Raw genomic sequence first — 72089 nt, 5'->3', positions numbered from 1 at the left:
CCTCTCCCCAACGCACGCCAAAGGGAAGCAGTGCACGCGTCGAGTGGGGGGGGGGGGGGGGGTTCACGGCATGCTCTCAGCCCCGATCCCTGTCCTCTCCGTTCAAGACACCCCACCCCCACTGCACTGAAGGCAGGTATTTGCCCCCAAATCCTGAAATTTCTCCCCCGCCTCTCTTCAGTATCACGCTGCTTTTGTGCTGGATTGGAAGAAATTGTAGCAAATAAACCAGTAATCCAATATTATATCGGTTAATTAGTTGCTATTATATATAGAAACTGCATAAATTGTATTCTTTCAGATTTGAGGAGAGCTTGCTGTCATATAATAAAAGTAAATATTGGAGCTAGTCCAGTGATGCACATCTATATAGCTTGCGATGATACTTTCTCTGCTTTATGTGTTCACCAAACAAATGAAATGATGTGTTAGATAAGAGAAAAAAAAATTACTGTGTATTGGAATCCTCCTGAGCTCAAAGAAAAAGCAGATGGCTATGCTGATATATAAAACCTTATCCCTTTCTGGATACCTCTAAATCCCCTTGTTGTCTAGCGAACACATATATTGTAGAAATCGATAGTTGTGAGAATCAACACCAAGTTAGTATTAGTATTACGATTTTTATGGTGCACACTACTGAAGTTGAAAGATATATGTACAATGTTTGTAATAAATTTTGTCAGTACTACATGGTCACTTCAAATTCTTTATTTAGACAAGATTGGAGTGAGTGGATGGCAGGCATAGATCCAAATGTGCCATCAAGAAGTGTTAAACTACCGGTGGTCTCTTCTTATTGGAATGGCTACAACATTACAGTAGTGTGTGAGAATATTCTGATCAAGTAGCAGCTGGTAATCACCCATATACCCATTTATACAACAAGGGGTATGTTGTGAAAGAAAAAAAGATTCTGTGATAAGTCATATGTTCAGTCGAACGTGGTTTCCACTCGCAAATATTGCTTGCGTACGCTATAGAGTGAGATGCTTCTGGTTTGATCGATCACATTATTACCAGAAAGGAAGATAACTGTATGCAGGTAGTAATTTGAGAATAGAAGCAACGTCCTACTAAACATATGGCCTATCATGGTATCTCCTTTTCTGACAATAGACTTCTTTAGTGATGAGTTTAAATTTAATTTGGTCCAACTTTAATCAATATATTTCTGATGCAACTAACAAGTGTGTTGGCATTAGCATCAATGACTAGTTGATTGCCATCTACTAGTTATTTCCTGTTGAATTTTATAGACATGTTCAGTTTGTTACCACCAACTGTTGCTTGCTATTTCTTTTGGTGCAGAATGCTATAGTAAAATGAGCTGGAGATTTCCTCTTTTCAGTTATGTTGTTGTCACTGAAAGCTTGTCATTTAATCTTCTGATTCTGAATCCTAATATAGTCTCACAGAGCATTTGAGCAATTGAGTGACATCTTTTTTCCAATACAAAATATTGTCTGTCTCAATGCCAGCCAACAGGCTTGATATGATTCGTAACACTTAATTTTATTCTAAAAAGCCTTCAGGCATTGATGCGCAAAAATTTTCTTGCTTTTGTTCCAAAAGCTTACTTTGTCATCCCAACATAGTCCACCCTATCTACTACCCTGTCACTCTTTATGGTTGGGTCATTAGTTATGCTGAATTATAATATTGTCATAAGTAAATTAACATGGATGTTTAATATGATTTGCCGATTGCCTTAAGCTTGCTTATAAAAATGTGCTACTCTTTCTTAGTGTCTGTGGCTCTGGTGAATGCTTGCCAGTAGCAGCTCACAGCAGCAACAACCTGATGCAAATTTCCAGGATGACCCTACACAAACTTGGTACCCCTCTCTGGTTGGTTCATCTTCACATCCATCTACGCTGAGCTTTTCCAGTGTTTGTCCACATCAAAGAGCTTCTGATAATCCCTAGTCTTCATGGTGTGGTTAACCATGTCTAGATAAGCCTGCAGGGATAATTGATCATTCGAAGGACAAAAGGTAAGCAAGTAACATTCTTTTCCGGATAAGTTGCTTGTAGCTTCCTGTATACAAAGTTGTCTTTGTATTTAAATCTTACCTGATCTGAACTGTGGCTTATGGTTACAAGTTGCAACTGCTTTGCTACTTTCTACAATGGTACTTTACGCATTTCAATGTTTATATTAATAATGAGAGGCACTAGAATTCAACTAACAATATTAGAGAAATAAAAGTTTAACAGCGATTCAGATCATGCTACAATAGTGATACCAAGGCTGATATTTTATATTCTTATTAATTGCTAATGAATGAAGAATACTCCATGCTTTTCAGAAGACATGATAATTTATTTAAGTCAGATTTGATGAAAATGAATGCTACTCCCTCTGTTTCGTATTGTCAAATATTTTGTCTATGCCTAGATTTATCTATGTATTAATATATATTGTTTGTTATATATATATATAATAGATTTATTATTATATATATGAATCTAGTCAATACTAGAAAGTCTTACATCGCGGAGGTAGTAGAAAACAGTGCCTTTGCATGATTGGATTGTTTTATATAACTTCCAAGTCTTTACTATGTGTATCTGCACAATATTTCTTTTGGATTGCAAGACCGTTTTGTATGATACTGTCGTTTTTGGCAGTGTTGATGAGTCGCAGAGGCTGTTGAAAGACAATGAGGCATACAGTGCCTTTTTCATTTCACTTGATCAAGTTAAAACCCAGAACAATATAAGATTTATTGCTGAGTATACTGTTGTTTGATATTTGTATCACTAGAGTTTAAACATGAACTTTTTAGTTGAACTAGTGAATAAACTTTCTGGGTTTCCCCCTGTTGTTGAAATCTCACATTGAAACTGCTCGACATCACTCCAAACTATATGCTCCAATGCTTTGGGTTGTGGCACATCCCCTGTCAGATGTTCATATGACTTGGCAATTAATGTGGATGATTGTTCCACAAGTATTTTTATATTTGACACTGACCTCTTTTAACCTTAAATAGTTTACCTGTCTAGATGCTAGATCTTTGCAATATATTTCGTCCTATATATAAGCTGCTAATATTCTGTTCTTCCTTAATGTTCACTTACGCGATGAGCTTAGAAAGGGGACAGTGCAGCTTGCAAGTCAGTTATCTGTATTTCTGTAAATCAGCTTGACTGTTTTCTTTTTCTTTTCTTGGATTGGTTGAACTATGAAGAACACATAAACAACTTCTTAGTTAATTTTTCTAAATCAAGTAAGGTTGGATATTACCAACTTGCAGGGGAAAATTTGGAGAAGGAACAACAGATCATGGAGCTCAGGAATCAGGTTTAGTAGTATCACCTCCATCCCAATATTAACTAGAAATTACTGTAGCCATGTGATTCTATTCATCACTATTGAACAAATTATTGTGGCCTTATTATGGATAAATTTTAAATACAATAAAGGTTTAATGTCATAATAATGGATTCTGTCAGTCTTTTGTTGACATCGGAACCGCTTTTGTTATTGTGCAGTGCACTATTATAAGAACTACATAACTAGCTGCTGTTCAGGATAGGATGGCTGATTTGGAAATGGAAAAGGATGGGATTATGAAGTCCTATTCTGATGCTGCATTGGTCGACAAGCTCCAAAGTATAGATGGACATAAAGCTCGCCATTTGGCCCAGCCAAAGGATAACTAGTGTTGGGCCTGTGCTGGCCGGGCCGATAGTTGGGCCATGCCCCGATCGATGCCTTGGCACGATAGGCTAGGCTGGTCCGGCCCGGTTCAGTGAGTAAGAAAGAAAATTAGCTAAACGACCAAAAACAGAAGACTTAATTCAGCTATATAAAGTTTAGCCAAAAGATAATAAGTATGTAAAATAGATTTATTCTAGTCATATAAGACACAACTCAAAGAAATGAGAGGAAAATTTGACTTACTTTAGCCATATAATACACGGCCCAAAGATTAAGGGGAAAAATAGACTTATTTAGCACAGAAGCATGATGGGCCATCTGCATCATGCCTTTAGGTCGGCCTAGCACGGCCGGATTCTTATTGGACCCTGCCTAGGCCGTTGGTGCAACCTGTGGGCAGGCACGGCTTAGCCTACTGTGTAGGTCAGGTCATGCTGGGCCGAAGGATTTTGGCATGGGTTCGGTCGTGTCGAGGTGGACGGCCCATCTGACCCTGTATACTCCAAAGTAAGTACAAACAACTGCATTTGCAATTCATGTGCTCATTTATAAGATTATGTGATTTATTATTTGGAAATTGTACTGCAGAGTATCCCGCATGCGACGGGACGAGCAGCTGCACAATACGTTCTCGAGTACTAGAATGCTTCTTCGACATTAACTAGCCCATGTAGTGATTAAATGCACTTAATCATCTACTAATTACCACTTCATTTATTTGTCGATGAAAATCAATAATTCCATCCATCTCCTCTGTTTTCATTCCAAAATCCAATCCACATACTTCACTTCTTCGATTGATCGACAATCGTTCTCTTGGTGCACCTCTGAATCTATTCTCAAAGGGAAAAGGTAGCTCGCAGTATACCGTCCCCACTGTTGGGGCGGCACCATATTGTGTGCATGTGCAGAAACATAGCTAATTAGCAGTACACTTATGTCTCACATCGGTGATTATTTTCGTAGGCAGCAGCTAGCTTGCTCAACACGGGACAATTGATCGATTCGCATGTCATTATCATTTTTATTAGAATTGAGATATTTGAATGAATCATTTATATTTTAAAGTATTGTCCTTGTACCTATAAGTATTATCAGTACCATCTTAGTAGTAATCGTTTACCGATAGAGCATCAGCTGATACCGTCCTAGTATCAGTTGATACCAACCAAGTATCAGTTGATACTGGTGCGGTATCAGATTTGATATTAGTGAGGTATCATATTTGATACCTTGTAGGAATCATCTCGTTCCAAAATAAAATATTGTACAATACCATTCCCCTTTATTATTTGTAACTAAAATAGGGGCTGACATGGGACTAGTACGCTATAGGAATTAGGAGGAATATGGGTTTGTAATACGCTAAAAATAGATAATAAGTTTTTGTTTTTTATGTTGGGTTAATTTATAGATATAAAGAATTGTTTTATAGATATGAAAAATATCTCTATAAGTGGGCTGAGCTATCCTGGACAGAAGACCAATAAACATAGCACACTTTCCCCCACCTAAACCCTAAAGGGGAGAAGACAGATTCCCCCTTCCCCTCAAGCCGCCACTGTTTGGTCTTCTCCCTCTCCTGTGCAACACCTTCTCCAACATAGATCTCCGCCATGTGAGCGTGGATCAAGACGTGAAGTAGAAAAATGGAACGAAGAGGAGAGGAGTAGGAAGATGTGTTAGATCCATGTTTCCCATAATCTCCTTGTGGATTATTCATGAAACTCAAGGTGAGCTTTACCCTTGTTCGAGGCGTTGTTTTAGACATGTTTATTTGGGTAATGTCATTGTTAAGGAATGGTAGAGGAAAGATTAAGACGTTTATATTTGGATTGCTAGTTTTGTGCGTTGACAGATTTATGATGTTTTTGTTTTTTTTATTACGGGGTCTAAACTTTTTTCCCTAAAAAAGTGTTTATACAGAAGTCGTCGATAACAATGTAATTAACATTGTTACCATAGGGCGTTATTTTATCTTTTATGTTTCATCTGTCATGATTTTTAGAAGTTGGTTTATTATGTTTTCTTTTGTTGTCAAAGTTCTGAGGGCTATTAGAGGTTCTTAATGTTTGAATCAGAGCATATCACAATTATGAAAAATGTAGATCTTGTTATTCTTTATCTCGTGGTTTGTGGTAAGTGCCTTTTTGATTAGGTGCTGTGTTGTTTTCTTGATCAGCACAGTTCAATGTTTTGCGTCTATATTTAGGACATTTAAATGATAGCATTTCACTGTGGTGACTAAATAAAAGTTTTAGATATAATTCTATAATTTTTATAAATAATATTATTTACTATATTATGTGATGTGGAATTAAAGATGCAGAATTGTTAAGTCATGTTGCTCTTTTTGGTAGATCCGTGCTTTATTTTTATAGTTCAGTTTTGGGTGGGTTTACGACGTAGGAAGTGTGTATGTATATATGTTGCGAGTTTTATCTCTTGTATTTGTGGTTAAAATAACTCTTGCACACATGGTTCTAATTTGGGTCACAACTAGAGCCCATAATCTTCGTCGGTGAAGGCAAGTGGATGTAGGGATGTTATTACCTCTTTAACTTTTTATCAGTGGCCTCCACATATTTATAATTGCATAATATTATCATGACTTACCTTCTTTAATATTTTCTACACCCGAAGTTTATGTTATTGCTATTTATCTTCTATATCATTAGAATGAGTAAGAGACTGAGAATGCTGGTTGAGTAAGCAAACAATTATCATGTATCGAGCATATTTGCATATCATGCATTGGAAGTTATGTCACGCAACGTCGTAACTATACCGGTATAACACTGTATGTATGTTCCTGAGAAGGAGTACGTTGAGAAAGAGCATGGCATGGCATGTGCATTCATTTGCATTCATAAGAAATCGTCCGTAACTTGTGATGAAGTGTTCTTTATAGTATTTGAGAGCAAACCATGAAAGTGTTGTTCTACTTATATTAATTTTAATGAGAGATTTACTTTATTCCAATAACTTGTTAAAGAATTCACATGCTGAGATTATTCAATCTCACCCCTGGTTTGTCTTGATCCAGGGTTATATTGATGTATCAGCAAGCATGCGGGAAGGGTTGTGGTCACACCATGTTCTCACCACATAATGAACTAGGAAACTATTACTTTTTACTGAAGTTGGATGAAAGTTTAAACACCCATTTATTCATGTCACTTTTTACGGTTATTTACTTCTTGAGATGTCATTTGTTGTTGGCATATGATGTTTCCGCAATATATCTGATTAAATAATTTATGATGCTTCTGCTTTTGTCTTAGAATATATTATGCTGAAATTTATTTGTTTTGGCAAAGATGTTTGGTAATTTAGTAACATCTCGGGGTTGTTATGATTCCTGGGGTGTTACAGTTTGGCCTCCATATATATAAATGGTATGAAGAACTGCTACAAATCAGCCCATCAGACATAGGATATCCCTAAAAGGGCAATGCGGCTCGTCACGGAAATATAGCATGTGTCGAGCCGTAAGACGGCCCGCCCGTTACAGATACGACCAAACCATTCGACATTTGATTGGCAGTGAACATTATCTGTGACAACACATTGGTAACATGCCATAATCAATAACCATTACCAATATTACAACAATTGTAACTGACCTTTTTTCTATAGATGTTACTGATATTACAATATATCGGTCATGATCTTGGTTTCATGAACCATGACTGATGTTGTTAGATCTGCAATGATTCTAGAGAAGTAAGCGGTGAGAGATTCTTACCAACATCTCTAATTATTTATCTCTCTAAGATCATTTGACCAATTAATATTTTAAGATGAACAAATGGCATTGCAAATGATTTACTTTATAGAATTTGGTTTGAAAATATTTATGGTGTTGATGTGAATATGTGTAATTAATGTGGGTCAAGTTGCGACATCTGTGGTCGGAAACTGTTGCCGTAATTATAGGTAACTAGCAATATACCCGTGCTAACACTACGTTCTAATTTATAATTTAATAATATAAATAAGATATTATAAATTCATTTTAATGCAATCATATATAAAACAAACATTCGAATTTGTTTATCTATCAAGCATTTGTTAATTTGATTATTTAAACGAACTCTGACAAAATAGTAGCAAACCACCAATTAACGGTGACTATTATAGCTTTGCACAATTAATTATAGGTTGGGCCATATCGTAATAAATTAAGAGTTTTCAAGTTTGAACGGTAATTGCAGAACCTATAATTACTAATTTTAGAATCATTATGATATCAACAAATTGCAAGGATGATTTTAATATTTTGCAGGATAATTGATACACTAATTCCATAATCACTACAATACCAAGTTCATATATTATAAGGATAATTTTAATATAATAATTTATTCATATTATCTCATATTAACATAAAATTTGAACTCTATAAAACTAAATTTAATGTAAACTACTTTATACAAACAACTTTTCTTTTTCTATAATAAATAAAGTATAAACCAACCGTGCAACTCTCGAGTTTAAATTTATTATGGGTTTAAAAATAAATTTTTTTATGTCTTTATATATTACATGAAAATATATTTAAATTAAATATTAAGTGATCATATAATTCCTAGCAAATATTTATTGCACAAGTTTTTTGTAGTTTAAAAAAATATATCGATAGTTTAAAAATTTGAATTTAATGCTTTAGATTTAATGTGGGGAACATAGATGGAATGTACGCATAATTTTGGTAGCCAATAAATAGAAATATTATAGATGAAACATGGACTGTCTAATTTGATACAGATAATTTGAGCCGTTAGATTTGTCCAATGAGTAAAACAAGTTTGTGTACTATAGGATATATTTGTGCAGTATAGGGTAGACTTGAGGTCAACCTTAGATATTAAATGAAAATATATCTAAATTAGATATTAAGTGATGATCCAATTTCTAGCAAATATTTATCGCTTGAGTTTTTTGTCGTTTTTAAAAAATATATTGATAGTTTAACAATCGGATTTAATGCATTAAATTTAATGTGGGGAAGATAGATAGAATGTACTCGTAATTTGGGGGGCCAATAAATGGAAATACGATAGATGAAACGTGGACTGCTTGATTTGATGCAAATGATTTCGACCGTTGGATTTGTCTAATAAGTAAATCAAGTTTGTACACTATAGGATACATTTGTGTAATATAGGATAGACTTGAGGTCAACCTTGGTTAATGGTGAGTGGTGAGGACTAGGACTAGGTTCAGGGAGGAATCGAAGTATAATACGGTTAGGATGTTATATGACAAGGTTAGACAAGACTTAGGATGCTTAGAGGTCAACATTGGTCAACAGCAAGACTGAGACTAGGCTCGTGGAGGAGCTTTTCATGAAAACATAGGAATGATAAGATAAATGGAATAAATTAAAGAAAGATCGACATGGAATGAAACAAAAGACTATTCATGTAGACTTTTTCTAAAATTGATCATCTCCTTGAAAGTTTCAAGAAAAACAATATTCTGAATTTTAAACTCATGCTTAGGACACAAATGAATGGAATTTCAAGAACAAAAGAACATAAAGGAAAAACTAAGAAATAATTTAAGCAATTGTAAAAAAAATAGTTTAAATAATTAATTTTCAAATTAAACTAACTTTTATTTCAATCCATTAACCTAAAATTAGTAAATAAAAACCTAAGAAAATTTCAATTAGTAAAAAACTAAAACTAGTCATAAGTCTAAAACCAAGGGACGTGGGATGACATATAGCTGGTGTTTAAAGTCTAATTCCAAGGGACATGGGACAACACGTACCGGGTGATTAAGTCTCAGTCCAAGGCACATGGGATGGTAAGTGCCCAAGTCATAAGTCAGAGCCAAGGGATGTGGGATGGCACATTCCCTATTTTGTTGTTATTTATTTTGTAAATCGGTTAATTTGGTTAGGAATTCCAGCTGGAGCAATTAAGATGAAAATTGTCGCATATTGAGTTTTCATTTATATATTATTTATAGTTATTTAAAGGCGGCTACCAGTGTTGTATCCTCGTTTTGGAATGGGATAATATCTACAATGTATCAAACATGACACCTCAATTTTGTACTGCATCTGTACCGACTGATATGAGGGCGGTATCAACTCATACTCGAGGGTTGTATCAGCTGATACCCTATCGGTAATGATTGATATCAAGATGGTACCAAGATGGCTACTCCATTCCTGAGAAGCCCTTGCGCTAGCTGTTAATCAAATTTGAGCATTGACTGCATCTGCTTGTCATTGTTGACGATCTATACTAACCAATATCTAGTATGTATTTGGTTTGTTATCATTACATAAGTGGCATGAATAAAATGTCTACCTGCAGCAAGGAGATCAACATATTTGCATGCTTCAGACCATTTGATGTGCCATGTTTAACGATGAAAGTAAACGCTATCAAATGCTATGAATGAAAGTGAACATTGTGTGGCCTTCGGAGTTAAAGGAAGATCACTATGTATTTTGAATACATATACATCTATATATGGGATTATACAAGAAAGAGAGAATCATGTTAATTAGTTGACAAGAAAGAGATAATAATGTTAATTAGTTAAAGCAGATATATGCTGCCTAATATGTCGCATCGATCGAAGTTAGAATTAATTAGGGGATACTGTGCGACGGATGGGAACGTATCTCCTCCAATATTATTAATTTCTGAATTTTGAAATATAAATGATACATTAAAATATCTTAGTTCTAATGAAAAGATAAATACATGTGAAGCCATCAAAGTCTTGTGTTGTGATGCTAGTTGTTCCCTACCAAATTAATCACTTATGTGATTCATTAGCAATATACTAATTAGATATGTTTCTCCGCGTGCACACACTATGGTGTTGCACACGATGGGATACCATCTTAATGGTGGGGACAGTATATCGATAGCTAGCCTTTTCTTTTGAGTTTGATTTAGAGATGCAACGAGAGAACAATTAGTCGATCAATCCAAACAGAGAAGTATGCAAATTGGATTTGGGAACAAAAACAAATGATATGGATAAAATTATTAGATAAAGTGGTAATTAGTAGAAGATGAACAAATAAATGAAGTGGTAATTAGTAGATGATGATTAGGTGCATTTAATCAGTACACGAGGTAGTTAATGTCCAACAGGCGTTCAAGCAGTCAAGAGCATTTTGTATAGCTACTTGTCTCGTCAGATGCGTCCCAAGCGGAATACCGTGTTATAGAATCTCTGAACTTACTATTTATCCTCGTATTTTCGTTTCTGTTTATGCTTATAAACTAAAATTTAAATTTTTAAACTTAAATTTAGAATGGATCATTTTGCTTTTTCACTGAAGTTTATTTTCTAGGCTTTACTTTTAGATCGCTAAGAATATATATAAAAGTTCTTCCCAAATATTTTTTGCAGACATGGCGGTTGGGTTTTTTCCTATCGTGCCCATTACGTGCATTAGTGTACCGAATTGATGGGCATGTTTTGTATGTGTGCATAGTATTTTACTGTTTGTATGCATGCATCTAAACTCATGTCATGATGTACTCCCTCCCAAGGACAACCATTTCTCAGTTAATTTCTCTATCTACTTTCCATTCTCAATCATCCCTCATTTTATTTTGCTGTCCCATTCTCACGAACGGTAGGGGCCATGCAAATGCATGTGGGCCAAAGCTAGCTAGCTGGTCCACGCGCGCAAGCAAGTGGGCAGATGGCCCAAGCGAGTGGCTCGGCTAAGCAAGCCGGTGCGTGTGCGCGGCCTACGCACGTGAACAATAAGCTAGTAGTTGGCCCATGTTGGGTGAAGGAAGCTAGCATGCGTGGGCGCAGGAGGCTGACGGTCCATAGAGTGCATGGGCACGCGGTGGAGGCTGGGAGCACCTGATCTACAACTAGAGATGTGTTGTCCAACAATTGGGTCGCCTTAAGAGCAGCGATCAAGTAAGTTATCCTTTGTTAACGTGGCCCAATATGAGGCCATTGATTTCGGATCGGAGGACTGAAAATTGTCCTGAGTTGGATGGTGCCCTAGTGGTTTTTTGACCTTTCGCATGGGCTCTCCACCCTATAAATAGGGGTGAGGGCTAGTGTTAGAGTGCAATATTGGAGGGTTTTGCTTTTAATTTTTGTGAAAACTTTGTGGGATTAAATTTGATCTAGAAGAGAGAATTTTTGTTCGCTTGTGAAATTTGTAAGCTAGGAAAGTTGTGTAAACTTTATTTCAAGTGAATAAAATGTAAAGTTTATTTCGACACCAAAGTTTCTTCAGATTTATTTTCTACTTTTAAATTTTGAAATTTACTTTCCACATTTAGATAGGGTTTGAATTTTCTATGTGGTGGTCTTGATGTTGTGTGGTATACATCAACTAAATTTGGTTTTTGAAGCCCTAAAAAGACGTCGTGATATAATATATAAATACAAAAAATAATTTAGAATCAACATGATATAAAATTAATATATAAATAAAAAATAGCTTAGAAATAATCAACATGATGTAAAGTTAATATAGATTTATTAGATTTAATAAACTCGTTTTAATAAAAAGAATTATGGTCAAAATCACACGTACGTACAGCTAATAAAAAAAATTCAAATGGTGTATATTCTAATGACACATGTTCTTACCAAAGGTTCGTGTCTATATTATACATGTGTCCAACAATCGCCATCCACGAGTGCGTTATTCAATTGAATCATCATCAAGCATTTGTTGAGCAGCAGTACATACATATATGAGTCCGACTAGCGGACGGAATGTGCCATACGGACGGTATAATTTAAGTTATATAGAGATTTGTAGTATTTCTATTCCGGATTAGCCGGCGGCGAGCGGAGCAGGCCACACCTGCTAACAGACCGGAGCGGGCCACACCGAGCAAGCTAATCTCTATGGAAGCAAGCTCGCTGTCCTCGTAGGCAACGAAATCCGGGCTGGCCTAAGCTGGGTGGCTGAGCCTCGTCTTTGTCAGCTGCGCGACGCGCGTGAGAGCTAGGCTAAGAGATCAGGGATCTCGTCCGGGTGCGTCAGACATGAAACCATTAGATTTCACACAATAGCACATTAAACCATTAGATTCCGAGTGATACCAGTTAGTTTTCATTCCACCAAGTTGAATATTTTTTTAAAAAAATATATAGATGTTGTCATTCCACCAGGTTGAAAAAAAAAAGAGTATCCTAGGTGCGGGTGGGATGCAGCACCGGTGAGAGACAACATCAGTGAAAGGCAGCACCAGTGGTGGAAGGACGCAACGCCAGGAGAAGAGCGCGTCGACAGCACACTTAGGCTTGGCTAGGGGCACAACACCGGCGTGCGTGGGGAAGCATAACCGGGAAAGCGCCGGCGACGGGGATGCGTGGGCGAGAGTGGGGCAAGGAAAATGACGCGGTGGTGAAGGATGAGAGAGATATGTGACAACGGATGTGTTGTATATGTTTGAACTAGCAAAAAAAAAAGAGTGTACCGGTTCAAATCAATGTGATCCCGTCGGAACTGGAGGACGTGTTGCAGTATTTCCCTACATATATATGCATGTTGCCATTGGTTGCTCACTTTCAAACCTGACTTTTTGTGTTGATCGAAGTTGATTAGCAAGCTGAACCTTAAATCTAGGATCTGAAACCCAACCTACTACCATACATATATACATATATATATATATATATATATATATATATATGTCAAATCTCGAAACGTGAGTACTTGTCCAGAGATTTACCTGCAAAAGTACGAGTAAAATTAACAAGAGAGGTAGCGAACGGCGGAGGGAGCGACACGTCGTCAATCCAGTAAGCTGCAGCTGCTTACCGCATACTCACTCCAGCTTAATTCGATCGTATAAATGGCTTAATTAATACTGAAGACGGATCAAGACGACAAGCACGTGTGGACGATTTGCTGTCCAAATCCACGTATAATTGCCGCCCGCGACCAACTCGACCAAATCCCAGTGTCCTTCTCTTAATTTGCCACTGCGTTTTTCGCAGAGCTATCCCAATCAGTATTACGAAGAAGCAAACATGCATGAGAGGGACAGCTGTTGCTTCTCAGTACTCGCATTAATTCATCACAAAATTAAAAAAAGATTATTTTACAGTTGTCTTAAAATAAGTGATCTTTAACAATTACTGCATGAGTTTATTATGAAAGTAAAACAGACATATTAGAAGTAGATTAATGTAGAGCTATTTTGGGACGTACGAAATACTTCTAGAACTTGCTTGGTGTTGTCCCGTCACTGTGTCGTATACCGAGGGTGAGATTACTAGTGAGCGAAAGAGGGCAAGCACACGAGTATTAGTTACTAATCCCTTAATTTTTTTCTATCGATCCTATTGACTTTTTATTTATGTTTAATCATTTGTCTTATTCTAAATTTTTATCAAATATAAAATATGTCCAAATATATAAAAGTATATAAATATTAGTACAGTAATAAATCAAATCATAATAAAATAGTCAATAATTATATAAAATTTTGAATAAGACAAAGAGTTAAATGTAAATATAAAGTCAACGTCATCAAATAAACAGAGCGAGTATAAACTTGATAAGAGATTGATATATTTTTTAAATCAATTATTCTATAAATATATTTTTTTATAAAACTTAATTACCATGCATTCAATTATCCGGGAAACGTAAACGTGAAAGTTAAGAGAGCTTTCTCTCTGTCTTTTTCTTTTCTGTCTTTCCTGCATGAACAAACGAACGAACTTCGCAAGACAAACGTACACGAGTAACACGACAGCCTATCGACCGGGACAGAACACAATTAACGGGATGGAAGAAGCGAGCAAGCAAATAAGATTCCTCGTGCACCTCGTGCATGTGCCACGCGACAAATGACGCAAACTCATACATCAACGCATTAACGTCGCGTTTCCAATTACTACGACTGAGCATCTGTATTGTGTAATGTCTACAGTACTCCAGTTGAGGAGCATCACTGATACCTAGCAGTGGGACCTATGAAATAATAATCTACTGCAGGCTACCGCTTTCTCTCTCTCTACCTTGATTTTCCCGTTTCTTTCTTGCATTCTCCTCACCAAACAATTACTATATCCAATTCATATATTATAAGTGGCAGCTTGGATCATGCAATTTTTTTAAGTCCTGGTCACATAGTATATTTGACATTAATTAGAAGTATTAAATATAAACTAAAACAAAATAAATTGTATAAATAAAGGCTATTCATTGGACAATTTTTTATGCCTAATTAATCACGATTAGCAAATGTTTACGGTAACATCAGATTTGCTAATCATGGACTAATTAGGCTCAACAGATTCGTCTCACGAAATAGTTCATAGTATATGGTGGGTTTTATTAATAGTCTATATTTAATACTTCTAATTAGTGGGAACTAAAAAAACGTTTGGAGGATCCAAACAGGCCCTAAGACTTTCTAGCCTTATCAAAATTCATCAATTGATGAATGTATATAATTTATATATATGTCTAGATTTATTAGCATCTATATAAATCTAGGCAAGATTAAAAAGTCATACATGGTGAAACAGAGGGGTAGTTAATGGAACCGGCTGTTTCGCATGGGATAAACTTTCGTGGCTCCATCTTTTCTCTCCTAGCATAGTTTATAAGTCACAATTTAAATTTTTGATTTTAGAGTTAATTTTGAGCTTGTTATAGTTTTTTTATTCTTTAGCGTTCGCTGCATCGCCAAAAACATGTCTATAAAAATTATATTTATAAATTATTTTTCATTTACAAATATAACCACCGTCTTCCATTCACGATGGGATGGTAAGGGGTTATCATTACAATGTGTGAGATCGGTGATATATATCCTCGGTCATCTTTTTGTTTTTTAAAGAAAAAACAGATAACATAATTATAATCGAAAAATAAATTGTGAATAAAATTTCTATATACATGATTTTAGTAAACTAAAAGTAAAGTCTAAAAATAAAAGTATGATAAAAAAAACCTTAAAGTTAGCTTAAAACTTTATGTTCAAAAATTTAAATTTTGATATATAACCATAAATAGAAGGGAAAAGATAAAGGATGATCCTGTTTCCCCTTCCTCTGAAGAACAAGTCTAAAGCATACATTGCATTGCAAATGCTCTTGTTGTTCGTCGCGGCATATATGCAACAACCATCTACCGTCATCTCTGACCTCAGGTACGTCCCAATCGTGCATTCTTCTTCGAAGCAGATACAAACATGGTTATTACTTAGGAGTATTAATTACTTAACCCGTACTACATGATTGTGAATCTTTGATGATGACGCATGGCTATAGCTTAGCTACTATCTATCGTCGTCAACTCTCTCCTGTTGTTTGGGCATCTCCGCCGCTGTCGTTTTGATTGTTTAATTAATTGGAGTAAAATCACGAAAACGACGTTGTTGAACGTTTCATGAAAGTCCAGTAATTAAGTAAGGTGGATGATTGCAAACTGATCTTGAGTTAATTAATTCAATCCTGCGTGAAAACTCTTTCGTTGTAATTAACCCACAATGGTATGCGTACGCCTACAAGAAACAGAAACTGAAACCTGCAGATCGATCAAACGCAATACAGTTTCCAATCAATTATACACTGACGGGCCACAATAAATGTATAGCTGTGTAGTTGTGACTGCTCGCCGACGCAGCAGCTAGCTTGCAAGTGTCACCTCTGACCTCAACACCTCAATTATGCATTTTATTGTTGTCCATAGCAGATACATTCAAGAACACACATGATTGTGACCAATGCTGCCTAGGGTGGATACTGCTGTCTCTAGTTGTTTAGGCCTTTTTTTTTTGTATGTATCCTGCCTTGCTATAGATATATGTATTTGACCCGTGTTGTCCTATATGTAGTCCAGATGTTAAGCATGAAATTAACGTTGTTAATTGTTGAAGAAGTCATGTTTTTTCTTTAGGGGAAAAAACTGTAGGGCAGGATTTTACACTGTGCATATTAATGGTGAAAGTTGCATGTGCTCATTTGCAAACAGCTCTTCAGTACATTGCTTACTTTCTTACTTCACAGTGTTTCTGTCCTTTCACTATTATTGTAGAGATCGAGGATGGAATTTACGAAATTGTAGTTTGGGGAGTATTACAAATTAGTTGAGGAATACCCCTCCCCTATTTTTTTATTTGATGCCGTTGGCTTTTAAGTTTAAGTTTAACCACGCATCTTACTTAAAAAATATATAATTATTAGTTATTTTTTATTTGATTTATTACTAAAGTAACTTTAAAAATAACTTATAATTTTTTCAATTTCAACAAAAAATTAAATAAGACGGACGGTTAAAATATAGATCTAAAAGTCAAGATACTAAATAAAATATATGGAGGGAGTATTTTCTTAAACTTTAGCCCCACACTCAAGTATTAGTTCATCTTTTTAACATATTGCTGACGATCAATCGAAATTTTCACCACTCCTATTTTAGTAAAGCAGCCGTTATATTTTAAACTAATACAATTATATAGATATACCGTATCACTACAAGACCAATTTCACACTTCACAAGAAAAACTTTAAACTTTGTCAAGATAAATTTAATAAAAGCTACTTTATAATAATTTACATTTTATACAACTTTTTGTCTCCTTGTAATAAATAAAAATTATTCATGTTTGTATATATCAAATGAATAGAATAACATTGCAACTCTTAAATAACAAGTCAGGGTCTAATTTTTCCAAGTTTAAAACAAATTTCATTGCGCCTCCTTATATTACATAAAATTATATTTAAATCAAACAATAATAGAGCATATGATACCTAACAAATATTTCTCACATGAGTTATTTTCAGTTCAAAAAATATATCACATTGTTTTTAACAAAGTAAAACTAGCAGTGATGTTTTCACTGGTTGTGTTCTATGTTTGTTATTATTAGGAGGTGCACATAATCTTCAAGATTTTTAAAGTGATGCATCGTTTGACAGATAATGAAATTTGGTTATTTCACATAAAAAGATGGTGCCAATGTAATATTTATAAACCCCAAATAATCATTCCTATTTATGAGAGATTTATCCTTGATGTTATTGTTAGTGATTTGGTCATTTGATGTACATGAATTTCAATGTCTTGATATCGTTGTCGGTGTTTTAACGGTGCCACGTGTCAGCTTGTGCTATTATGCATGCCATGCCGATGTTGTGATTGAAGCTTGATTCTAAAAGTGTATAATGCATATTTATACAAACTTTATGACTAAAAATTTATGTAATTATCTTTATATAAAATTTTAGTTATATAGAAAGTGTTTGTGTTGTTTCTAATTGGAAAGATAATTTCTAATATATGAAAAATCTATAATTGGTAAGATGATTTCTAATTTGCAAAAGGTTCTAATGCACAGAAAGTTCATCTAAGGAGATAGAAGTTCGTCCTATCCGTATGATCTTAAAAAAATAATTTTAGTTATCAGCTTTAAAGAACGATAAATGAAGATTAAATGATGAGCAAAATCAATTGGTTGACAATAATGTATATACGGCAATAATATATTTTTTGCCACATATGTAGGTAAAGAAGTTGATGTACACCTGCTGGTGCGTAGATATTTGGGCCATATTTAGTTCAAAACAAAAATTTTCACGCTGTCACATCTAATGTTTGATATATATGAAGTATTAAATATAGATAAAACAAACCAATTACACTAATTACATGTAAATTGCAAGACGAATCTTTTAATCCTAATTGCGCCGTAATTTGGCAATGTGGTGCTACAGTAAATATTTACTAATGATATATATTAATTAGGCTTAATAAATTGGTCTCATAGTTTTCTGACAAAATCTATAATTTATTTTGTTATTAGACTATGTTTAATACTTCATATTTGTATCCGAATATCTAATGTGACAACTAAACCCAAAATTTTTTCATAACTTAATAGGGCCTTATGAGGTGAACGATCGACCGAAATTCATTTACCTAGCGCTAAAACGAGCGACGCATTTGAAGCTCGTTACTCGTACATTTTGTTGTCGCGATATGCATGACGGTAATTAATGTACATGTGCATCATTTGTATAATCTATACTCCTATAAAAGAGGATAATAGTGATGGTAGTTCTGCCACCACCACCCACCCTTGCTACAGTTTTACAATTTAGCTCTTAAATTTTTTAATAATAAAAACCACACTACTATAGACTCAGTTTTTGCAAATGGGCGAATATGATTTTCGCATGCGGTTGGATCAGCCGCATGCAAGAAATCGTGTGCAAAGATCGTCATCTTTCCATGCGGCCAGGGCACTCGCATGCGAAAATTGGCGCTTAATCCGACCGCATGCAAAGAGAAAAAACCGTGAAAAAAATAAAATTCCAAAAAAAACAAACCCTAGCCGTCCGCCGCTCCTGCCAGCTCCCGCTTCCACTGTGTTGAGGCTGAAAATAACAATCAACGATCACACACGTATGCCTGAGAATCAATCTTAGACCATTCCAATGCAGGACCTAATTCTTAGAAATACTGGGTGTGTCTGTCAGTTTGATCCTGTAACTGACAAGATATAACATAGAAAACAGTTAAACCCGAAATGAACGAGCGCTAATACTACTTCAAATCAACGTAGATCAAAAAGTAATAACAGAACTCAACCCGCCGATTAGCCAAGCAAAAGATCCGACTTAACCAACACAGTACTTTCTTAGTCGATCGATTGGTTTTGACAAACTAGAACTTACATTGCGAAGCTGACAAACTCCGCGCCAAAAGCTCGAGCAAGTCAAAGGTTTGAGGCAATGCGCCAAGTTAGATTGATCTGGAGATAATTTACAAGGACCCCGGGCATTTATATTTATAGCCCCGGGAAATAACTAACCGGATAAAAATCCGTCACTACCTAACTTTACATTATTCGGACTCTAATTAAATAACAGAATCCTAAACAAATTCCGGAATAAAATCTAATTAAACTACACGGACTCACGGTTAAACACCGAACCTATCTCCAGGTTTTGGGCCCAATCGGACTCCCGTGCTAACCGAACCTATCTCCAGGTTTTGGGCCCAATTGAACTCCCGTGCGTGTCCGATTTGGCCTCTATCGGCTGCGATCTCCCCATGTACAGCTTTCTGTCTCTAGCCGATTCGAGTCTTCCTATCCGATTCGGTCCTTAACACACCGCCCCCGATCCGGCCTCCGGATCTAAGCGGGACGAGGCCCGCCGCTGTGGGATCCGGGTGGGACGAGGCTCTCCACCACCGGATCCGTCGCCGTCGGGGTTGCCGCCGCCGCCACCACCCGCGTTGTCATCGTCGTTGCCCACTCCTCGTCGTAGTTGTCGGGGTCGGTGTCGTCGTCGTCGTCATCACCCAAGCGTCGTCGCCACTCGCTCCCAACGCCGGCTGCTCGCTCCCGCTGCCGTCGGTAGCTCCCATCCACGCGAGGGAGGGCCTCCTGCGCCGGATCCACGCCGCCTGGCCATCGCCCGCCGCCATCCGCCGCTGCCGCTCGCTGTTGCCACCTCCTTCTCGTCGCGCTGCCCGCTGCTCAGGCGTGGCACCCGCTGCTGGCGCCGGCTCGTTGGCCGTGCCGCCTGCTACCGCCTCCTCCTCCTCAGCCGGGCGTAGATCGAGGAGAGAAAGAGAGAGAGGAAGAGAAAGAGAGTGAGAGGGGTGAGATATCGGAGAGAGGAGAGAAGGGGTGAGATATCAGAGAGGAGGGAACATATTACATGCGATCCACTTAAAGGAACTGCATGCAAAAATAGATTTTTACATGCGGCTCCTTATGTGGACCGCATGCGAAAATAGTTATTAAAAAATTAATTTAAAAATATGAGAACTTCAAATCAAATTTTATGATATTAAAAGTTGCCAAAAACAAAGTTGTAGAACTCGTTGAGATCTACCAATTTTCTTTTGTTCATTTCTTCATCCGAGTTTGATGGAACTATATAAAACTTGAATTTTAAAATATAAAAAAATCAAATAATTTTTTAGGTAGTAAATGATTTCAAATGAAAAAGTTGTCAAAAATAAAGTTGTATAACTTATCAAGATCTATAACTTTTTATTGGTCATTTTTGTATATGACATTGTTTGAATAGTTTGAATATGAATTTCAAATTATAACAACTTCAAACAACATTTTCAAATACTAAATGATTTCATCTAAAAAAGTCATCAATAACAAAGTTGTATATCTCATCAAGATCTATAACTTCTATTTTTGTCATTCTTCATCCGACAAAATGATTTGTAAGATTGTTCACAAAATGTACATCTGTTATACATCTCTTATATGGTTTTATAAGAGATGTACATTTTATTAACAATCTTACAAATCACTTTGTCGGACGAAAAAATGACCAAAATAGAAGTTATAGATCTTGATGAGTTATACAACTTTGTTATTGATGACTTTTTCGGTTGAAATCATTTACTACTTCAATATATTATTTGAACTTTTTAAATTCAAATTTTTTGTTGATAAACAAAGTCACAAGAAAAATAGCCAATATAACACCAGTAAGAACAAAATAACATGATAAAGCATGATTTTAGAAACATTTAGAAAAAAATTCATCCAATTTGGAGTTCATATGAGTGAGATACACTGGTTTTAAATTTTTCAAATTGTATTTTTACATACGGTTGCTTAAGTGGTCCGTATGGAAAAATTGATTTTTTCATGCGGACGCTTAAGTGAGCCACATGCAAAAATGAGCTCATTTTTGCATGCGGCCGTCTTTAAGAGGCCTGTATGGGAAAATCGATTTTTCCATATGGACCACTTAAGCAGCAGTATGGGAAAATGATCCTCGATTTTTGCAGACACCACTAGTTATGGTCCGTATAGAAAAATGAGGGGGCTTCATACAGAAAGATCACTTTTGTAGTAGTGCCAGTTAAATATAGATTGATATCTACATATAAATTCAAATTAAGGTGACTATTTCATATAAACAAATTTGATAACACATCTTGTCGATGATTTGGATCGGCAATAAAACTATAGGATGACTATCAAGATGGGAACTCGATGGTTAGGATGAAGAAGACAATTTACCCAGGTTCAGGCTCTCGGTATACAAGATAATATCCTACTCGACGATGGGATCATCACTCGGCGATGATGAAATTGGGTGTGGCCGACGTGGTGAAGAGATCTCCATTCAGCCACGATGAAGTTGATGCTTCCAGCGTGGTGATGGTGGATGCATTGTTGCGATGATGGGATCACCACTCAACGAAGATGAAGTCGTGTGTGGCCGACCTGGTGAAGAGGTCTCCACCCGACCGCAATAATCTCAGCGGTAATGAAGGTTATGAAGAACCTATGACCTTCTGTTGGAAACTAGGGTCGTTGATGACAACTCGTTTCATCTTGACCACTCGGCAGACTTCAACCATGTTTTGTGTTAATTTGTTTGCTAGTAGTCTTTTACTGTTGTATGTTTCTTAATCGTGAGATGAGTTGGCTTCGCGGTGTGTACCCATCCCGACAGCCCCCGGGCAGACTTAGCCAGCACGAAGCATAGCATCTTTTACCCGGTTCGGTACAGTGAGTAGGGTGTAGACACGAAGTCGTATAACCGCATCTAGATGTTGATCTAGTAAACAGATGAAGAGCTCATGAACAGTAGATTTAATTTTCCCGGTTCATGTCGTTTGAGTAGTTGTGCCTATCGGGACGAGATGCATAAACTGCATCTGCTGATGAGGCATAGGAGTTAGCCATGTCAAAGAGATCCTTAACTGTAGTTGACTCTTTGCGAGTGAATTTCGCGATAAATGGCTGATCCTTCACGCCTTTGCGAAAGGCGGTGATGACCACATCACCCTTGATATCCGGGATGGAGTTTTGAACCTCAGAGAATCGTTTGATGTAGGCCCGTAGAGATTTGATTTTCGTTGTTGGACTTGGTACAAGTCGTATTTGGGCCGAGGCCTATCGTAGGTACCCTGGAAGTTGGCGATTAACCGGTTGCGAAGCTCTGCCCATGAGTCAATAGACCGTTTTAGGAGTCCTGACAGCCAGTGTATAGCTGAGTCATCTAGAGCGACCGGTAGGTAGTTGGCCATTGCCTTGGTGTCGTCGTTGGCTGCTCAGATAGCCACAGTGTACACCGTTAGCCATGCCTTTGGGTCGATGGAGCCGTCATATTTCTTGATACCAGCCAGCTTGAAACTAGTCAACCATGTAAGCTGGCTCAAGTTTTCTTTGAAAGCCGCTACACCATCGACCATGCCGATGTTTGAGCACTCGGGTGACCAATGCCTAGACCCTCGGCTATTGCTTCGATGTTCGTGATTTTGACAGTGACCTTCCTGACATGCTTGACATTGGCGTCCGATCTTTCGGCGGAGGTCGAAGCTACCTACCTGGTAGAGACGCTTCTTCTCGGCCTCAAGGTCTCGGCGTTGTTTATTCGGTCGGCGAATTTCGTCGTCAATGCGGTGTCACCTTTTTGCGGCGTCCCTCTTGTGTTCCAAGTTGGGAGACCCATCTCGTGACCTGTTTTCTATAGGTATCCAGAAAGCAGTCGGTCGCCCAGAGACGTTCAGCCTAGATTAAGGTGACCTAGACGACTAGGCCTCCGAACGGGCCGCTAGTGTCCCCGAGGTACGTTGAAGGGAATGTTGGATCGCAGCAGTAGTTACGATGGCTTTGATCCTGTTGATGGTTTCCACCACCTGTAGATCTTGCTGGGGATGCTGCTGAATCACGTCGCCGAGTAGTTCGGCAGCCACTCGGACATTTTGTTGGAGCGTCTTAAAGACATCGTGCCCCTCTACTTGAGTTTGCAGTAGATTTCATTGTATCTTTCGAGAGTGGTTTCGCAAGTTGACATGCGATTGACTCGCATGCCGATATTTCTCTTCTTGCGTTTGGCGTTCTCGTTCGTCTTGGAGTCAGCCCTCCTTAGCCAGTCTGGCTACTTCTTCCTCCTGTGTCCGTTTCTCGGTGTCGTTCGAGGGTGGATGAGCGATGATGGAGATCTCCCTTGGTGGCACGAAGCTTCCCGTCCTGCTGTGAGTGTCAGACGCGTCGACTGGAGCAGTCGGCACCAACTCGGGGTTGACCTCCACCTCCAGCGAAATAGCCTCACATTCAGCTTGCAGGTCGGCCGAGTTTGGAGATGGCATCTCAGTATCATGTGATCCAGATTGGATCTGGGTTTGACTTGGCGCCTCCTTGTCGGGCTCGAACCTGCAAACCTTATCGCTATACTTGAAGGAGTTTGAGTTGGTGTAGGAGAGCACGCACCGAACTGGTCGGTTTGTGGCCGAATTCCACCGAACTTGAACGTCGAACCCGGCATGAACTTCCTCTTCATGATTTTGGAGTTGAAGTCCATCGAGCTTCGCTGAAAAGGATAGCTTAAAGAAAAGATAGCGCATACCTGGCGCCAACTGTCGATGATTTGGATCGGTAAAGCTAGGAACTCAATGGTTAGAATGAAGAAGAATGTAATTTACCCAGGATTCAGGCTCTCGGTATACGAGATAATACCATACTCCTGCTTGACGATTGTATTCGATTGTGTCTAGATCAACTAGAGAATAACCGATCTGAATATGTTATATGTCTAGCCGTCCCCCTTGAGGGGTGCCCCTCTCCCTCTTATATAGTGGGGGATAGAGCTTACAGATATGGTAAAATCATAATCTAATAAGACTGGAACCTATCCTATGGATATGGTTGGGCCCGGTGTAGGTCGCATGCAATCTGGACATTACCAAACTCCTAACCGAGCCAGTACAGATATAATAGGTTTACTACTCGGTAACCCCTACCATACGTGTATGTATAGTCTACGGATACCCATAGTATATGTATTTCACACATCTTAAATTCGTAGCAAAGTACAAATATTTAACTAGTCCATGTAAAAAGATACTATTAGGTTGTATATGCATGTCCCAATGGTCCCAACTCCCAGGTCCTGTTCATTGATGAAGAGCGTCCCCTGTACACACAGAGAAACTTAAAATTATTTGTCCATGGTGGGGACGTAATTAAGCCAATCTTCACCTGGTGGTAGTTAGGGAATATGACTATATATTCAGTCACCAATCACCATTTCGTCCATTGGCATGCCATTGGAATCTGAGGTCGTCTCAGCTCAGCTTAATTCCTGAGAATTAATACTGTAATACCCTTACTGCATCGGTACGCGTACGTACGTGTACCGTCGCGAGTTTTCCTAAAAATTTGACGCCTCTGAAAGTATATAATAAGTCCAATTTTCCTTTATATATGTCCCATAATCAGTGTGAAAGGAGAGCATGTACTGATGTGCTTTTCCCATTGGTACGTCTTTGCATCTGCATTCGCAATCGGGAGACTGTGTACACTGTTAAGGCAGAATTGGTCCCATATCATTCAAAGATCTAGAGAAACATATTCGCTAAAGAAACTGTTGTAATTAAGTATATATATTTTGGATTGAAACTTAATTCCAAATATAATTTATACTCTAACTTCAGTTAAACTCCGAATCCTTAAGGTGCCACAGAACCAAATTTTCCGCCGATCTTAACGCGTCTCATACTCGAACTAAAGTAGCGGCTCTGTTGTCGATCACATGCAAGTCTTGCATATGCTCACCAAGAAGAAGCAGCAGTTTGTAGCACATAGGTGGATGTCCACCCGATACTTATATGTCATCTAAATAGTTATCAAAAAATATAAAAAAAATAACAAGGTAGATAAATATGAATTATATCACTTCACAAACATGCAAGTTTAAATTTAACTTCTATAAGTTGTAGTAAAAATAACAAAAATAATTATGAATATGTCTATACTTATTCTCAGTTTTGTTTGTTTTTTTCTACAATATGTAAGAGTTGAATTTAAGCTTGCATGTTTGTGAAGTGATATAACTCATATTTATTTATCTTGTCAATTTTTTTTATATTTTTATAACTATTTACGTAACATGTAAGCACATGGGTGAATCCACGTACCCGTGTGCTAAAAACCCTTTCACATAAGGCGAAACATTGTCACCACTATTCATACTCCAGACTTGTCGTATCGTATCCCTTGGCGTTTGTGTAGATGTTACTTCTCTCAGATATGATCACCAATCAGACGAATAATAAGAAATGGACGTATAAATGTACCCTATTATACTTGCTGTCCGATATATTTGCTGAAAGTTAATTTAGAGTAAAAATACAAACGACATATTTATAAATAGAAAATAATTTAATAAGACTTGTATATATACATGTATTCATAATGATTTAGAAGTTAAGCTTGAAAAAGAAAGTAAAAAAAAACCTTAGAATCGACTCCAAAATTAAGGTTAAAATTTAAATTTTAACTTACAAGCGTAAACAAACGATAAAATAAATATGGGTGGTAGGCATGACATCTCCCAAACAAATGAAGGTCATATTAGAAGCGTCAGTTCATGCAGTAACAGCCAAGCCAAATGGCTAACGGACACACAAAATTAAAGTTGTGGCAGCAATTATGAGAAGAATCGAAGCGAAAACCAAACCAAACCTTGTTAACCATGGAAACAAACAAAAACCTCACTCTGGGTGGCAGCAGCCAGGCCAGCAGGCAGCACTTCTGCAGGTGAGGCCTAGCTAGTCAAATTAAAATCCATTTCTTCTCCCCGTGGCCGCGCTGCGCTACTGTACTATTTAGACCACACGCGCGCGCCGCAGCCTCATCCTCCTCCTCCCCCTCCCTCTCGCTGCCCGTGGCCACAGCTCGCGCACGGCATGGGCAGCTCCGGCATGGAGGCGGCAGCCGGCGGCGGCGGCAAGCAGCAGCAGCAGCTGGAGAGCCCGCTGCTGCAGGCGTCGTCGGGCGGCGGCGATGAGGGGGCCGCCGGGCACGGGGTGAGCGGGCAGCTGGAGAGCATCCTGAGCGACGGGTCGGTGCCGTGGGCGCGGCGGATGTGGGCGGCGACGCGGGTGGAGATGCGGCTGCTGCTGCGCCTGGCGGCGCCGGCCGTGCTGGTGTACATGATAAACTACCTCATGTCCATGTCCACGCAGATCTTCTCCGGCCACCTCGGCACGCTCGAGCTCGCCGCCGCCTCCCTCGGCAACACCGGCATCCAGGTCTTCGCCTACGGCCTCATGGTACTAAACTACTCCTCCTCCCTATCCATCAAGCCAAACCCCTCAGCCGCCGCGCGCCACCTGCAACCTGCAATCTTTACCAATTTCTACTGCTACTACCACTAGTAAAATTAATCGACGATCTATATATCCAGAGTTATTTGATTGAGTCAAATTAATCGATCTTGGAGTACGTAGCTAGCTGATGACAATATCATGAGCTGATCATTGGTTTAGGAGACCGGCAGCAAACCAAACTTGGAATTGTAGTAGCTGTTCTTTAAGGCCATAAACAACAAGGGGCCGGGTCGGAGGTTGCTGAATTTTGGGTCCAGTAACTAGCTATGAACGAACGAGCGAGTACGTACGTACGTCTTCTTCAAGGATTCATGATTAGTCAGCATGTATCTATCCATCTTCTCCCCTAATGTACAACTTGTCACATGCTGGCGTACGTACGTTGTGTGTATAGCTTGGTTGGTAGGAGTAGAAATTAGCCAAGTAACGTACTCGTGTGGGATGTGGTCGAGCCGGTGATCATTTTGCACGGACGAGAGACGACGACGCGACGAATACAGTATTAGTACGGAGTATGTGTTATCAACATCAGGTGCTGTGCATGCTGATTGCTGATCGATGCTGCTAGCTGCTCTCCCCAGCTTTACGAGATACCAACAAACACTCTGTCAGCTGGCCGTGTCAGGTGCGATTCCAGGCATACTCTAGAAAGAAAACGGGGAGGATGAGGAGCGTCAGTAGCAAGTGATTCTCGATCTTATAATAAAGTTATTTCTACTGTTTATTTCTATTTTTAAATCAAGTTATTTTCTCCATTCATTTCAACCACCCATCATAATTATTGTACGTTTAATTTTCTCATCCACGTTCTTCTCCTAATTATTCATAGCATTTCTTCTATTGTTATTATATAATTTCACAATCACGATTATATTTTAGGGTAAAGAAAGCTACTAAGTTCTATCTCTGCCTCATAGTAAATGCATTTACTGAAATTAGAAATTTGTCCTATACAAATTAGTGCAACAAAAAGTGTATTTGTAGAGTACCACTTATCTTATTGGTCATCTCATATTTAAATTTATATTCATTTTACTCTTACCTAGCTACCTTTTGCTCCATACCATCTGTTTTTAGAGACACTTCAATATTTTTTTTCTTGCAATTAGGGGGTGTTTGTTTCCCTTTGACTTTTTTAAGTCACTATCTCAACGAATGTTCAAAAACTAATTAGATGTATTAAATATAGATTATTAATAAAATCCACCCCATACTCTGGACTATTTCGCGAGACGAATCTATTAAGCATAATTTACAGTAAACATTTGCTAATCATAGCTTAATTAGGCTTAAAAATTTATCTAATGAAATAACATTTATTTATACAATTAGTTTTATTATCCATCTATATTTAATACTTCTAATTAACGTTCGGACACCCGATTTAACGTGGGACTAAAAAATAACTAATTTAATTTTACTGTATGAAGAATGTAACTGTAAGAACGAATATTATACCGCGATGTGATATTGTGACCGGCGGAGAGATGACCGATCGATGGTCGATGGAGAGTCCCGGTTAATTGCCGTAACGAGCTAGCTTCCGTCGCGGCGCTGGCGGCATCGCCGAAACCCGAAATGATAAGAATTCTAGAAGCAGAGTGCAGACGGCAGCAACTGCACAAGTTGGATTTGGCTACTTTTGCTAGACGGCACAGATCTCTACCCGCACGCGTACGTCACACCCCAGCACCACGAACAACACTATGCGTCTTCAACTCGCGCCACCTAGAGCTGATTAATTAATAGCTACCAGAGCGCCTTGCTAGCAAAGAAAAAAAATTCATTTATACCACCTGGCATGTCGCAGGATTGCTGTGCCTAAGAACAGGTTGCAAACGTATACAACAACATGAGAAATTTTAGGATTGTTGAAAAAATTTTGGTACATATATATATATATATATATGCATACAGTCTTAAAGTATAAGTTTTTAAATATGCTGTTTCTCAAGAATAAAAACCCTTGTACCGCTCTCGCTCACCGCTAATAACGGGTCACTGTTGATTTTCCTTAGTAAAGGGAGAAATGGGTCTCAGTTGATTTTTCTTAGTGAAGGGAGAACTTTAATAATTACAGATACTAAACTTTTTATGTAAAATTTTAGTATCTTAATGTATCTATTAGTTGAAGGTAATAAATTTTCTTATATTATAAAATATAGTACCTGAAGTTATCTTATTAAAGATTTTTTAAATAAACTCAAAAATAACATTGATCCATGGAAATTAATTGTAAATATGCAAACGGAAGAAACAAAAACAATATTAATTTGCTAATTCTATCATCAAAGGTGTTCATCGATTGAGTTGGCAACATTCTTTTTGTGAGAACTCATATCTTAATTATATTAATATAACTGAAGTTTACATGCACTGATGCACATGGTATGAGATGTGTTAAACCCCGGAAGGTTTAGAGTCGGCAATGTACTCGTACGCAATGCAATGGCTAATACTAATGGCGAAGTTACGCTGTGCAAATCCAGCTCGGAATGGGGAGCGCGGTGGAGACGCTGTGCGGGCAGGCGTACGGCGCGCACAAGTACGACATGCTCGGCGTCTACCTGCAGCGATCCACCGTGCTGCTCATGGCCACCGGCGTCCCGCTCGCCGTCCTCTACGCCTTCTCCCGCCCCATCCTCGTCCTCCTCGGCGAGTCCCCGGAGATCGCCAGCGCTGCCGCCGTGTTCGTCTACGGCCTCATCCCGCAGATCTTCGCCTACGCCGCCAACTTCCCCATCCAGAAGTTCATGCAGGCGCAGAGCATCATGGCGCCCAGCGCCTACATCTCCGCCGCCACGCTCGCCGTGCACCTCGTCCTCAGCTACCTCGTCGTCTACCAGCTCGGCCTGGGCCTCCTCGGCGCGTCGCTCATGCTCAGCATCAGCTGGTGGGTCATCGTCGCCGCGCAGTTCGTGTACATCGTCACCAGCCGCCGGTGCCGGCTCACCTGGACGGGCTTCTCCACGCTGGCGTTCTCCGGCTTGCCGGAGTTCTTCAAGCTGTCCCTCGCCTCCGCCGTCATGCTCTGCCTCGAGACCTGGTACTTCCAGATCCTCGTGCTCATCGCCGGCCTCCTCAAGGATCCCGAGATGGCACTCGCCTCCCTCTCTGTCTGGTACGTGGCAATCAATAGTATATCTCGATCACTCGTAGTACGTGTTCCTCTACCTCTTGAAAAGATTAGAGGAGCTGGGCATTTGCATTGAGATGGTTTGATCATTCAGTTGTGTGTTTTTGTGTGTGCATCAGCATGACGATTTCAGGATGGGTGTTCATGATCTCAGTTGGATTCAATGCAGCAGCCAGGTAAAGCTGATCATCAATTATAAACTTGCAAGTGACATGGCCCGAAGATGAGATGAGAAAACTAATGCTTGTGTGCAGCGTGAGGGTGAGCAACGAGCTCGGCGCCGGGAACCCAAAATCGGCGGCGTTCTCGGTGGTGGTGGTGACCGTGCTGTCGTTCGTGCTGTCGGTGCTGATCGCACTGGGCATCCTGCTTTGCCGGGACTACATCAGCTACATCTTCACCGACGGCGAGGACGTGGCGGCGGCGGTGTCGAAGCTGACGCCGCTGCTGGGGCTCACGCTCATCCTCAACGGCATCCAGCCCGTGCTGTCAGGGGTGGCCGTGGGCTGCGGGTGGCAGGCGTTCGTGGCGTACGTCAACGTCGGCTGCTACTACATCGTCGGCATCCCCCTCGGCTGCCTCCTCGGCTTCTACTTCGACCTCGGCGCCGCGGTACATCAATACTCTGCTCCATCATACCACTGCATTCGCCTTCCAAATATTTGTTCCACAATTATTGCACTTGTAGCTAGACTCTATGGGTCTATTTGAGAGGTTAAGATTTAAACTAGCAGTTGGTCAAAGCCAGCTTCCTGAATCAGCAAAATCTAGGTTATCTAGCTTCTATCTTATGTTCTGGATTCTATATCTCCAAATTCTCAAAACTTTGTTGTCTATGAGAGCTTGCTAACTTTTAGAGATTACGTGTTAAGTTACGTTTATTAGAACCTCTCGCGGATAAGCCCAGTGACTCTACTCCCTCACTCCATAAATAAAGACACCATGTTTCGTCTCTTCCTCCATTCTATTATTATAGTATAAGATATTTTGGACCTTAATATATTACCATGGATCAACTTATATGTTTATATATGTATCGATATTTACGAGTATCCATATGAAATCTATAGAGGATCAAAATATCTTGGACTATTAAACTAAGGTAATATTAATTACGGTCACTGAAGTCATTTTCTCACCATATTAATCTGTTAGAATCGGTATTGTGGGATAGAGGTAGCATCTTTTTAAGTTGAATTAAACTGTAGGAAAGAATGCTACCATAGTAATGTTGTAGACTTCTTTTATCGTCCTTGAAAAGTTCCTTGAGTACTAAAAATTTCAGTACAAAATTTTGATACATCAAGGTATCTTGTATCTATAGGTAAATTTTTACACTAAAAAATATATCACCAATTGCAGGGTATTTGGAGTGGTATGATCGGAGGTACACTGATGCAGACCTTGATCTTGGTCTGGGTCACCTTCAGGACCAACTGGAACAGAGAGGTAAATTGCTCACTATTGTCCATCTATATCTTACTCGATAAGCACTAGTTTTTCTTCAGAATATTTCGATGGAAAAGCAGGATACAGAAGTGGACAAGATTGTGGTGTTAACACGGAGGAGGAACGACACATGTCCTCCAGATCGGCAGCACTGCAACAATTACTAACCCTAAATATAAATTCAGAGATGAAACAATATTATAGATATCTGTAGCTCCAATTCTACTTGCATAACTATTGGTAATACATAAAAATGTCATCCATACTACAGAATTAATTTTTTAAAAGATAAACAGAAATATTTAATTCTATGCAAGGGCAATTTATTGCCTGTATTTTTCAAAGTAACCAACACAGATTTCCCCACAAAAGTTTAACAATCTGGATTAAATTCCAGAGCCTTTTCTTAAGAGCTTTGTTTTTCATCATTGAGAAGTTACGATCAGGGTTCAAGCAAAGGCTTTGCACCAATGGTTCCGTCATTAAAGAAGAGATTATTTATCCTGTCTGATGGGAACTTTTGCTTCTGTATCGTAGGTGGAAGAAGCCATGAAAAGACTGAACAAGTGGGAAGACAAGACACCTCTGTTGTCAGAATAAGAACAAAAACAAAAGGAGGTAAAGGTGTCATGGTTACCCTGCGAGCCTACATGGCTAGAACAAATGGGATTCGGTGGGAAGTCGACCTCTATGTTGTGAAAAAGTGAAAATTTTCAGCTTGCAATTCATCATTGAGCCATAATGCTCTATTGCTTCTCATTTCTTCTAGCACACTAGCTGGTCATATGTTACTTCTTTTTTTATGACCATATTTTACAGTTATGGTTATGGAGATAACTTTGATCATTTATTGAACTACATGCATGTAAACTACCGGTTCTTTTGTCGTGAGCATAAATTTTGGTGTGAATTTGTTGGTTCATTCAGACCATTATGTTGTTATGATACTCCTTCCGGGTATTTTTTATTTAACGCCGTTGACTTTTTATTTACGTTTGATCTTTAACTTATTTAAAAATTTGTCCAAATATACAAATTTTAAATCATACTTAAAGTTATTTTAGTGATAAATCAAATCATAATAAAATAATTAATAATTATATTTTTTAATAAAACAAATAGTCAAACATAGATAAAAAGTCAATGGCGTCAAAAAAAAATCAGAGAGAGTATTTGTTATCTGTGTGAAAATATTACCTTTGGAGTCGCTGTAGGGTTGGAGTTAATTTCAGACATGCAGAGGTAGAACGGCCAATTATTTAGAAGCCCATCGTTCATCTTTTAACTAAATAAATGGTGGCGTGATAGAAGAAGGCTACGATGGTTTTAAGCTATTAGTTTATTTGATAGGCTATATGTATGCACCTAGTGTAGGTACAGAAAATGTAAGTGTTTTTCATTAGTAAACATTGTAAGAGGTGGCAAACGTATAATCGAGGAATCAAGAAATAATTAATTAACATTCTCCTATGTATTATGCATTTCTTCTGTTCGCGTTTGGTCACAAAAAATTGGTGTTAGAACACCTTTCTGCTTCCACGTCCACAACAAATTGGAAACAACCAATATATGGTTGCTAGTGTATAAAATATGACAGGATAGAAACCATCGAAAAATACCAGTTTACAACAAACACATCTTTACTACTTAAAAAAATTTGTAGTCGTTCGTCTATTCTTCCTACCGAAAAAAGTCACATAGGAAAAGAGAAACAAACACATCTTTATTACGGGAAATAGTTTTTAGCACACATGTTATATAAATAGTCCTAAAAAAATATGAAAAAATTTAACAAGATAAATTAACATGAGCTATATCAATCCATAAACATAAACATATAAGTTTAAATTTAACTTCCACAAGTTGTAGCAAAAAAAAACTGAAACCAAGTATACGCATATTCACGATTGTTTTTGTTATTTTTGCTATAACTTATAGAAGTTGAATTTAAACTTGCATGTTTGTGGAGTGATATAACTTATATTTATCTATCTTGTCAATTTTTTTTATATTTTTTATAATTATTTAAATGACATAAAAGCAACGAGTGAACACCTACCGTGTGCTTTAAAGAAACTGCTTCCCACGCTGGACGCCTCATTCACACAGGCGACGCACATCTCGCATGACCTGCTCGCCCCTGCCACCGCTGTTAGGTTCTGCTGCCACCGCCGCCGTTTGCTCTCGCCGATGCATCTCGCCGCCACCACTCACCCTCTTCACTGCCACTCGCCGTCGATGCCCCCACCGTCGGCGCTAGCCGTCGCCAACGCTCGCCAGCGCTAGCCAAGAAGTAGTCGCAACGGTCGCCCCTTGCCCAGGAGTAGTCGTAGGAGGAGGATGAAGATAATTCAACCATTTATACTTCACATTGTAAAACTTGACAGTGAAATAAAGATGGATTTGAAATCGCCTTTTTCGGGCATACTACTTTCTTGGGGTTCTTGGTAGTTAATTGTTTGGGCAAACATCGTGGATGACATAGTCAGCTCTCTGCGCCTCCACCATAGCAATTGTACGCTCGACGTGTTCCAACCATCCATGCTATGTTCTTCATCGACATGGCACTAGTATATAAAAGAATTAATTTGATCTATACCATTATAACTATGTGTATTTTGAAGATAAATGATATTACAATTAGTTTATTTATAGCCATGCCACTCAAATTTTACCAAATTTCATCATCACGTTTTCCATCTTCTTCCCTATATGAAACACACTTGTCAAATTCATCTTCTTCCCCAATCTTCAATTTCCCCACAGCTTTCTCTCCACCGGCCTCTATCTCCACTCCTCCGACGTGCTCCGCGGCAGTGCACATCATGCCCTCCACCAGCTGCAGCATGCGGAAGTCCACCCCACTGGCGTCGCCGCACACTACGTTATGCAATAGCCCTTATCTATATTCTCCACACAAAATTGTACCAATAGCTGATAGAAAAGACTTCTTTGGCAATACATGGATGGATGGAATACTGACAACCCACGTTCGGCTGTTCTGGTTGCTTATCCAGCTTCCCTCATTTTCGCATGCACACTTTCTCAACGGTTAAACATCGTATTTTTTGCGAAAATTTTTAATAGGAAATTTATTTTAAAATATTAAATTAAGGTATTTTTGAATTTTTCATAATTAATAATTAATTAATCATGTACTAATCTGTTACTAAGTTTTCCGTGCCGGATAACTTACCCAAAATAAACTCAAACGAGTGCGGCAGGTGTTATGCCCCAATAAAATTAAGGCAAAATTTGCTACAGGGCATCGAAAAAACACGTAATTAGTCGGTGGACACCGTAAGATCACGAATTTGCTGCAGGGCACCACAATTTGTAATTAGCTATAGGGCACTCCGGCCAATTTTTTATTATTTTCAGAGTAAAAAATTCTAAAAATGACGAGATTGCCCATGGTGGCCAACCCGTTATGCGCCCTTATCGTCGCTGGGTTGCCACTGTCGCCGCCTGCTCATTCGCCCTGTAGGCTAGGGTTCGGGTGTGATGCGGCTTCGGGACCAACTGAGTCTGGTTTGACTGGACTCAATTGACATAACGGGTTGGCCGCCGAGGGCAATCTTGTCTTTTTTAGAATTTTTGACTCTGAAAATAATAAAAAATTGACCGGAGTGCCCTATAGCTAATTACCACACTTTTGTGGTGTCCTGCAGCAAATTCGTGATCTTACGGTGTCCATCGATTAATTACGCGTTTTTTTATGCCCTGTAACAAATTTTGCCTAAAATTAAAGCATACAAGATGCTCATTAGTTCTTCAACTTTATATGGTGCCCGTCTGAAATGGACTTGGTAAAGTTCCTGCCGAACAAAGCATCAGATCTTCTCTGCTGGGAATTGCTCATTTGTCATGAAAATGACGAGTGTAAAGTGATTCCCAACTGTTATTGTCCTCTGTGCAGAACATACACCTGTTCTTACACTATCTGCAGAATATATCTAATATGCTGTCCCTCTGCGTGGATAAAGTATCAAGTATGCTGGGTAAACTTCCATTGACCTCTGGTACTGGAATTGCAAGTCCTTTTCTTCTTGGAAATAATCATAATAGCCTTTTGGGCCACGAGGAGCATAACTGCATAAGTTATGATCTACAAACAAATTGCACCAAGTTCTCAAAGATCAAAGGATCGGATATGTTCAAATTAGGATCTGTCTTCCAAATCATACGTACGTACGTACGTACGTACATACATACATACATACATACATACATACATATAGCAAAACCCCCCTCCCCTCATAAGACTCAAACCCTCTCCCACCCTTTCTAAAGACCCAAAATCTCTCTTCTAATCTGGTCAAAGCTCTCTCCCGCTGGTCAAACCCGTCCTTTGACCTTCCTCTACACTTCACATTTGTCAACTCACATCTATCTGAAAACTCAAAAGTGCAGTAACACGAAGACAAAAATACAGTAACATGCCTTATAAAATATAGTAACAACGTTAAAATATAGTCATGACGGATCTAATTTTTTAAATCACATTTTTTTAACCAATGTGGTGAAAACGGTTTTGAAAAATAATATAAAACACATGAGATATTGCTCTCTAAAAATTAGGAATACAATATTTTAGCTCTCTCACATGTATTAGTTGTCCTTTAGCAACAGTATACAATCATGATGTTACTGTATTTGTATCACGACATTACTGCTATTGTGTAGTAACAATATATATATTTTATAGCAATATAGCATTATTACTACATAGAATGTGCATGCACTTATAGATATTTCTTAAGATTTCTAACTTTAAACAATTTTATCTCTCACTTCATATATTATTTTTTAAAAACTTTTGTACCATATTGTTTGAAAAAAATTGTTTTAGAAAAGTAGATCTCTCATGGGTATGTTTCGACGTGGTTACTGTAAATTAGGTGTGTTATTACTGTATTTTTGTCGTCATGTTATTGTATAATACTGTGAGGCAGGAGGTGAGCTTAAAAAGACATGAAGGAAAGCCTATAAATATGTTTACCCACGGAGTTAACCCTTTGACCAGTGAGGTGGCTTTTGGACCCTGAGAGAAGGGTGAGATGTGAAATGAGCTTTGAGAGACCTTGGAAGGGAGAGGTGTATAGAGTAGCTTATACTAAAAGGGGTGCGCGTCCAAACGTTAAGCCAAGAAAGTAATAACAAAAAAGGTAGAAATCCCTACCTAAAATTCTCACACTAGGCCTTGTTTGGGATGCAGGTACGATCCCAGCCTATTCCTAGAGAGAAAGTTCTACGGAGAAAAACTACAGGGGCCAATTTTGCCGGCCATTTGGAAAGCCATGAGTCGAGGATTTGCCAACCCAATCCTCGCATGATCCCCGAGGAAATATGCCACACCTAGGGAGGCCATGAGCTTTAACCCGTCGGTTCGTCCCTCCCTGCACGCGAGAGGACGCCACGGCCCCCCCTACCGCCACCTCCTCTATCCGGAGGGCTGTCGGTGGCGGTGGCCACCGTCCCCCGCAAAACGCTGCTGCTCCTTTCTCCCTCCCTCCCGGAGAGATCTTCAACTCCCTGGCTGTCACCTCTTCTCTCGTGAGCTGTCATTCCTTGGAAACTACTTTCACCATTACATATCTTATTCACTAGTCCCTCCATGATGCAAAACACTCTGTTCATCTACATGGCACCAAATATACCATTATTCCACATAGTAATCGACTAACCTAACGAAACAATGGAACGTACATAAAAGACCATATTCACCATTCGAAAACAAAAATTTTCTATTTTCCGTTAAGAGGTACCGACATATATCACACTAACTTATTGATAAATTAACCATCTAATATTTCTTTCTCGAAAGTTGTGTAGGTTAAAAACACATCCTTACTATCTACAACAACCCTATTAGAACTTACATGTTTTTCCAATCACATAGGCACATAAGAGTGTAAGGATTAAATTGGAAGGATGCCTATTATTCCTCGAAAACGAAGGAAAAACCGACAGCAGCAACTTCGGTTTGGATATGTGGGTCAGGACGAAGGCGCCAGCGCTGGAGTGGGGCCTAGGGTAAGAGGCATGGTCGTGCGAGGGCCAGTGGAAGAGGCAATAAGGGTTGGGGTGGACCGGGGGATCCAAGGGATAGGTGTGAGGCGGCGACCCCATGAGGTGGGGATGCCAAGTGAGGGTGTCGAACAGGCCTCCCGGTGCATTAAGTCCCTATGTCTACGCAACGCCCAATGACACGGAGGTTCGAGAGGTCCACGCTTAGGGCATGGCGCTGACACCGGTGACTCAGCACGCCATGTTTTCAGCGAGAGGGCCGAAATATGGATGTGTCATGGTTCTCCACACCATCTTTTCTGGCACAGATCTGAATGACCTCAGTGCCACTATATTTGGTGTGGAGAAAACAGCTTATTTTTAAAAATAATTTTCAAACGGGTTTATTTTCATAAATTGTTGTCGAATAAGGTGAAACATGAATATCAGCAGCAACCGCATTTAAGAGCCTGTTCCAAGCAATAAACAACCCCAAAAACAAAACATAAGCTACATGTACCAACATACCTCATCCGAAAGCACGGAGATGAGAAAGCACAAACTAGCTAGCTAGATTCACTCAAAATAAACTTAATTAGGACAGTTTCAAAAAAAAACTTAATTAGGCTTTTAACTCTTGAAGTTTCCCCATCGTATCTTCATGCAGTTTCTCCGAACTTTGACCCGATGTCCTTACTTTTGCAGTACCTTCCATCTTTGCATCAGGGACATCACTCTGTACACACAACCTGCAAAAGGTTCTTTTTTTTACAAGTTTATTTTCAGAAACCCCATCATTCGTCTTCGACTATAAAACCCAACAGTAAATCCATCCTGCAGATACAGGGTGGACACGCTTGTAATTATCTAGGACTGGGCCACAAATCCCATCAGCCTTGATTAATTGTAGTCCTTTCGATTCATGTTATAGCATTTTCTTGTGCAATCTAGATTTATCAAATGTTTTGTGAATATATCTAAATTATTTCATATAAATTTAGAATTACCATCAAGTGTTTTATAATACGCTGCGCGAGTAAAAAAAATCTCCCGACATATCCCACGTGTGACTTACGTAAATCTTGTAGTTAATTAGCAATTATAGTACAGCACAATATAACTACAGAGTAGGCAAGCTACTCTGTGTACGCATGTTATTTAAGTAAGCTAACATCAGAGTGATTCGACAGCCAAAAAAAATATTAAAGGATGAGTTCAGATTTATTATAGAAAAAAAAAAGCTAAGCTAATCTAGTACTTACTCTGTATTTTTCATTAACAGTCGATATAATAAATTTAAATATATAACTTATAATTAAGATATATTTAATAATAAATGCAATCACAATAAAATACTCCCTCCGATTTTTTTTATTTTTAGCTCATTTGATCGTTCAGATTATTCATATAATTTTGAATAAGACTAGGGGCCTTGTTTAATTTCCAAATTTTTTTCAAAAACATCACATCGAATCTTTAAACAAAGCATTAATATAGATAAAAATAAAAACTAATTGCATAGTTATGGGGGAAATCGTGGACGATTTTTTAAGCCTAATTAGTCCCTGATTAGCCATAAATGCTACAGTAACCCACATGTGCTAATGACGTATTTATTAGGTTTAAAAGATTCGTCTCGCGGTTTTCAGGTGTGCCGTGAAATTCATTTTTTCATTCATATCACCCCTTCTGACATCTGATCCTTTTGCCAAAAATTTTTGCAACTAAACAAATTAAAAATCAGCCGTATCGAGCAAACCACTTAGAAAGTAAATAATAATTATATAAGTTTTCTAAACAAAAGGAGTGATCAATTACGCATCATCAGTTAAAATAAGCGCTGGGTAAAACAATTGCATATATATTTAAGTGAGATCGCGATTGAGGTGGAGCTAGCGAGATTGAGCGCAGACACATCGGGGGCCGCTCGCCGTTCTGCGGTCAGTCCAGCTCACCGGCCCGGGCGTACGTCGACCATGGGTACGGCGAGCGGTCACCATCCGCCGCCGCTCCTGTCGTCTGTGGCCGCCGCCGGACAGGGCGACGACGGCGTCGGCAGCGGAGGCGGCGCCGGTGCGAGGCGGGAAGCAGGTCCGGCGGCGGCGCACGGGGCGAGCGCCGAGCTGGAGCGCATCCTGGCGGACGAGACGGCGGAGCCGTCGTCCGCGCGGCGGCTGGCGCGCGCGGCGCCCCTGGAGCTCCGGCGGCTCGTGGCGCTGGCGGCGCCGGCCGTGGCGGTGTACATGATCAACTACGCCATGTCCATGTCGACGCGGATCATGTGCGGCCAGCTCGGCACGCTGGAGCTCGCCGCCGCCTCGCTCGGCAACGTCGGCATCCAGGTCTTCGCCTACGGCCTCATGGTACGCATGCTACATACTCTGAGAATGATCGGATCCCATCCTGAATTTTCTATGAAATTTAATATTTTTGCACGGGGAAACCAAAAGAATGAAAGAGTAGCTCGCTCCGGTATGGAATGAAATCAAACTACTGAATCACATATTTATTAAATTAAATTACAGAGTAACTCCGACCCAAAATCCTTTGAAAATATATTAACGTTTGGGACATCTATTTTGTAAGGGGAATTCGTCTTAATCACACTCATAATATGGTCAATTCAAGAAATGACAAATGTTAATCTCTTTCATTCAATGGAGATTAAGACACAGACAAGTGACGGCTTAATTATCTTCATCAAACTGTTCATTCTGTCGTATTCTTCCTATTTGCAACAGGCCGGGAGGGCGGAGAGCTAGTGTGTGTTCTTTCTTCATGACAGATAATAGATTTTTTTTTTATTTTTATAATTATTTAATGCTATAAAAGATGTAGTTATATATTACAAGGTTGAAAATCTATTTTAAAAATATCAGAAAGGAAACTTCTATATAGACTTTTTTTTAATATGCTCTGTTTAAAAGTTCTGGAAAGGCACACTAAAAACCCAGAAAGATAGTGAGAATAATGCCTCAAAGAATATGGTTCTTTTAAGCCGTCAGATCATATCCAATCGATCCCTACATTTATAGGCAACTATATTTTGGCTTTTTATGCATAAGCAAAAGGATTTATTGATGATTACAAAATAATTTATGAGTAGAATTTTTATATACGTGTTTATAAAGATCTGAAAATAAAGACTAAAAAAAGTATGATGATAAAACACCTCAAAATCAACTCTAAATATAAAATTTTAATTTTAATTTATTTTTTATTTATAATTATTATCACGAGCTAAAAGATGATGCCGATTTTGTCCCATTTAAAACCTTACCCAACTTCTGTTATTACAGCATGGTCAACAGTTAGGACTGTGCGTCTAAAAGAAGTATTGATAGTATTCCCTACTGTAAAAAAGTGGATCGCTTTTGCTTTATGGTTTATTACCACACAGTTCCGTGTAGTAAACAATTGTCCTGGGGAGAGAATATATGCTTCCCATGAAGGGACAGAGAAAATGTTATAGTTTGAAGATAAATCATTTAAGCTAGATGTACACATAATAATTTAAATCTAGTTAGACATTATCTAACGATATATGGTATATTACAAACTGAGAAAAACGTAGCTGAACATCTCTACAAGTAAGAAACAATGAAAACAATAATTACCATTAAAATTTGCTTAAAGTGAATATACTATGCTGATGACAATGAGAGTCAACTATACATTGTTTGGCCAATAATCAAGGTGCCTATAGAATATATGGAAAAACAGTTAAAAATAAAGGTCTGCAAAGCTGTCCTATTAATTAATTGGCTGACATGAGCTGTGAAAATCTGACAGTACAAAATACAAGAAAAGAATGCAGATAATCCACCACATGCATCGATTTAAAAAAAAATTGAAGGTAAGGTTACTTTTAACCCGGACTCTATATCCAAAGCTTTTTAAGTTGTGAACGGAGCTTATTATGGAAAATTTAGCTGCTTAAATAATTTAATCTAAAATCCGTTTGTATAGAGATTTAAACTCAGAATCTTGCGATGCTACTCACGACACGACAGACGACACCCCATTTTAGGCATCTCTTTTCAAATTTGCAACAGGAGTTTGTATGTTTGGGACAAGGGACTTATTTTTAGTCCTTGTCTCATCGAATATTTAGACGTTTATTATAAATAGTAAACGTAGACTATTAATAAAATCCTTCTATAATCTTGGACTAATTCACGAGATGAACCTATTGAGCTAACTAATCCATGATTAGTCTATGTGATGCTACAGTAAACATGCTCTAATTATGGATTAATTAGGCTTATAAAATTCGTCTCGTGGATTACCACTCATTTATGAAATTAGTTTTTTAATTAGTTTATGTTTAATACTTTAAATTAGTGTTCAAACATCCGGTATGACATGGGGCTAAAAAGGTTAGCCCCATCTAAACAACCCCTAAATGTTGCACAGTATTTATATAACTGCAATCTGAAGTATCTTATTCTATATATCAAGTATATCCAGTTGACCATAGTTAAAACAGTTGCCCAGAATGACATGACTATAATTTAACTGTAAGATGAAGCCGTGTGAGATAGAAAAAAAATTACCTCAGCTCTTGTTCATGAGATAGATGAACTTCAATCATTCAGCTAAAGCTAATTCATGCTAGGTAGGCTCACTTTTACAGGGGTATAATTATTTTCTTAATATTATGGGGCGATAAAAAAAGGCAAATGCCATATTTATAAATAAAAAATATTTACGAATAAAACTTTCATATACATATTTTTAGCGGTGTAAAAGCCATCCTGAAAAATAAACTTCCGCGGAACCCCATGAAAAAACAACTAGAAAATTTAAATTTTAATTTATAAGTATAACCATGAACTAAAAGCCGGGGTATATATTTTCTATACATTGCATTTTCACATTAGATATTAAACCAAAAGTGGCATTTTCACATTAGATATTAAACCAAAAGTGGGTTAGTGAGTACTGATTCAGTCTCAAAATATAAATATTTGTAGTTTATTTGTTAGAGATTAAGGCTAAGAATTAAAAAAATATGATATCTCTTAATAAATGTTGATCGTACGAGGACCGGAGAGTATAAGACAGTACAAAAGAATAATTTAGATTAGAAAGTAACTTATGAGATAAGTAGTAACGTGGACAATACTATAAATACATCTATTTTTTTTTCGAAGATACAAATCACGGAGATGTTTATATCGGTAGAACCGAGGGGGCAATTTGCTCCAATCTTCTGCTAAAATGGACAGGCCGTACACTAGAGCTTTTGTGCCAACTAATGGTTGTTGGGTAGTTGTTGCCCAGCTGAGCCATTTGGTGGTTAAGTTGATTCAGGGTGTTAAATCCATTTGCCTAGCCAGCTGGGGACGTACCGGCAGGGCATTCATCCCACAAACTGCCTGCGAGGTGCATGCACGACACTTTTTTTTTTTACTTTGGATGAAAAATCTCATTAATTTGGCTAGCTGTTGATTTCAAATTTAGATTTCATAAAATATTGGCTCCTGTTTTCATATATCGTCGTATCTTATTGTCTTATGTTTATGTTTATAAGCCAAAAAAATTATATGGTAACTTAAATTTTGAGTTAATATTGGGTATTTTCATTGTAGCTTATTTTGTAACACTTACCTATGAATCACTCAGAACAAATACATAAATTTTTATCCATAAATTATTTTTTAATCGTCAATAAGTTATTTTGCTTATAGTAATTTTAAGTAAAACGATAATACATTATAACTTTAGGGAAACATATATAATATAATTTATGTGGAGATGTCACGTCATATTTTCTATCATAAATATTATTCGTATCTTCTGGTATATTTAGTATTACTCTATCTATCTTAAAATATAATTCTTTTTGTCCTTCCCATGGTCCTCAAGATGCTAGGTTAACAGAAAAGTTACCAAAAATTTAAAAATAAATTATTATAAATAATTAGTTTGTTTAATAATACATCTAGTCATATTATTTTTAGAGTGAAGTGTACTAGCGGTCCCTAAACTTGTGTGTATATGTCATCTAGGTCCCTGAAATCTCAAAATATATTTTTGGGTCCCCGAACTTATCCGGGGTGTCATATAGGTTCAAACGGGCTCCGACCCGCTCCATCCGCTGACGTGGCATGCCATGGTGGCGCCTAAAAGAAGAGAGAGAAAAGAATAAGGAGGAGAGAGATACTGACATGTGGGACCACATGACCCCACCAACACGTAGGTGCCACCGTGGCATGCCACCTCAGCGGATGGAGCGGGTCGGAGCCCGTTTGGACCTATATGACACCCCCGGACAAGTTCGAAGACCCAAAAATACATTTTGAGAGTTTAGAAACCTAGATGACACATATATACAAGTTTAGGGACCGCTGGTGCACTTCAATCTTATTTTTATAATAAGTTCGATGTACTTGTTACGAGTCCAAGTTTAAATGGTCCAATTTGGTATTAGTTTGACTAATTATATTTTGGGAGGAAAGAGATAGTTTGATTATGAATATCCATTTATTTGGAGTGACGATTAGGGAACCATATATGATATGACCAGCTATACGCTATCTGTATCGAGCGCTGACTTTTCTCGTTTTGTTTAGCGCGTGACTACATTCTAGTTCTAGCTAAAGGGCTATGATATCTATTTTATTTGCACTATGCTCCTTAGATTTATATATATACTAATAAATTTATATATATCAGACATATTAATTAATTAATTAATTAACCTAAATAAAACACAAACATTTTACAACGTACTACGGAGAAAATCCAACATCGAAAATCTAGAGTGAGCTAAAATACATTAAAATATTCAACGGACGACTATATATACTTTACCTGTTTTCAGATGCCTCTAGAATTCTGTTTCTTGCTTTAGTAGCTAGATCGTGCAGACACGTGAAACAGATGCCATTCAAAAGTCAAGTCTTGTCTGTTGCTAAGTGATCGCCATCCATGCACGCGCATATGTTTCCCCGTGCGCCCACTTTATGCAGCCTCGTTCGAAACAAGAAACTTTATATATAAAAAGCGAGGCCACGTTTTTACTTGGCTTTAATAACCGACGCATAAAATATAATAACAGATTAGTACATAATTAATTAATTATAAGTTATAAAAACTTAAAAACAAATTAATATGTTTTTCTATTCAAGTTTTATATATAATATTTTTGCAAAACACACTCAGTTTATCAGTTCGGAAAGCGTGCCATAAAAAACGAGAGGATATAGGTTAATTAACCGTGACAAATAATAGGGCTTGATTCTATAGCCTCTATGTTTAACTTAAATTAAGCAAAAATGAAACAACTTATTAACAATTTAAAATTAGTGTATAGGTACAACTCATGCATATTCTTAACGATACAAGAAAGAAGTCTCGAAAATAGACCATGATAAAAAAACCTCTATATGTAAGTTTTAAAATTCAAATTTTGGTATACTCCCTGCAGTCAAAAGTATTTATCGTTTATAAAAAGATTTGGTTAAACTTTTAAAATTTCATAAATGATTAGTTTAAATGTAATACAAATGATACCAGTACATTCTCCTTGAAAGTATTGTCATAAAATCATAAACATAACAAGATTTTATAAATTTATTATAACATAAAACTTGTGGGATACCCGGTTATGGAGTATTCATATGCTGTATATATCTACACAGTAAAGGGGGCCTCGAGTAAGAAAGGAAGATGTAATCTTATACATAGTCAATTAGGAGTTTGGAAATATCCGGATTATATCCTGGATCGTGAGTCTAATCATATCTGCGTCAGATAGGCTTGACCTTATTAGATTTGGTTTCTACCTATAAGCCATGCCCCTTGATATAAAGGGGGTGGGAGGGTCCCCAAGGGGGCGATAAACTAGATGGGCAAACTCATTGTAGCAATCCATTCCACCAAATACAAAACCTCAAGATGAGTAGGGTATTATCTTATTGTGACAGCCCAATCCTGGGTACCCTTGTCTACTATATAACCATTTATTTCTACTCCACGCTTTACTTCCCATAATTTTACTACCAATCTCAATTGTCGACAATTGGCACACTAGGTAGGGGTGCATCGAGTGTTTTCTGAAGTCAATGGATCTCAACTCGAAGATCATGTTTACACCAGAGTAGATCATCAAATTTGGTAGCATTCAACTCCTGGCCAATGAGTACGGCGCCCAATTTTCATGGATTTGAAGCTTTTCGAGTATGAAGATGAGGTGTTCCACTTCGAGCTGGACACCTCAGCACCAACCAAGGATGAGATCCAATCAAGGTTGTGTTCCAATGAGCTACAATCTCCTGAGATGGCATCTAAACCACTCGAGATTGACATGGATGCCGACTCGACTGTACAGTTCGACGCATTCGACACCCGCAGCAGCACGGGAAACTCTATTCCCCCACTGGAGACCTCCATGGTGTCTCAGACTGTGCAAGATGAGGCTAAGAAGAAGTGGCAGGAGAAACAAGTAGCCTGACTGGACGAAGTAGTCATTTGGGACTAGATCTACAGGCTTTGTGGATGGAGGTGCTTGGCGGCAGGGTTTATGAAGAGGACAGAGAAGTCTTGGCCGCAAAATGCGGTTACTGGGTGGCGGCGCTTAGGAGAGAGAAAAGGTTGGAAAGCGGCGAAGTGGTGGCGGCGATTTATATAAACCTCCATAAGAAAGTTTTTAATTATCTGTTGGAGATACTATTACATTTTCATCTCCAAACCACTCGGGAGAGAGCAACCCGAGGTGCTGCCGCTCGATCAGGTGGGTGAAAACATGGGAAGCGTCGCTCTAGTCGGGATACTCGGTATTCCGAGAATGCCCTGGATTAAATTCCTTTCAAAACTCTATGTTTAATTGTTTCGCCTTCAAGTATAGAGTCGGGGCTACACGTACACCTATTAGGTGTATCTACTCGATACACCGAAATTTTATGTTGTGATACAGTCTTTATCAAACTCTATGTTTAAATCATTTTCATATTTAAGTATATAGTCGAGGCTACACCTAATAAGTGCATCTATTCAATGCACTTATTTTTTTCCCTTTATCCGGGGCTCTCCATGGCCTCTACAATCTTCTTGTAGAAGGAAACAATAGGGAGATGTCAAACATGTTGTGTGAAGATATTCCTAATGATCAAGAATCTAAATAGATGATTTTGTGCGGTTATTTATGACTCCAGGAGCTGCTATGGGATATATGGATATGGGGGTATGCTATACATATCTGTATAAGTAAGGGGATTGCGAATAACGAAGGAAGATGTAGTCTTGTATCGGATCGGTTAGGAGTTTGATAATATATGAATTGTATCCCTGGATTGTCAGATCTGATCTTATCTAGGCCGGATAGGCTTGATCTTATTAGCTTTGGTTTCTATCTGGAAACCATGCCCTTGGTATATAAGGGTGGCATGAGGTATCTAAGCGAGCACGGCAAACTAGAATGGCAACCTCGTTGATGCGATCTATTCCACTAAAGACAAAACCTAAGTAGTAGTAGGGTATTATCTCATCTTGAGAGTTTGAATTAGGTTAAACCTATGTCTACTGCATAACCATTGAGTTTTGCTCTTCGCTGGCCACCCGTAGTTTTATTGCGAATGTCAATCATCCACAAAACTATTTATGAGGATTTTATAAGTTTAACCAAATATTATCGTAAACTACAAATATCTTTTACTGGATGTGGAGGTAGTATAAGCATGAGCATAAGCGAAAAAATGAATACTGGAATTTTGGAGAAGATCAACTCTGTGTAAAAGTATCATATTTTCAAGGTAAATAAAAATACTAATTTTTGCATTAGAAATATGGTATTATAATACCGTGTACCACCTCCGGTTTTTTTATTGATACTTAAATCTACATTTGACTATTTATCTTATTAATTTTTTTCACTTTTCCTACTATTTAATTATTTTAATTAAATTACTTCTTTAGAAAAAAAACTAATTACTCCGCAATGCACTGCAGCTTGGCATGGGGAGCGCGGTGGAGACGCTGTGCGGGCAAGCCTACGGCGCGCACAAGTACGACATGCTGGGCGTCTACATGCAGCGCTCCACCGTGCTGCTCACCGCCACCGCCGTCCCGCTCGCCGTCATCTACGTCTTCTCCAAGGAGCTTCTCATATTCCTGGGCGAGTCCCCGGAGATCGCCGGCGCCGCCCGCCTCTACGTCGTGGGCCTCATCCCGCAGATCTTCGCGTACGCCGCCAACTTCCCCATCCAGAAGTTCCTGCAGGCGCAGAGCATCGTGGCGCCCAGCGCCTACATCTCCGCCGCCACGCTGGTGCTGCACGTCGCCCTCAGCTGGCTCGCCGTCTACAAGCTCGGCCTCGGCCTCCTCGGCGCCTCGCTCATCCTCAGCCTCAGCTGGTGGGTCATCGTCGCCGCGCAGTTCGCGTACATCGTCGTCTCCGACAGGTGCGCGCGGACGTGGGCCGGGTTCTCGTGCAGGGCGTTCTCCGGCTTGCCGGAGTTCCTCAAGCTGTCGGCCGCGTCGGCGGTGATGCTTTGCCTCGAGACGTGGTACTTCCAGGTCACGGTGCTCGTCGCCGGCCTGCTCAAGGATCCGGAGATCGCTCTTGACTCTCTTGCAGTGTGGTGAGCAGGACAATCCTTCAGTTATCATTCAGTCTGTATATGCAATACAAAGTGTAGTGCTCATACATGCTTGATTGCTTGAGCTTAATGCCATGCACTGATCATCTTCCTATTGCTGACTGTGGTCCAGCATGTCAATATCAGGATGGGTGTTTATGGTGTCGGTTGGCTTCAATGCAGCAGCCAGGTAATTACTTCTCCTCAACGACAAGAGGCACTAACGTACCAACTTGAGTACAGTGTTAGGACGAATCGTTCGGATCATCAACAGTGGACGCAATGACCGTTACGTCCTTCCAACAAAAAAAGAAGGAAAACTAAGGCCTTGTATAGTTTCCAAAATTTTATTTCAAAAACATCACATCGAATTTTTAGACACCTAAATAAAGCATTAAACATAGATAAAAAACTAATTACACAGGTATGGAAGAAATCTTGAGACGAATCTTTTGAGCCTAATTAGCCCATGATTAGCCATAAGTGCTACAGTAACCAACATGTGCTAATGACGGATTAATTAGGCTCAAAAGATTCGTCTCGCGGTTTCTACGCTAGCCGTGAAATTCGTTTTTTCATTCATGTCCAAAAACCCCTTACGACATCTGGTCAAACATTTGATTACACTTCTTCCAAAAATTTTCTCAATCTAAACACCACCTAATTAAGCCAACATTTTCATTTGCGAAAGAAATGTTTTATTTAGGTCGTGTTTAGTTCCCAAAAACATCACATCGAATATTTGGACACCAAAATAAAGCATTAAATATATATGAACATTAAAACTAATTACACAGTTATGGGTGAAATCGCGAGATAAATATTTTGAGCCTAATTAGTATATGATTAGTCATAAGTGCTACAGTAACCAACATGTGCTAATGACGGATTAATTAGACTGAAAAGATTCGTGTTGCGGTTTCCAGGGAAAATCTAAAATTTGTTTTTTCATTCGTGCTCGAAACCCCTTCCGACATCCGGTCAAAAATTTGACGTGACCCTTTTACTAAAAATTTTTGGCAACTAAACAAGGCTTTAATTTGCATGTGACCATTCCAACAAACTTCGCCGTCTTAATTTAAGCCATAACTTACACAGGTATTTCTAAAACTGCTAAACTACATGTTTTTTAAAAAAATATATAAAATTTTATATATTACCTCATAGTTTTAAAACAGAATTTAATTTTACAGTACTTAATTCAATCGCTTTAGAAATTAAAACATCGTTCATCTTGGTATAAAAAAGAACACAACCTTTTAGTCTTACTTCGAAGTCTCGTTCCATTGAGGATCCTTACACATCCACGCTTCTTGTATCAGTAGATTGATTACGAGTTGATTAGATCACATCGTCATGCACTCCGATGTGGACTCCCAAGAAAGATTGATTGGGCTTTCTAAATACTTGCTACAATATTCTAAAATATAACACATAACTGGATATATTCTAATATGACAAACTTAAACATTAGCACTATTTAAAAACGGAGTAGTAAATTTAGGTTCTTCGTACCATTCTAGTGTTAGGCATCGATGGGTGTATAAGAATTAACTGACCTTGAAAAGATATATGGCGTGATGTTTGTGCATGCAGTGTTAGAGTGAGCAATGAGCTTGGCGCCGGCAACCCAAGGGCGGCAGCGTTCTCCGTGAAGGTGGTGACTAGCCTGTCACTGATGGTGGCGGCGATCATAGCTGCCGTTGTCATGTGCCTCCGTGACTACCTCAGCTACGTGTTCACGCAGGGCGAGGAGGTTGCCCGTGCTGTTTCCTCCATGACCCCGTTGCTCGCTGTTACCATCGTGCTCAATGGCATTCAACCAGTCCTCTCAGGTATAGGATATTGCTTTATAATCCATCTCGTTTTTTTTAATTCGACGTTATTGATTTTATATACTTGACCATTCTTCTTATTTTATTTTTTTTATATGTAAAATTATAAGCTATGTTTAAAGTGTCTTTAATGATAAAACATTATGAAAAAAATCATCAGTAATTATGTCATTTTTTTTAATAAGATGACGGTTAAACATAGATTCGAAGTTAATTGCATCAAATAAAAATTGAAATGGAGGCAGTACTACTTTTTTTTAGTCTAAATATTTGACGTTTGATCATTCATCTCATCCAAAAATTAGTGCAAAAATTTAAATATATGTATTGCGCTTAAATACTTGTAGAGATAAAATAAGTTATAAACAAAATAAATCATGTTTAAAAAAAATTAAATATGGAAGGAGTTGTATACATATATAAACTTACTGTATCTATCCACTATTATCCATATCTTTTTTTATATTGACCAGACGTCGACCATAGCTAGGCACATATGCTTAATTACATATGTCAATTATCACGGTGTCTATGTTTTAAAAAATAATAATTTAATTCCTTCTAAAATTTTATATCTGACTAGTATGACAGTAAATCATTGCTATTTTAATGTCCATGTATGCTCAATCTCCTTAAAGAGAAAGTGTATTTGATTGCTATTTTTGAAGTACTTTTTTATGAAAATATTGTCGATTGCATTGTCCCATAGCAAGTAAAATAAAAATATTTAGTAAGAAGTCAGATACTCAGATCTTACAAAATATTGACTTCATGCATGATAAGTATTCTCCATTCTAAAAAGTCTTCATTCTTAACATATCTCACATATAACTATATATACAAAGCTATAACGATGAAATGTCCCTTTTTTTCAAATCTCAAAGCATGTGTTCCCTATTTTTTTAGTCCTAATGCATTTTCCCTCTAATCTACCAAACTTCACTGCAATAATTACTCAAATAAACTCTTCGTTGAACAAAGAAGATAAACTACAAATTAAGTCTTTCGGGGACGGAGGTGGTAGAGTGGAACAAAGAGGATGTTAATTTTTTTAATAATGTTGTATATTTTCTGTCATAGACTCAGGCTGCCACACTTATATTCAAGCACTCTTGGTCGGTATCAACATATTTGTTGATGGCTATTATAGTATATAATAGTTTGTCTTTTTCATAAACATTGTTTGACTAAGTGGCGATAATTCAGCGCTCAGACTGCATATCAGAAGATGTGACTAATAAACATCCTTACAACATTATTCTCTATAGGTGTTGCGGTTGGCTGTGGATGGCAAGCTTTCGTGGCATACGTTAATATCGGATGTTACTACATCATCGGTGTTCCTTTTGGCTGCCTTCTTGGATTTCACTTTGATCTAGGTGCTATGGTAATGTCTCGTTCAACAAAAACCATGTCATTTCATTCCATTTATTATGTCATTATATATACCTAAATATAAGAAGTAAATTTTATTTTTGTCATGTAGGGGATATATGGTGGAATGATCCTAGGACTGTTTGTTCAAACTCTCATTCTTGTTTATGTCACGTTTCGTACAGACTGGAATAAAGAGGTTGGTGGAAGAACCTGTTCAAACTCTCCAATCCTATAATGACTTTTATGCCCCTGTAATCAACCTGTTCTCTCTCTATATATATAGAGTGATAATACTACTCGTTCCTTCATGTTCATTAATTACAGGTAGGGGAAGCAAAGAAGAGGCTCAACAAATGGGGTGACATAGCCAAACCACTTCTTGCTAATGAGGATTGAATAAAATGGCATCTTTTCAATGTGCAGCGTGGACCAGAACTATTTAGGGATTGTGTGAATATATATATATATATATATATATATAAAAACTGAATTTAGGTGCTTCTCTTTCAATTATTTTGGTTTGTTAATGTTTCTAAGTTGTTCTAAACATTATATGTCTATGATTAATTTGTTGAAGTTAATTGGTGCTAGGAAAGATTACTGTAACATTTAACTAAAAATGAGCGATACTAATATGCACCATTGGGGAACAAACCCTATATGTGATGGCCCATAAACCCCCCCCCCCGCCCCAATTCTATGTCAGTCATAGATAAGTAATCAATGATGTGGTCTGGGGACACCTTCAAAGGTTAAAATGATCCATGTGTACTTATTAATTGCCTACAAAGTTCAGTTATGCATGAAATGATACAAAAGCACAAACTTTGGCTATACCATATTCATGTCACAAGGTTTACAATAGAGCGGAAGAATAAATTATTACACATAGGACCCATAAAAAGTAAACTCACAAACAAAGAAAAGCTAGAAATATAACATTTTCTTTACTATCCAAACTCATTAATTAATTAGTACAAAAAGGTACTCACCAAGAACATGCGAGTAATAACAATTACGCTAATAATGCAATATAAGGGTATGAGGGGTTTAACCCTAACCTTATTAGTTCACAATTCATCGCTACACCAAATCTTCTCAAACCAGATGGCCAATCTGTGATGGTCCAATAGCGGTCCGTCATAGCCTGCTCAACTCTGACGGGCCACAATATGGGCCATCACATATGGTCCTAGGCGGGTTGAGGGTGGACCAGGAGATGATTATTAGTCATAGAAATTCAACTTAGCCATCACATATGGGCCATCACATATGGTCTTAGCAGCGTTGGTGCAATAAAACTTTTACAAGTAATATTTTACAAATGTTTAGTTTAACATGTGCCCCTTACTCTCAAGTCACACATAGTTGTATGACGTACCCAAACATGGAGGATTACAAACGATGTACAAGATTGTCATCACCTACCACCTACCTCTACAACCCATAGAGCACGCAACAAACAACAGTAATCTATAACATATACACCACATCTATGCTATTGATTGCCACTCAGGGGTATAGAACAGATTGAATGAGTTTACAGGTGTATACAGGGAATTTACCCTAAAAAATAAGATCACTCGTGATGTGTCATATACTGCCCGTCATGGACAATGTCACCTCTAAGGGGCGGTAGTTACGCTCCGTCATGAAGGAGTGAAAAATCAAATTTTGCAACTAACTTCGAATGGTGATGTGCACTGTGTTAATGTTGTAGATCTCAACGAATCAAAAAGTCTATAACTACAACATTTTTATTCAAGATTGTTTACATCACCTAATATGACATTACAAGTAATGAAATCTATCTTTAAAAGGAAATTTTGAATTTTCCAGTGACCTGATATGGAGACATACCCTACATTAAATTTGTAGACCTTAGTTAGATTTAAAACATTGTAATAGAAAATATGTTTATTAGAGATCATTTATACCACTCAACATGCATTATAAAGTGAGATTTCTTTTGAAAAATGAAAAATTGTATTGTCCAAATGACCTCGCATGGAGATATGCCAATATCAAAGTTGTAGCTATTGATGAGATCTACAACTTTATAATTTATTAATTTGTTATTTGAAATCATATAAAATATCAAATATATTCTACTAACCCCCGTCCTAAAATAACTATATCCTAAAATAACTATATCTTTAAGAATTAATTATATATGAGTTTGTGAAAGTAGAGAGAATACATTGAAACTAGATAAAGTAGATGACAATTGCATTGAGATATGATAATGGGGGATATTCCACTTTTGTTCTTCTATATTATTATGTGCGAGATGAGTGAAAATGAAGTTATGTTGGGATGGAGGGAGATATTTTCATACAATAATAGTCAAATCAATAACAAGAAGAATGCAATGAATATTTGCATATAAGTGACACAATTAGTATTTGCATCGTTTGAGTAGGTATTGAGTTGAAGTCCATGTGCCACATAATTTGGTGTTGATAAAAAAATGTTTATTTATGGTTACTTTAGGTGGCCATGGGTAGACACTTGGTACAATTCATGTTTTTTCCTTTTTTGATGCATTTAGAATTTAAAATTTATGAAAATGTCACTAGTGATGGTTAGTACATTGAATTAACCCATCGAAGATAACTCGTCATTAGTAATTGGTAGTAACAAGATGGATACCCCGACGTTGCTGCAGGAGAGTTGTGGGATAATATAGTAGATATGAGTTCTAATTTTTTTCGTTACATACTACACAATTTTTTTCATGTGTTTATATATTTTTTGCCTTTATCAATTATCCATAAGTTATAAATAATTAGGTTATATGGTGTATCTTTTGAGGGAAGAGATGCAATTTACATTCTTGATAAATCATCCAAAGGCTAATAACGATTGATGTGGTATAAAGAGATGCAATTTACACCCTTGATGTATCATCCTAAGTCTAAAAACAATTGAGATGTGGCTTCACGAGAGAAGAGAGAATTAGCATTAACTATAATTAGTGGGCGTGAACTTTATAGAAAGAAGGAATTTATGATCCTTCGTGGTAGATGATGGTTGCTACTCCCTCCGTTTCGCAATGTAAGTCTTTCCAGTATCGCCTAAATTTATATAGATGCTAATGAATCTAGACACATCTATAAATTATATACATTTATCAATAAATAAATTTATGCAAGACTAGAAAGACTTATAATATGAAACGGATGTAGTACTCATCATGTACGGGGTTTCCAGGAAAGCATTTATTTACCTTTTTTTTATAAGATCTAGTATCTCAGTAACAAAAAAAATTTCAAATTTAGAATAGAAAACATGGTCCCCTCTAACTGTTTTGTTAGGTACCATAAATCACTCTCATTACTCATATATAATTCCAGTCGGTTTATAAAAGTCCTACCAAAATATAGATATATTTAGTAGTGGGGGTACTGCAGGCTTGATTGCAAGCTCAATCTCGTGCACTCGTGTTTGATATATTATTACAGGTCCATTTCCTCGTGCATGTATTGGCTACAGTCTACGTGTAGCTAGGTAGTCTGGCAAAATGGGACCTCTAAATCTCTAATCCAATTCCAATTAACTAACAGCTATATATATATATATATATAACATGTCAAATTAATCAAGGTAACAACTGACGCTAATCACCATATATATGGTACATAGGAAAATAACATTAATACATAGAAAGTTGGGTGCGGCTTGGTTGCGAGGTTATAGGATTACCTATACCCGAGGAGAAAATGGTCCAATCTCATGAATGCTAGTGTTTCGGATAAATCAGTTCAGCAGGAAAACATCATATCTCTGATTTTCAGATCTAAGAGCAAGTTGAACAGTATAGCTAAGTACTACTCCAAACTATCTATAATCAATCTAATCTAATAGTTAATTCATATAATAGTTAGCTATAAAATATATTTTGTTCTATATGTCATACACATATTATATCTTAGAGTCCGTGTTAAAGCTATCTACAAATATATAGAGCTCGTTTATATTCTCTCCTCTCTTATCTACTAGTATGTAATATTGTACCTGCTCCGATGGCGTGGCTGCATCGGTACACAATAGGTTAATGGGTTAATGGTATCCACGTATGTATAGTACAGTATCTTAAAACAGTACTCCAAAGTAACTTTTTTATATAACATCGTTGAGTTTTGAATGTACCTTTTACCTTACGTTTTATTCAAACTTTATATTTAAATATGTAAAATTATAAATCATACTTAAAATTTATATAATAATAAATCCTGTAATAAAAAATATCTAATAATTATATAATTGCTTGAATAACATGAATGATCAAACGTGTATCTAGAAGTCAATAGTGTCATATAAAATATATAGAGGGAGTACATGTTACCGGGGTTTACGTTACCGCGGTACCCGCGCCCTCCGCGGAGGCACGGCTTCGGTAAGACACGGTAACCGAGTTTAAATTTGAGGAGAATTTAAAAATTTTGAGGAAATTTAATGAAAAAATATATGTTATATATGTTGATATATAGTGTAGTTTTGTGAAAGAAATTAATGAAAAAATATATCCCTGGTGTAATTAAAAATCATAAACGAGTATTTCGGGAAACAAAATTAAAAAATAGCCTATTGCAAGTAATATTTCATAGGAAGATGGTCAAAATATTTTGTGTTGAGTCATTATTATTTATACTAGACACTAGGGTACATAATGTTGAAATACAAATATACAACGATAGATATATGAAAAATATGTATAGAGAAAAATTATACGTGCATCTTAGTACACATACTAGTTTTATTCGTAATAATGGATAGTAGGTATAGTTGTGACGTAACAATCAAAATAAATTTATTGGTGTGAATTATTTGGTGAAGGGTAATATGACGGTGTATGTTTGTATGTTGCAATATCAAGAATTTAGAAAATGTCATATGAAACTTTTCTTGTATTTCCTATAACATGTCCTATTTTTCCTACGTTATAAATATAGTCACAAAATATTTTCTTATTTTTCATGTATTTTTTAGATTTTTAAAGTTTTTTTTACATTTGACATCACACCCACGGTCTCCTCGTGGTAACCGTGGTTTTGCCTAAAAAACCACGCGGGAAGCCGCGGTAACTGCCGTTCTCATGTGTTGTTCCAACAAATAGTTACCGTGACAAACCACGCGGTAAGCCACGTAAACCGCGCGAGTTTAAATTCAATTTTTTGGATTCAAATTCATTATGGTTTTTGCGATTACCTTGCGATATCCGCGGTAGCGCGTTACCACGGTTTTGGCGGCTTGCGCGGTAAGAGGAACCCTGCATGTTACTATCTTTTACCCCTTCGTTCTGTACTATAAAATTTTTTAACTTTACCTATATTCATATGTGTTCCAATATATATATTTTATATATGTGTCTAGATTCGTTAACACAAATAAATAGATTTAAGGAATACTCCTTAAAAATACGAAATATTTGTGTCTTTCTATGTCGCCTCGACCACTCCACGCGCGCTCGTTTCCGAGTTTCGACGCTTCATCTGTTTCGCGATTAATCAGCTTTGGGCCCAGCTTGAACGGCCCATATAGATATCGCTGCTGTGGGCTTCATGGGCCTTCGCTCTACTAGGCTACCTTAACTATTCGGCCTCCATAAAGCATTATGTTTCTGCAAAGTTGTTAGGCTCCGGCCCAGGTTTATACTCTGGAGTCTGGACAAGCCCATACAACAAATTGGGCGTTCTGCACTTTGCTTGTAAGAAGATGTGGTTCTCGAAATTATGTGCGTACCACAACACACACACATATATATATATATATATATGTGGCATATTAATAAAATTTTACATAAAATGATTCTTTTTATCTTGCGATAAAGCACGAGTATTGTGCTTTTAATTTTATTAAAAAGAAACAATATAAATATAAAATATTATCTGAATTTTTATAGCTATTTAATTGTATAAACCATGAAATTAGCTACTGTAAAGTTAAAATCTATTTTAAAAAAGTAAGATTATATAAAATAATCTATAAAAAATACATGATTTAGTAGTTCGGAAAGCATACGCGTAAAATCTGAGGAAAGATCTAAGAATAATTAGGGAGAAGAACGCGGTCTTTGATACGATCCTACCGGATCTTACATGGTATCCTGGTCCATATAATCTTACAGTAGTATATGTGAAGAAATACTTATGTTTACAAAAAGATCAATTAATGTTGTTAAAAAACCATTATTGTAGGCTTCATTTTACAGTACACCATGCTACGAATCTTATACAAAATTATGTATTTTAAAAAATTCGGTAGAACATCGATCCTACATAGGATTTTGATGAACATTACAAGTCTATTCCGATTAGACGAATTTGCTGAAAAGTTTAGAGTAAATGACTGTGTGTGTATATATGGTACACAAGTATATAAGTACCAACTCCGTTTTATATTGTGAGACTTTCTAGTTTTGTCTAGATTCATCCGTTGATGAATGTATATAATTTATATATATATATATCTATATTTATTAACATCTATATGAATCTAGGTAAGATTAGAAAGTCTTATATCGTGAAACGGAGAGAGTACCTGTTAGCATGAAGAACACTTGTGCCGTTCATGCAATAAATCATTACAGTCTCAACATGTGCTGCTGTCATGTCCTTGTCACTTGTTTACTTGTGGATCTAAGCTATTTGGATATTACCATCTCACATATGGTCGCCAATGGATCTATCCAAACGACAGTGATTCCCAGCAATTCCTGCTCTCCCGCTCAGTTTTCCCCAGACTGCTGCCCTGTGGACGACTGGAGGTTAATTTTGGGACACAAGGGTGTACGCCTACATTTCTTCACCAAAGCAATAGCTAGCCGAATGACCGCTACTTAGGACATGTTTGGATTCCTAATTTTTTTAGTCTCTATCACATCGAATGTTTGGATACTAATTAGAGGTATTAAATATATATTATTAATAAAATCCACCCCACACTCTAGACTATTTTGCGAGATGAATCTATTAAGTCTAATTAGTTCATGACTAGTGAATGTGATGCTACAGTAAATATTTGCTAATCGTGGAGTAATTAGGCTTAAAAAAATTATATAATGAAATAGCATTTACTTATGCAATTAGTTTCGTTATCAGTCTATATTTAGTACTCCTAATTAACGTCCAAACATCCGATATGATAAAGGACTAAAAAAAATCTCTGGATCTAAACAGCTCCTTAATTGTTTGTTTCCTATTTATCAAGCTTCTGGAGAGCATCCACGTGACATCGAGATGAAGACAAGGATGCTTACTGACACCTTCACACACCTTCTCCATCACAAGATGGTAGCTAGTGACGACCTCAGCGTGACAGACGATATATATGCATGGGTACAGATTCCGACGATAGATGAGAAGATTTTCTTCCTTGTACATCCAATTATACAAAAGTAATAATTTTCGGTCTGCATTCTAAAATACAAGGTTATTTAAGTAGAGGTCGTGCTACGATGAAAAAGATTTATGTCATTTATCCGTAAATAAGAAATGAATAGAGGAACGGAGTTAGATATAGGAATTGAAGAGACATGAAACAATTTAGATATAAATAATTAACGTAACAAGTGCTACTCTAGACAGTCTTATAAATTCATATATCGGAGATGCTATATCACTTTTCGTATAAAAATATAGTTAACAAAGGTGTTATGCGTTAAACTTTTGGTATATTTAACCAGGATAAAAATATATAATTAAAATGTAACAGGCTAAGAGATTAAATGACGGTCGGGGGGACTGATGTTTGTTGGTTCTTTTCTTCTCGAGTTCTTAAAATTCATTATATGTATGGACAAGCTAGCTAGCGAAGAAAAAAAAAACATAATCATTATATAGGTGAACGGAGAGATCGTACATCTCACTCGTGTTCTCGCTGTTCTAGCAGGTATATACACGTAGTAGTTAGCTAGCTGCTTCTCTTCGGTGCGGTGTTGCTCTAGTCTCTAGCTACCTTCAGTTCCCAAAACAATGGCCGCCGGCGAGGCGTCGCCGTCGTCGTCTCACGAGCTCAGCCGCCGGCTGGAGGGCATCCTGCGCGACGGCGAGGCGCCGTGGGCACGCCGTGTTTGCAAGGCGGCCGTGGTGGAAGTCAGGCTGCTGATGCCGATCGCGGCGCCGGCGATAGTGGTGTACGTGCTCAACAACGTGCTCTCCATCTCCACGCAGATCTTCTGCGGCCACCTCGGCAACCTCGAGCTCGCTGCTTCGTCGCTCGGCAACAACGGCATCCAGATCTTCGCCTACGGCCTCATGGTATGTCTTGCTGGCCTTGTGTTCCCCGGTGGTCTGCATCATCTCGTAATTTTTTAGCCAAGATTGTTATTATACAAAACACAAAATCATACTTCATTTGTTTTATATTATAAGATCTTTTTATGCAATCTATATTTATTGATAAATCAATAAATAAATAAATATATATATATTTATTGATAAATCAATATATATATATAGCCAAATTTATTCTATAGAGGATAACAAATCTTATAATCAAGGGTGGATTTACCATACGGCGGCAGGGGCTCGAGCCCCGCTAACCCCCGTTAAAGCTATTGAAGCCCCACACGAAGACCCTGCTAAAATTCTATGGCAAAGATATTGATAAGAGGGAACTAAAACTCTATCTAACTTCTTCGTACCATCTAATCTCGTTAGCTAGATCTGTCGCTGCTTATAATATGGAACGTAGGTGATACCTATTAACTACCAATCAACTCTCATATATTTGTATTATATAGATTTCTTTTCGGGTAAAGTTCAAAGTTCTTTTTTTTTAACCATGAACTGTGGAACCGGTTATTTTTTATTCTCCAACATTCGTAACCAGACACATAACGATCATATTTCACAATGGTTTTGATCGATATGCAGTGTTTATTTCGATAACATTGGCTTTAAGTAGGTAAGTTTTTTTGGTTCTGCTGAATCTAATGACCAAAGCCTCACAAAATTATGCATAAATAACCACTTACATCTCAAATAAAACCAGTAAACAATATATACAGAGTGTTATTTATCTGTTTCGAAAGTAATTAATTGGAGTAAAAAAACAACCGGCCGGTTTTGTAGTTTAGTTTAGAGTAACAAATGAACTTTGAATCAGGGAGAAAAGACTTTACTCCATTTCAATTATTAAATTGTACCATAAAAGTGACGACCCGTGACGACAAAAATTGTCGCTTGCGGTGTCCCAAACGAATAATTATATCTTACGTTATTAGTTGGTAGGTGATCTTAAGATTGTTTTTTGTGTTTTATATATTGTATTCATTTATTTATTTGGCCTAGCAGAGCATACATATCCAAACAACTGAGGACTCTTTCATGGGATTAACAAAACAATCTAAAAGGAAACTACAGATAGATCGATCCATCGATGATTGGATTTGGTGCTGATGTGATTTGTAAATTATAGCGCGCATCACGATGTCAGTCAAGCACATAGGTTAGTTACACCGTGACAAAATTATTGCGTCACCGAGAACGACTAGATGTGCGTTTTTGATGTTATCTTGCGGATGAATGGATGGATGGATGGATGGATGCAGGTAAGAAAGGGACTAAAATTTAATCAGACTCGAGAGCATTAGGTGGATGACAATTATATGTTGAAAGCGAGTAGTTGGACATCCGGTCCGACCCTGACCAAGATGTGCTTCGTAGCAATTAAATAGATTTCACTTTGTAAGTGAAACGGATCGGATGCTTATGAAATGTAGTTGCATGGAAGATCATCAGCATTATTGTTTTGTTTTTAGTAAGCCTAAGTGAAACCCGTTTGTTAATAATTACAAATAATTTATGAGAAAAAAAATTTATATATGTTTTCTCAGCGACACAAAAATAACGGATGGAAAATAAATTTGCAGAAGGAACTCTAAACTTTAGTACTTTAAAATTATATTTTGGTTTTACGAACATACCCATATAAGATAAGGGGTATGTTATATAGGATGGGCTTATCGTTTCTTTTATATATTACTATGGACTATCACGCACAGTTTTACATATAACTAAATAATTAACTTAGAGTTTGACTTAATATAGAACTCTGAGATTAAATTTCTATCCATACTTGGATGTAAATATTTTGGTTCATATACAACTCTTAACATCTATATTTTAAAGGTTTAGAATTCATATATAACTTTTATATTCTTCAATAATTAAGTTTGAATTTGGTATACAACTATTATCTTCTACTATCAAGATATAGTTATATTTTATATACAACTACATCCATCAATCTATACTACTAAAATTTTAACCTCTTAGAGAAAACTATCCCAGAAATCAACATTGATAGCTAAACACAAAAGCGATCACCGTAGGAGATCCAATCTTGATGATGACGTCAAGACACGCTATTTGTTAACGAAGTTCAGACAAACCTACTTCCCAGAGCATTGATTACAGACGCTCCTCCTAAATCCAGGATAATTATAATATATTAGTTACTAATGATCATAGCTGATCGGCTATGCCACTGAGGCTAGCTTCCTACGCCTACCTATGCTATTATTGTTGTGCGGTTACCGTAGGTATGTCTTCTCATTTAAAAAAGAGCTTAGGATAGAGACTCCACTGTTATCCTAACATCTAGTAAAACTCCAAGTATTAATTAATAACCGACTACGTACACATATTTGACAGAAACTCTAACAGGACCTACTAGCGTAGCGTAGATCAGTCATGATGCTTTTTTTAATGACCTTAATATATGACACAAACTCATATACAGGCATTCCATGACATAGACAGCTGGTTTAAATTTCGAGCCGCATGCGCAAATGGTGGAGCCTGGCTTGAGGTTAACAACCACCAATATACTTTTAGTTCCCCTAAGAAAGTCATCCACAAAAATGAAAAATATACATTACAACATTTACATCAGATATTTTAAAAACCTTTAGGCACCAACGCACAACAATATCAGTAAATAGGTTTTTCAACGTGACACGTTGAGGACATCTTTAATTTTTAGATGGTGTAGACGTACGGCCTGAGCTCACCGGGACAGCACAGTGGAGATTTGTCTGTAAGTAGATCTGCACTGTGATGCTCTAGACATGTAGGCAACTTGTCTGGAGCGTCCTGCTCTACGAGCTGGATATGCTCAGAACTCCAGAGGTTGTCGTATACTTGCTCCCGTTCTTTTTATTTCACGCAATTGACCCTTTATCTATATTCAACTATTTATTTTATCTAATATTTTCATCTAAATATAATTATAAGTCATGCAACATGTTTTGAATAATAATTAAATCATAACAAAATAATTAAGAATGATCAAATTATTTTAATATGACGAATGTCAAAAGTACCTTAAAAGCCAAGTACGACAAATAAAAAAGTAAATGAAGTTTGTGGTACCTTATCTAAAATTATAAAATATATTACAAAAGCCTTTTGTATTCTAGCACGAAGGTAGCATGAGATTTGACACTAAGCAATAATTATTACTCCATCTATACCATAAAAATTGTATTTTTGCATTGTTTACGTTGAACATTAGACGGTCGTCTTATTTAAGGGTTTTTTATTAGTATTTTTATTGTTATTATATAATAAAACATGAATACTACTTTATATATGTAACTATTTTATAAAAAATATATTTTTTCAAATAAGATGAACGGTCAAATATTAGATACGAGAATTCACAAATACAGCTAAATTGGGACAAGATAACACATGGGCGCAATGTTGAACCTTCTCTCTCTTCTTTCACTTTCTTGATTTCCTGCGTTTTCAAGTGCTTTTCAATTTCTGCTAAGACCTACATTCACAATTTGGTAATATTCAACTTTTCTGCATAATATTCAGCCTTACTTTCTTTGGGTTTTCCTACTTTCTCTCCGGCCTGTGACCTTTTTGCTTACAGCAATTTTATTCTTTTCTCTTAACATATTCTTATCCCTGAACATTTATCGTTACCTTATTTTATGGAATAATTTCGTTTCTATCCCTATTTTAGATTCTAATCTAAGTTTACCCCTCTTTTTAATGGTTTTCATTTTACTCCAGTTTTTTTAACTGAACCAACAATCTGCCCCTCTTTTGGATGGAGGGACCTAACGCTGTTAACTTAGGGTTTAAAAATACTCTTTTACCCTTTCTTAGAAATTTTATTTTTAACCATATTTTTTTGTCATTTGTTTTTTTTTTGCCCTGTTGCTGTATATATACTATTGTGATTTACAACGAAATTGCTCCTTATTTTATAGGGTTCACTCAAGATGCATGCCTCCTTATATGTACTCTTCACGGAATTTAGATTTCATACTCGTAGTTCACTTTTTTTTATACCATTATAACAATATTAGACATTAATATATGGGCTTTTATATAAAACCGTGAGATCCATGCATCAATGATGTAATGGTTGGTAGATCATATATAGCCGAATTGTGGATGCCATAATGTCATCGTATGCCCCTAGCTCTACTGAAATCGACATTTGTGGTGCATGGTGCTAGTCAAATAGAGTTGGTAATTAACACATTGCCACGCATGAGATTCGTCCTCACAAGCACTCACGGAGACAGTACACCGTGAGTTCTTGATCTTTATCTTCAGAAATTTTCTTACGGTTTTCAGTTTTACCCCCGAGCTTCATTCTTTTTTTTTTTGCTGTTGTTTTTTTTCCCTCCGCTTCCTAATATTTTTCCTCCTGATAATCGAATTTTCTCAGTTTTTCCAACTTGCATTGTTATTATTTTTCTTGGCACCATGATTAGGAAGATCTTCAAATGTTTTTATATTTATTTGAGTATGTTGCTCTTTGAGCCTATTTTGTTACTCAAGTTTCATTTTGCACCTTAACGCATTCTAAATAGGCGCAATGGATCACTTTGCACAGCATTTTTCGTCATATTTATTCTACCTTTCAGCAAATGTGTAGACTGCATAGATAGAAATCCATTGGTGTACCGGAGCTAAATTGTTTGAGATCGTTGATACATATAAAAAATCGTTGGGGGTGATCCTTACCAAAAATACAAAATTTATATGAGCGTAAATTAAAAATGATAAATTTACGGGTGGTCTAAAGTAAGTTATAAATTTTCACGAAACAAGATGGAAAAACTTGGCTGTATGTAGGTCTACAAACGTACCATCATTCTTCAGGCCAGAATTCAATGGGCCGGACGATAGAAACAACTTTATGTAGCCCATGCGGCCATGCATACTTTGAGCCCAACACAATTTTAGGCTTTTAATTTGACGAAAAGCGCTAATCAACACCAGCCAGCACTTAAGCACGCGTTCGGCAGCACCACGTTCCAACATATGTTTGTTAAAAAAAAATTCTGTAGGAAAATTGTTTTAAAAAATTATGTCAATCTATTAACTATTTTTTTATAACTAATCATATACTAATTCATTAATACTTTTTTCACACTGATCACTTAACTCTGGAACGAACGTGGAGCCAACGGTGGAACCAGGGCCAGGGCAATTGAGGCTTAAGCTCTTAGGCCTAGGTTCAAAACTTCATTCAAATTCAAATTATATGAAATTACCGTATAAACTTTAAAAATAAATAAGAACATGCTAGCTCAGGTCTAGAATTAAAAGTTTTCTCGTTCCGCCCGGGAGCATATAGCAGACGTCGTGACTGTGACAAAATGAGAAATGCAACGTGAGTAGGCAAATTCATGGGCATGGCAAATGCACTGCAGCTCGGAATGGGGAGCGCGGTGGAGACGCTGTGCGGGCAGGCGTACGGCGCACACAAGTACGACATGCTGGGCGTCTACATGCAGCGCTCCACCGTGCTGCTCATGGCCACGGGCGTCCCGCTGGCCGTCCTCTACGCCTTCTCCCGCCCCATCCTCGTCCTCCTCGGCGAGTCCCCGGAGATCGCCGGCGCCGCCGCCGTGTTCGTCTACGGCCTCATCCCGCAGATCTTCGCGTACGCCGCCAACTTCCCCATCCAGAAGTTCCTGCAGGCGCAGAGCATCGTGGCGCCCAGCGCGTACGTGTCCGCCGCCGCGCTGCTGCTGCACGTGGCGCTGTGCTGGCTGGCGATCTACCGGCTCGGCATGGGCCTCCTCGGCGCGTCGCTCGCGCTGAGCGTCAGCTGGTGGGTGATCGTCGCCGCGCAGTTCGTGTACATCGTCGCCAGCGACCGGTGCCGGCGGACGTGGACGGGGCTGTCGTGGCGGGCCTTCTCCGGCCTGCCCGACTTCCTCAGGCTGTCCGCCGCCTCCGCCGTGATGCTCTGCCTCGAGACCTGGTACTTCCAGATCCTCGTCCTCCTCGCCGGCCTCCTCGACGACCCCCAGCTCGCCCTCGACTCCCTCACCGTCTGGTACACATCATGAGCAACTAACCAACCCTTGTTTGTGTACATAAACTGATTGCGATCAGTGTTTATATATAGCTGCTTACTGTTTCATGGATGGACAGCATGACGCTTGCTGGATGGGTGATGATGATATCCATCGGGTTCAACGCGGCAGCGAGGTACACACGACGCGACACGATCTAACACATAGTGATTAGTGGTGAAATGTGCATGATGATGCAATGGATTAATGATGGCATGCAGCGTGCGCGTGGGGAACGAGTTGGGAGCGGGGCACCCGCGCGCGGCGGCGTTCTCGGTGGTGGTGGTGACCGCGCTGTCGTTCGTGATAACGGTGGCGATGGCGGTGGTATTCCTCATCTTCCGCGACTACATCAGCTACATCTTCACGGACGGGGAGACCGTCTCCCGCGCCGTCTCCGACCTCTGCCCGTTCCTCGCCGCCACGCTCATCCTCAACGGCATCCAGCCCGTCCTCTCAGGTACGTACGTGGACGACACGTACTCCCTCCATTTCATTAATTAAATATATGTATATATAAATGTATATATATATATATAAAAGATAAATCTAGCGAATGTTGAAAAGATTTCTAATATAAAACCGAGACGATGCATAAATATATACTACTCCACTATTGAAACCGTTGTAAATAAAATGCACATAACGAATCGTGATTTAAGGCGGAAAAACCAGTTTGTAAATGAACATGAACACCGAGAGCCAGCTGATCAAAAAGTCTGCATTAGGCGTGGCTGTCGGGTGTGGATGGCAGAAGACTGTGGCGTACATCAACGTCGGATGCTACTATTTTGTGGGTGTCCCTCTCGGTTTTCTCCTGGGCTTCAAATTCCATCTCGGTGCAAAGGTACGTAGTAGCAGTTTTCCGTTCTGATTGCATTAACTCTTCTTGTAGATTTTATTTTTCTTTTTTGTAATAATTGAATGTTGATTTCCATCACTCTGTTTCTGTGGCTCTGTTCCCATCGTAGGGGATATGGAGTGGGATGCTAGGTGGAACCTGCATGCAGACGCTCATATTGTTCTGGATCACTTTCAGGACTGACTGGAACAAAGAGGTACTTACGCTTTACAAACCATTAATCCCTCCGTCCCAGGTTAGAATTTTAACTTTCTATTTGACTACTCGTCTTATTAAAAAAATTTGAACGTATTATTTATTTTGTTTATTATTTTCTTTATTATTAAAAGTAATTTAAATATTACTTATAAGTTTTTATATTTGTACTAAATTTTTAAATAAGATGAGTGGTAAAAAATTATAAGTAAATAATCATAATCCTCTATGTTATGAGACTGAGGTACTAACAAACATGGCACGGATATAATTCAATCAAATTGAACCCTTACTGACAAGTAAATTACTGAGCTGTGTCATGAAAGAAGGTCCCTTTTAACTTTGGCCAATAATTTCTATTGCAACATATTTCAAAAATCCAATTTTTAGTATATTATAAATTTTACCGCAGGGCCTTAAGTACTGGTAACAGAGGTACTTACAGCTAAAAAGATTTGGTACCTCTTAGCACCGATATAAAGGGCTAGAAAATTTATTTATTGTATCAATCTCAATATTAAGAAACCTAATAGCATCAAAAAATTGTGCAAACTAACTGGTTCTTGCGACTAATGGAGTACTCCCTCTGTTCCATATGACATGATGTATTAAACCTATCGAAACTCACACATAGATTAATGAATATGGTATATGTTCTCAAAATTATTAGAAACCTTATAAATAAATATAGGAAAAATCAAAACCTAAGGCACTACTCTCTCCATGTTTTTATATATAACGTCGTTAACTTTTATGTTTATGTTTGACCATTCATTTTATTCAAAAAAAATTCATAATTATTAATTATTTTATTATAATTTATATTATAGAAAATTTTAAGTATGACTTATAGTTTTGCATATTTGAATAATTTTTTATAACATAAACGGTCAAATGTACATCTAAAGCTAACACGGTATATATAAAAACATGGAGGGTGTAATAGCTAGCGAATAGAAATCCCATTGCTAAGTCTCCAATCCTATAGTGATCGACGATGTCTCGTGTGCGCAGGTGGAACAAGCCAAGAAGAGACTGAATCAGTGGGACGACAAGAAGCAGCCGCTTCTAGCAAGCACCGACGAATGATCATGGTTCACACGAAAAAATGGATGCGCGTGTTTGTCTTTCATATCATGCATGTATGCACGTTGATCACAGAAATGCTTGTCGGTGTTAATTTGCGTTTCAATAATACTTCCGCGTTCATCGTGTTCGCTTTCATCCCTATATAAATATTATTTCCTCCATACGTAAATATTAAAAAATATGATATTAGTTAGCTCAAAATTGAACCAATCAACATCAAACAAGAAAAATAGGGGTAGTACGTATGGTGAGCTTGAATGGAATTAGAGGCGACCTCATTGACTTGTTAATTTCTCTGTCATGAGTTTTTTCGTATTCATTTTACCTTGAACATACTTCTTTCCGATGAGGTGATACGTATGCTGTCCTCTACCTGCTGTATATATAGCATGAAAAGCACAGCCATAGATAGACCATACGTGAGTTTTGCTTTTGCACCTCGCCGGGACAAACTGTAAGAAACCGTGTCAAGATAGGCTCCACCTATTGGCACAGGTTGCCAGTATTTAGTAGTGAAACAATTGTTAATATGGCCCTACGGTGAGTTTACTTTGTGCCATCTCCAAGGTGTGTTGAGTATACTCTGTTTTTCAGTCTCGAGAAGATGTTCCCAGGTGTCTACTGCACCATCTCTTTGGATCCTACACTGCATTATATCTGAAATCATCTGATATATCTATCTCCTGCAGTCCCTTTTACGGTGTAAAAAAACGAAAAAAATCCATAAATGGCAGCGGATTTTCGATTTTTGCGAAAATAAAAGCTCTTCTCCTGCCCATAAAGTGAACCAAACAAATTATTATGTTTTTTTTTGTTTTGCACACAACAAAATTTTGCTGATAGTAATTTTTTGCAATGCCAAATCTTTTTTTAAGAACACAGTACAACGCAGACGCTCACAACGCACATACACTCCCTCTGAGAACGCACGCACGCAAACCCTACCCCTTTGAGCACCTCCTAAGACCGCCGGCAAGATCTATAGAATAACGAAGTCACCACTGGCACCTCGCTGACGAGGGGCACGTCGTCTCCCACTGAAAGCACAGAGCCATTAGAATCCTGAAAAATTCGCTCCAAAGAGAAGTCGAACCCATGCCTTATGTAACCACTAGCCTACAGAACCTTTCGCTGCAATGCCAAATCTTGATTAGATGGAGATTGGTCGTGTGAACTGTTATCAATGACCTATTTACACGCAGCCCCATCTTTTCACTTCTGATTATACTTATGAGTCAAAATTTAAAAAGTGAAGTGCACCAGCGGTCTCTAAACTTGTATAGTTCAGGGACCTAGATGACACATGCATACAAGTTTAGGGACTGCTGGTGCACTTCACTCAAATTTAAATTTTCAGCCGTAAATTTAGAGTTGATTATGGGGTTTTCACCGAAATTTATTTTTCAGTCTTAGTTTTTATATTGCTAAGAATACATATATAAAAATATTATCCTTATTTTTTTTACACATATGTCATTTAGTTTTCCATAAAAACCAAATAATCACCCTGTTAGTAGTGCTAGTATCTGCGTTAAAATGCACGGTCCTCCGTCCTTCTATACTCATCGGGCAGAACTACCGAATCTCAACAAAAACAAAAAAAAAAAACATTGATTAAAATTTACTGTATGGGTCTATTCTTAGTTATATGGATCCATTGCAGTACACACGGTTGGTTAAAATTTCGTATGAACTTATCCTTAACTAGTAATCGTGCACGTGTAAAGAACGTTCCCACTATGTCATAATAAAAACAAATAAATTTATTATGTTTTCCCATGACACATGTCTTGCAAAATATATAAAAACGAAGTTAATATGTCACATCACTCTCCCTTTACACTATGAAAATGGACAACTTGATACAAAATATACAATTTATGGTAGATTGATAAGTGTTTGGAAACCTCGAGCAAGAGAACTATGTATATTTAGCATTCAACTTTCTTGTTGATGGCTGGAAAACCCTAAAATTGATGGAGAATGGAAAAAAGGCAAAAAAAAATTATTGATATAAAGTGTAGGTTCTCTACACTAACAAAAACATTCTATTCTTTCTAGAATGATGCATTTAGCATAATCAATTACTACTCTTTTGGGGAACATACAAATTAAACTGATGAGCAATTAATCATGTTGCATCAAACATGTTAGATCAGTTGTTTTTCATTAATCTACACAGATTACACCACAAGTTTTCAACATTACCATTTTAAATTTTGGTGCTAAATCCACACGTACACTAAAGGTATATAATAAACTGACTTCAAGGGAACTATCCACCAGTAAATCCAGTCCAAAGGAGCCACACAAGTTTTTTTTTTCTGAATTGGGGAGTACATTTGTTGTCTGAACGATTATGTTCGTCAGCAGAGTTTTAAGTCATTTTTACCAATGCAAGTAATTAATTATCAAGCATTGTTATTACAGTAACATAATGTCCTATTCAAAATGATGGTAATGGAACCAAGTTACAAATATGACTTACTGTTGTATCAAAAATAACATGAATAGTAAAATGTATAGAATTGAAAAGAAATATTGAAGACCGCTATGGAAGGTCTCAAGAAAGAACGCTTAAGGATCAAGTAGAAGCAGTTATACAAGTAGTACAATCCGGCAAGGCTGCAAACAATTTTTATACTAACATGGATTCTATCTATGTATGGTAAAATATCAATTATTGCCATGCACAGATAACATTCCATGCATGCATGAAGTTGAACACGGAAAACCCTATCAATTCCCTACGGATAAATGCCTGTTATTTATTAAGTCACATAAAGAATTTCTTCACGGTGAGGTTGAAGCAAGTTACCATTTGTGTACTTTTGGAATATTTGATGGGATTTCATGAAACCATCGGCTCAGATCATCCGTCCAACCAGGAATGACCACTTCCAAGGCACGGTTAAGGTACTTAGTGAGGTGTGTGATCTTCATTGCATAGTTTGCAGTTGGATATTCTCGAAACCTATTATTTATTGGGAGAGAGTCAAAGATGTATATTGTTCTTTCTTCCATATCAAAAACAAACAATATATCAAATGGCATCAAGAACTGCAATTGGACTTAACTGTTAAATAAGTTTAAACAACTTTGACATTGCAAAGCGAACAAGTCTAACCATCTTGGATGACATGAGGTCATAATCTATCCATGACCATTGATTGATGGATCTTGCAAATGTCTTGGCATCAATCATCGTGATCCTTACGCCACAAGGGATGACGTCCAAAACACACAACTTTTGCTTGGCAAAAAAAAAATCAAGGGCCATAAAAATGATGGAAAAATTACTACGTTATATTAAGTAAAATTGAAAGGTGTAGTCAGAGGAGTTACACAAAATCGCAGATCCAAGAAGTGCTTTGTGATAGCATTTTCGAATCCATTAAAAATAGGAACCTCATTGCGTGCAAGGTTCCGTACAACCATATTGAAACATTCAATGGCCAATGGCTGGTCGATGTCAAGTGATTGCTTAATATTTTTAGACTCAGTTGAACCAGATATGGTTTTGAGCTAACAATCCGCTCTTTCCTACACACACATCATGTATTAGTGAAAATTAAAAGAATGCACTGCAGTAAATGAATATCGAAAAGTATCTTACTTCAGGGACTCTTATTGATCATTAGACAATATATACTTGTAAAGTCCATCAACTAAATATTATTTGTTCGCAGGCATGATGACCATAGAATGTTCATGATCTCCATGGGAAGCTTCTGAATCCATCCAAGTACCATATGGGAGGGAGAAACAAGTCAACACAGATTGAAGAATTCACAGCAGGCAGAGAGGCATGGATTTGAACAGTACAATAAACAAAGATGAAAAAGGAATCGAAAAAAAATATATTATAAGACCTTGCCTGATGCTGGAGATGATAGCTATCATAGATTATCGGAGGATGACTAGTAGAGGCCGGCGGTTTAGGATCATCCACTCCGTTCCGTTATTTTCAATGCAAAAGGGGAATCGACCTTCTACAGCCGTCCCTCGCCTTGGAAGATTTGATTAGCACATGCAAATATAAATAGAATAGGGATTGCGATGAGATAGTGAGGAATGTCTCCTTCCATCTCTCTAAGTTAATGCAGCAATCGTGGCTCATGTGGCGCCGGTCATGTCGCCTTGATGAAGGGAGACCCTGTGTAGGCGTGCGGGCGTTGGCGTGGGCACGACCGGTGGCATCTGGCAAGGCGGTTCGGTGTCATACCTGGATTTATCTTCAGCCTAAATTCGTAAAAAAATTTATAAATAATAATTGACTTAATTAACTCAGGAAAAATTTCTCTAAAGAATTAATTTAATTAAATCGAGGTTCGCAAATCGATTAACTAATTTAAACATAAATTGCAGAAGTATAAAATTTTGCCCAAAAATTAACTTAAAATTTGGCAAAAGTGGGGCTTTCTTTTTTCCCTCATTTTT

At 37.8% G+C, this 72089-nt stretch overlaps 3 protein-coding genes and 2 long non-coding RNA genes across 8 annotated transcripts in view; 4 read left to right on the top strand and 1 right to left on the bottom strand.

The window, feature by feature from the left end:
- Window positions 1-3478, top strand: part of LOC102717414 — a 3603-nt gene extending 125 nt beyond the window's left edge. Inside the window, exons 1-3 of the long non-coding RNA XR_001549972.2 lie at window positions 1-136; window positions 1749-1996; window positions 3263-3478. The exon at window positions 1-136 is cut by the window's left edge and continues 125 nt beyond it. This is a non-coding gene — a long non-coding RNA (uncharacterized LOC102717414). The remainder of the gene's footprint in view (window positions 137-1748; window positions 1997-3262) is intronic.
- Window positions 3479-26347: 22869 nt separating this feature from the next.
- LOC102722947 (protein DETOXIFICATION 40-like) lies at window positions 26348-32277 on the top strand. Its single transcript, XM_015835694.2, has 6 exons — window positions 26348-26713; window positions 29260-29891; window positions 30026-30082; window positions 30161-30518; window positions 31269-31355; window positions 31893-32277. The coding sequence occupies exons 1-6, from the start codon at window positions 26348-26350 to the stop codon at window positions 31953-31955; spliced, it is 1563 nt and encodes a 520-aa protein (XP_015691180.2). The 3' UTR covers window positions 31956-32277.
- A 6969-nt stretch (window positions 32278-39246) lies between these two features.
- On the top strand, window positions 39247-51864 carry LOC102722664 (protein DETOXIFICATION 40-like). Its single transcript, XM_040521620.1, has 7 exons — window positions 39247-39727; window positions 47319-47950; window positions 48081-48137; window positions 49544-49782; window positions 51051-51169; window positions 51269-51355; window positions 51484-51864. The coding sequence occupies exons 1-7, from the start codon at window positions 39341-39343 to the stop codon at window positions 51553-51555; spliced, it is 1593 nt and encodes a 530-aa protein (XP_040377554.1). The 5' UTR covers window positions 39247-39340; the 3' UTR covers window positions 51556-51864.
- Window positions 51865-59022: 7158 nt separating this feature from the next.
- LOC102722385 (protein DETOXIFICATION 40-like) lies at window positions 59023-67861 on the top strand. The gene is made up of 7 exons (XM_006651498.3): window positions 59023-59420; window positions 64853-65484; window positions 65583-65639; window positions 65725-65963; window positions 66232-66350; window positions 66475-66561; window positions 67575-67861. Exons 1-7 carry the CDS (start codon window positions 59136-59138, stop codon window positions 67647-67649), a joined length of 1494 nt encoding a protein of 497 aa, XP_006651561.2. The 5' UTR covers window positions 59023-59135; the 3' UTR covers window positions 67650-67861.
- A 629-nt stretch (window positions 67862-68490) lies between these two features.
- On the bottom strand, window positions 68491-71834 carry LOC107303870. Of its 4 annotated transcripts, none has more exons than XR_001549845.1 (6): window positions 71522-71834; window positions 71266-71380; window positions 70995-71192; window positions 70727-70902; window positions 70468-70623; window positions 68491-68686 (listed from the first exon to the last, which is right to left on the bottom strand). It is a non-coding gene; the product is annotated as an uncharacterized LOC107303870 (long non-coding RNA). The 4 variants fall into 4 exon arrangements; XR_001549844.1 differs by lacking the exon at window positions 68491-68686 and adding an exon at window positions 69431-69616; XR_001549843.1 differs by lacking the exon at window positions 68491-68686 and having other exon boundaries at window positions 70121-70623.
- Window positions 71835-72089: the final 255 nt, after the last annotated feature.

The sequence above is a fragment of the Oryza brachyantha genome, chromosome 3 (assembly GCF_000231095.2).
Source record: "Oryza brachyantha chromosome 3, ObraRS2, whole genome shotgun sequence".
Lineage (NCBI taxonomy): Eukaryota > Viridiplantae > Streptophyta > Magnoliopsida > Poales > Poaceae > Oryza > Oryza brachyantha.
This window is presented reverse-complemented; position numbering and strand designations above follow the sequence as displayed.

Excerpts from the sequence above, each read along its gene's own strand:
- LOC102722947 (XM_015835694.2), top strand. The coding sequence starts at position 26,348 with ATGGGCAGCTCCGGCATGGAGGCGGCAGCCGGCGGCGGCGGCAAGCAG. Across the intron at positions 29,892-30,025 it reads CTCGCCTCCCTCTCTGTCTG|CATGACGATTTCAGGATGGG; the intron begins GTACGTGGCAAT and ends TGTGTGCATCAG. Across the intron at positions 30,519-31,268 it reads ACTTCGACCTCGGCGCCGCG|GGTATTTGGAGTGGTATGAT; the intron begins GTACATCAATAC and ends CACCAATTGCAG.
- LOC102722664 (XM_040521620.1), top strand. The coding sequence starts at position 39,341 with ATGGGTACGGCGAGCGGTCACCATCCGCCGCCGCTCCTGTCGTCTGTG. Across the intron at positions 49,783-51,050 it reads CATTCAACCAGTCCTCTCAG|GTGTTGCGGTTGGCTGTGGA; the intron begins GTATAGGATATT and ends TATTCTCTATAG. Across the intron at positions 51,356-51,483 it reads GTACAGACTGGAATAAAGAG|GTAGGGGAAGCAAAGAAGAG; the intron begins GTTGGTGGAAGA and ends CATTAATTACAG.
- LOC102722385 (XM_006651498.3), top strand. The coding sequence starts at position 59,136 with ATGGCCGCCGGCGAGGCGTCGCCGTCGTCGTCTCACGAGCTCAGCCGC. Across the intron at positions 65,964-66,231 it reads CATCCAGCCCGTCCTCTCAG|GCGTGGCTGTCGGGTGTGGA; the intron begins GTACGTACGTGG and ends AGTCTGCATTAG. Across the intron at positions 66,562-67,574 it reads GGACTGACTGGAACAAAGAG|GTGGAACAAGCCAAGAAGAG; the intron begins GTACTTACGCTT and ends TCGTGTGCGCAG.